The sequence below is a fragment of the Rhea pennata genome, chromosome 16 (assembly GCF_028389875.1).
Source record: "Rhea pennata isolate bPtePen1 chromosome 16, bPtePen1.pri, whole genome shotgun sequence".
NCBI classification, from domain to species: Eukaryota; Metazoa; Chordata; class Aves; order Rheiformes; family Rheidae; genus Rhea; species Rhea pennata.
This window is the reverse complement of record NC_084678.1, coordinates 16,282,047-16,352,306: the sequence shown is the minus strand read 5'-3', so window position 1 is coordinate 16,352,306 and position 70,260 is coordinate 16,282,047. Positions and strand designations below refer to the sequence as shown.

Here is a 70,260-nt window from a genome sequence, read left to right as displayed (position 1 = left end):
ACTCCTCAAACTATTTTAGTCATCGTGTTCTTTAAAGACTTATCCTCTTTGCTATCACAAAGCCAAAAATGTAATCATCTGAGATGTGATCAATCCTTCCTGGGGTGAGGCGATGTCTGCTGGGAATATGTTGTGTCATTTATTTTTAAGGGGAGAAAAAAATATTTATACACCTTTTAACCACTCGCTTTTGAATATGCATATCAGCTAATATGCAATACTTCCAGGTTCATAGAGGCGATAAATTTCCTAGTCTGTTCTTTATGGTGATAGGTCATCTTCCTAACCACCAATAAATATTGTAAAGTACTTTCGCTGGAGCTGTGCTAACCCAGGGCATCTGTCACTCGCTGCTTGCTGCTATTAGGAATTATTGGGCTGTACCACGCGTTGGGATGCGTGGGGGGGATGGCACGGCGGTTGTAGCACTCGCCGTCCTTTTGTGTTCCTGCCATCAAAGGAGCCCCGAGCCTTGTGCATATTAATTATGAATCAGCTCCGGCAAAATCACTCACCTTCTGCTGGGTCTCGGGGAGGGAGGAGTGCGAGGCGAGAGGGGCTGGCGGGGCTGGGAGAGCCCCAACTCTCCGTGCACTCAAGTCAGCAGCTCCATCTCTCTCTCTCTCTTTTTGATGCTATACTGTAAATTTATTTCACCTCAGAGAGTAAACAGATATATTGCAACCCCAAGGGTTCATGGGTAGTGTATTTACAAAGGGAAGGCGCAGCAAGCCCCCTCTGTGCCATTTCCATTAATGAGAGCGGTCATTAAGTAAATGAGACATTGCCTTTAGCAGGCTTAAGAGTTCACACACTAAGGAGTATCAGATATTTAATTGAAACCAACAACCCGTCTTACACGCGTGTTACTGGTGTAGGGAAGTGGGCTGCCCTCCAAGAACTCTCCCCCCACAACCTCCCCCATGCAAATTTCATGATTGGTTTCCGTGATGTCATTTTGCAAAGGGGCAGACAATAGCTGTGGGGAAAGGTAAGTCAATATTATGTTCTTTCGCTGACAAAGGCAGATAATGCTGGCTTTTTTTCTTTTCTTTTTTTTCTTTTTTCTTTTTCTTTTTTCTCTTTTTTTTCACTCCCTTGGATTGAGACAGAAGGGAAAGGCTTTCGGAGCACACGGTTAATGTAAACAGACGCAGGCTTTTCGCCTTTAGAGCATGAAGGCTGGGTTGTTGTTTTGAAAATTGCACCGGAGAACCGAGGGGATTTTATGATGATCATCATGTTCCTAGGTCCATCTTTGCTCGCGCTCTCGCTCGCTGGCTGCGAGATGCTAGTGGACATGTTATGCTTCTGACTGAAAAGAGGTTGAATAAGACGAGGAAGGAGGAGAGGAGGAGGAGGAGGAGGAGGAAAAAAAGGCAAGCACAACATCGCATTCAGCCGGGAAACTTTCTGAATATTTCTGGAAGAGGATGGTTGCTGGGTTTGTGGACCTAGAGATCGGTGGATGTTGCTCAGGAGGAAAGCGTGCGCGCTGCTAGCGGAAGACGCTCCCGGGAGCCGGGGAAGAGTTTGGTGCCGCGGCAGCGGCCGCCGCCTCCGCGGGCGCGGAGCTCTCGGAGGTGCTGATCCCGCGGCTGCACCCGGCCTCCCCCGCCCCTCCTTCACGCCTCACAAAAACTACAGGCCAGTATCTCAAGTCGGCAGTTTTCTTACTCTTGAATCTTTAACGAGCTTTGAATTTCCTTGCTCCGAAGCGAAGGTAGTTTTTTCTTTCTGTAAATATTTCATAGGCGCGGGTGCCTCGCGGGGGCCACGGCTGCAGCGGGCTCGCATTTGCACTGTCAAGTTGCTTTCCGTGCTCAAAGGGCCGTGCGTTTGCTTTTTTAACTAGCGGACTTTCCCCCCCTCCCCATTATTGACTACTTTAGATTTCTCTATTTATAGTAGCGAGGAACAAGGGAAGTGTGCCATGTTTGTGGCTCGCTCTCTACATTGACCGTGACAGGAATCTGCGAGTTCTTATTTTTAGCGAGCTCGGAAGAGGCTTTGCTTGGCTAATCTCTTTATCAATATCGACAAAGTTTTGTTTAGTGGGTAAATTGGGGGGAAGGGGAAAGATAGGAGAAGGGGGGTTGATACTTGAGAAAATGCCTGCGCTGCCGTTGATTCCGGCGAGTTAGGCTGGAGTTTGGGGTGCAGTTTGCCGGCGGGCAGGGGCGATGCTCCCCGGGGGCCACGGCCCCGAGGGGGGATGCGGCACACGGGCCACGGCTGCGCCCCCACGGAGCGGGCTTTGCGCGGTGCCCGGGTGAGGTGTGGGGGGGTGCAGGCTGCTCCCCGCTCCGCTACCTGGCCCCGGCAGCCCCCCGGGGGGGCGTGATTTGCGGGACAGCCACGGCCCCGCAGAAGTGCGGAGGCCGGCGGCGAGCGGAGCCCGCCGCTCTGCTCTCCCCGGCTGTTGTCGAGCCCCCTCTCCCCGAGCAGCCGCTTCATGCGAGTGCAAAAAGCCCGAGCAAAATCCTCGCCATCGCTCTACCACTACTTTTAGTTATTTTCTTCTTCATTTCCCCTCTCTCCTGTTGGCTCATCTGCTGTTATTATCAGCCTTTTCCATATGGCCACTTTAATTAATGGCAGACAAAAGGGGATTTTGGGGGGGGGGGGAATCTAGGAATTAGAGTTTATAGTTGGTTTGTCTCTGATGCTGTCATAGAAACCAGAAGCAAAGATGCCGCCTTTCCACTTCTTTGTATGATCCTGTTTATTGTTCCCGAGCGGCGCAGATTGGAGCAGGCGCGTGTTGCAAAGCACAGACCATCGCCTGCTGCCCGAGAAATCGGGGCTTGCACGGAGGAACTTGTTTCCTTGTACTCTTTCTCTCACAAAGCTGCCTGCCTCCTTCGCCTCTTCCTCCTGCCTCGAGAAGGCCGAGGATAACTCGTTTTTGCTTTATTTTTTTTCTTTTTTGAAAGTTTGTAACGATCCGAGGGAACAAAGGCGAGAAGAGTAGGAAACCTCTAGAAAGTTGGGTTTATGCCGTTGCTAAAAGCGGGCGGGAGGCGCCCCTGGGTGCCAGGGCGGTTCACTAGTAGCTCGTCCGTGCCCCCGGGCGGGGAGGGACCGGAGCGGCTGTCCGCGTCCGTCCCGCGGTCGCGTTGCGGAGGGGTGAGGGTGCTGGCGCCGGCAGTGCGCTGCCGCTGTGGGTCAGGCAGCTCTGAGCGGGGCAGCAAATGCTCGGGGGTCCCGTCGGGGAAAAGCGCTGCCCGGAGGCGTCTGTCCCGGCAGAGCCCTCCTGTCCCCGGCCAGCACCGCCGAGTAGGGTCCCCGGGAGTCGCAGCTCCTCCGCCTCCCTCGCCGGCTCCCCGCGGTGCACGGCAGCCCTCGGGGGGGGGGAGGCAGGGGATAAAGATGCACCACACCACCCTGCCCGCGGGTCCCTGCGAGGAGGGGTCCCCAGGGCTGGGGCTCGGCCCGGCCGGAGGGCAGCCCCGCGCAGGGGGAGCAGGCGATGCCCAGGGTCAGTGAGAAAAGTGACACTGGCGGCTTTGGGATGGATGCTTCTCCCCGCCTTGGCCACCCCCCTAGGCTGGAATGGGGAGGACCCCCGCCCCCCAGGCGAGCCCAGACCTCCCCTTTCCTTCTCCCCCTTGACGGTGCTACTCTCAGTTGTGCAGCCTCGGTGTGCGCCCCCCTTCCCAGCCCTCTGCCTCGCTCCCTTTGCCTGCTGGGCTCCCCCTTGTCCAAAAGAGTCCCGCGGAGCAGGGGGACCAGCCCGAGGGGCGGGGCTGCGTGTCTCCCCCCGCACCCCCCGCTTTTGTTTTCCGAAGCTGGCTGTGTTAGTTATGCCTAGCCCCCGGCTATGGTGTGGGAGCGGTGTGGGGGGGCGGGGGGGGGGGAAGGGGGAGCACAGCGGGCCCGGGTGACTTCCAGCCGGGGGCTGGGGGGAGTCATTACGCCGGCAAATAAAGCAGCTGGGCCAAGCCCCGTCGGGTCGGGACACCAACAAACCAAAGCCGCAAACTGCGGGCCAGGCTGGGCCGGGGCGAGCCGTGCGGGGCCGGGGCTCTGCCAGGGAAAGCGCGGAAAGCGTGAAAGTGCATGAGAGCCAAGTGCGAGGGGTTTGCCAAAAACCCTCCCAAGTTTGGAGCCCCTCGGGGGCTGCCGGGTTTGGAGCTCCCGAAGCTTGGAGCCAGCCCCGGTCGCTCGCACGTCGTCCCCTTCGCGGGTGCGCCGGCTCTCCTGGAGCAGGCTATGCAAAGCCCAAGTCCTCGGCATCCCGCTGTGCTTCTGAGCCCCCTCTATCCCAACAGCCCTGGGGAAGGGGGCAGAAATCACCGCTCTGCACTCCCCCGGGGGGACCCGGCGCTGGGAGCGGATCGGCCCCGCTTCCTGGCAATCAGATGATGAGGGCAGGGCTGAGTTTGCAAGACGTAGCTCGGCGTCAGAGCAGCTGCCATTTTAGCAGACATTTTTAAAACAGCTCCCTCCTTCCTCTCCCCCGCCTTTCCCCTGTAAGACTCGGGTGCCGCTTCCAAACTTGGCTCCTGGGTGGGGATGGGGGTATCCTTGTCTTTTTGATCGTGGCAGGGGGAGGGGAGGGAGCAATGCACCCTAAACGAGCTGAATTACACAGCTTCTGGAGCTCAGGAATATAAACTCTCCTCTCTCCCCCTTCGGCTCCCTGGGGTTTGGGAGAGGGAGGAGAGTTTATATTCCTGAACCCCCAGACCGATAGCGAGTTAGGGACCATTTTGCATCACACTTATCTGGCAAAGGACACATCTTCCTTTCGCATCCTAGGGGCAACTCATTTTGCAAAGGGCACTTGCATCTGCCCACTGGAAAGTTTGGGGGGACCCTCTGCCCCCCAGCAGAGCAAGGAGGGGGAAGCAACGGGTTTACAGTAAAGTCCAGAGCGTGCAGGGGAAATCGCCACGGCTGGGCTGGGCTTCCCAGAAGACATGAAATCAGCCGTGGGAAGGGGAGGGAGAATGGGGGAGGCATCGCGTTACCGCTGGGAAGTCAGACACGTTGAAGTTTAATGGCAGTGTGGGGGTGGGACCTGATCTCCTCTTCCCTTTCCATGTGTGTGGTAGTTTGTAAATGGAAAAGACTTATTTTTATGGCCATAAACTGTGCAGCTTGATTGCTAGACCTCTTCCCCTGGTGACAAAGGACATCTTTCTCCATGACTTTACAGCTATTCCCCTTTCATGTACATGGAGCTGAAGGCAGAGCATTCATGCAGCAAACTTAGGGAGCTGAGAACACTCCACCTTACTCCTCCCCCACAAAACCCCCCTGCAGTTTTGTTGTGCAAATGCTGTTTACCCTCTGGCTGTGTAGACAAGGATGCTGAGCCCCAAGAGGGTGGCTAAGGTGGGCCTCAGGCCCCAGGTTTATTTGCATCTGTGAGAGGTAGACCTGTAGCTGCTGTCTGAAAGGGACTGGGAGTAACTCCGGCCCATCCTCTCAGTTCCCGGGTATTTGTAGAGATCTGGCAGGGCGGAAGTCCCTGTTGGGAAACCTCCCCCTTCCCACCCTGCTATTGCACCTTCCCTGTGGGCTTTGGTGGGTTCTGCAAAGAACAACTCCATCATGTACACGTGCATGCTGGTGCCCCTTGGATACATGATGTAGAGTCCCCGGTGCATGCTGGCCTCGGCCTCTGACACCCTTAAAGCTGGCTTGTGTGAAACATCATATCTTAAAATATTCTGTATCAATTCGGAGACTGTTTACCTTTGCAAAATAGAAACTTGAGCGGCCATCTAGTCCTTAAAAAGGGAGATGATGGTGTGAATAAAGAAGTGTGGTGATAAGCATACACTGCGATAAATTCCTAGGGTGGGAGAAAACCCCCCAAACCACCTTCCTCCTAGATGAAATGACTTTATATAGGATTTCTGCTTACGGACTCTGGGATCCAGATAATTAATAATGCCAAAAAGCAAGGGCCATGGCATCCTTTCTATTCCTCCCCCACTCCCCAGATGTGGGAAGAGAACCTATTACACCTTCTTCTCTTCCTCAACTGTCCAATTATTTTTGTCGAGGAGAAAAGTGCTTAGTGTACATGTATTCAGGAAAACTTCCCCTCTTGGTAGATAAATCCGTGGAAGTGGATCTACTTGTAACTGATGATAGCCCAGATTTCTGAAAGCACCGTGTTTGCCCTTGTAGACCTCTGAATCTGCTGCACTGGGACTTAGCCCTTTGGGACAGACCTGAGACACAGCAGATGAAAAGGAGCTTTCCAGAGTATACTCCTCTTCCAGATTCTTTGGGCTTTCCGTACACGTGACAACAGCAGTGTCTTGGGATGTCACACAGAGTAGGAGATCTGTGGAGTTCTTAAGTAGCTGCTTTGCCACAGCATCTTGGGCTGGGGTAAGGTTGGTTTTGGCTTGTGAAAATATATGGATGGTCAACAACACGTGTTAAACTCAGAAAATTACCTAGGTGGGCTGACCTCTTGGAAACTTGAAGCATTTTGCATTTTCTGTGGGCTCTTACAGCAGGCATGAGCTGGAGTTTTAAGGTAATGTGGCTACGCATGTAACACAAAACTAGCAGTTTTCTATCATTGACACTATTGACACCTACAATACTGCTATGGGGCCTTGCTGCTGTCCCACAGTTGGGGATGCTGGGACAGAGAACACTTCTGCGTGGAAGGATTCAGACCAACAGAACTTGATGTGAAATTTAGTCCCTTTCAAGCAGGAGGACCTGGAGTTTGCCCTTTTCCGGACTGCATTTCAGATATCACTTTTTTTTTTTTTTTTTTTTTTTTTTTTTTTTTTAAGAGAAAATGCTCTGTGTGACTGAGGGCCTTTGGGGAGGAAATGCCTCTATGAAACTGGCCTTTGGGGCCCTTGAGGGACTCAGCATGGGAAGCCGAGACCGCTTTTGGGCACACGCAAGAGGACTGAAGGCAGCCGGCTCTGGCAGCTGGTTCGTTTGCAGATGGCTGTGGCGTGTTGTGGGAAAGAGAGGGGCCGTGGGTACGGCCAGGGCCTCGGCTCGGATACCTGCTCCTCCGCTAATCCGCTTAGAGCGTCCTGGTGAATTGATTGCAATCTGTATTTCCATACATGACTCAGATGCCCTGTGCATTTTGTACTAGCGCGTAAATGAAGTTAGCTGCAAAGGCTTGTCCAGGAAAGGGCCTGGAATGAGATCTGGTCCAGTACGAAAGGATGTCAGGAAAGCCAACGGCAAATTGCCAGGCGCAGTTTTGTTGAGGGAAGGTGCAGCTGAAGAGGTTGAGATCACTGCGTCCGAGCGGCTGGATGCCTTCCAGCAAGTGGCAGGATTTTACAACGCAATAGTGAAGTGACACGTCTCTATAATACCCCGCTTTTTGTTTCGGCTGAGTTTTAAAAAAGAAAGACTTAAAAAATATAGCTTTCACCTAAATTAAAATACTTCTGATCTTTGCCTTTCATTTGAACTTTTTGCTTCAGAGAGAATAGATTAATAAACACTTTCAAACAGAAAAACATAGTTTGAAAAGATCCCTCTTTTATCTTTAACAGAAAGCTTTAATACTAACCTGGGTATGGGCTCTCTCCCTCACTTCCTTTTGTGTTGCCTTTTTATCTTAACAACAATAAATTTTGCTTTATTGTGATCACACTGGCCTTTACTGGTCACTTTTTATTCTTTTTTTATTATTTTATTTTGAAATCAGCACATTAAAAAGATTGCAATGTTATTTTAATCAGACTGAATGAAAGAGCAAATCAGAGCAAGAATTTTAATCTGCCCCAAGCAAAACTGCCTTGTACATCTGTCATGTTGGGATTAGTGGAACTCTTTAAAGAAGCTGAAGACTTTTTAAACAAAGTATTAAACATTTGTGACCTGATTTCCATTCTTCCAATATTCTCATTAATAAGAGTGCAGGCTGAAAGACATCTGTTAGGTCCTATTTGTTTTAAGAATATTATAGAATAAAAAGAATATTATGGGGGGAGGAGGGGGATGAGGGAAGGAAGAAATCTAAATGTAACATTTAGACCCAAATCTCTAAGCTGTACTTTTCCAAAGTGATCCTGTGTGTCCAAAACGGGGCAGGGAAGGAATGCAATATTGGTAAAGCCTGTCAAGCTGGACATGCGAAACCATTAGTACCACTCAGATAATTTAGTGTTAACTATTAACGAGAAACTTCCTTGCAGGCTGTGAGCTTTGCTTGGCTGAAGGGTATGTGCTGGGGGCTTCATCCCAAATTTGCCTCAGTATCTGCATGCTACCGTGGCACTGGAGGGGACCCTGGTCCGGAGCCCCGAACAGAGTGGAAACCTCCCCAGTGGGTGCTGCCAGGGTGAATGGGGACTCGCTACAAACCTTGCAACCTCCGCGTGGTGTGTTCGTGGCTCTACTCAGTTGCTGGGCGGTGGTGTCATGCCATCCGCGTGCTCATGTGCAGGGAGGCAGGGCCCAGGGCAGGACCCACTGGTGGTTTTGCACCTTCCTGGTGAGCACCACCTTGATCTCCGTAGCGGAGAAGAGGCAACTCTGCCCTCCTGAGATAAACGCTAGCTTGGACTGAAAAACAAGGAAAGACTCAGCCCTAAATGGTATATAAAAGATATCGTATGTATACGACACCTGGATGCATCCCGTGCTGCTGTTGTCCAGCCAGAAAACTAGGTAGGGGATGGAGTGGAAAGGTCCATCTTGGATTTGCGGCTTGCTTTTTGTTTGATGCTAATGCAGACAAAGTAAATGGTCCAGCTTGGACCCCTGAAGGGGGGGTGAGGGGGGAGCCAGGCATGTGTTCAGTAAACCACTTGCTGAAAGCATCCTCCATTATTAACATGGGTGTATGGTTTAAGAGAAGGTTGCTGTCGACTGCAATCTTTGCATCTTGTTTATGCTTGCTGGGTAAAATATTAACTAAAGCATCTGAACATAAAGTTCTGGTGTGAAAGAATATCAGCAGGGGAGAGCCATATGGTGCCAGCATGCTAACAAAATACCAAACGTTGGAGATTCCTTTTTGCAGAAGACTGAAAACTCTCATTCCCATACATAATACATGAGTTCACGCCTTTGATTACTCTAAACATTAGCCCAAGCAGTGCAGGCGTCTCTTTGGAGCTAACACAACTTAGGGCACGCAGTTCTCTTCCCCCTCTTCCTTTACATAAAAGAAATCAATGTCGAGCTGTTAAGATACAAATATCCAATATGCTGTAAGACAATATGTTTCCAAAACTGCTGCGTAAGCTGCCTGTGCTCTAATTAAATATAAACTGCAGCAGAGACTTAAGTTTCTTCTGTTTCGTTCCTTTGCTCGAAACCATTTGGCAATCAAGGGGCTTTTCTTAGGACAACATCTGCAAGTCAGGCCCGTGCTCCTTTTGTGGAAGTCGTGGGCAGAATCAAATCTTTCTGATCAATGCCGGGAACAAAAGCGGGAGCTGTAATCGCCTCTTCGGGCAGCAGCTCGCGGGTATATTTACCTAAATGCTCTCTGCGAGCGAAGGAGTCAGGTGTATTCAACAGAAACAAATTCTAACTCTGCATTAGGAGGATCCCCTGGTGAATATTATTATAAGGTACAAGAGATGTCCCTGGGGGAGCTTTTATGTATACAATATTTAAAAACCAAGGTATTACTGGCAAAATCCGTAGGTGACACTTGGAGCATTTTTTTAAACAATCCCTCAAACCCAACAATTTGAGGTTGAATAACTGCCTTTTGCTTGTCCCTGGGATCCCCAGGTATAGCTTGTTAAGTCTTGTGCTGGGTATCAAATTACCTATATGTAGAAACACCTCTGTAGTGCACAGAAACTTCCTCATCAGCTGGCTCTGATTAGCCCATGCAGCCTTAGATGCTCCCGAACAAGAGAGTTTGTCACCTTCTCCCTGCTCCTGGCTCTCTTCAGCCAAGAGACAGAGCTTTGAGCCAAAGCCACTGCTTGCGTTTGAGTCACTTGTTTTGGTGCTTGGGTATCTGAATCCTCTTGGAAGAACGAATTTGACAGCTAAATGTAGACCTGGGCTTTCTTCCTCAGGCACTTGCACCTCCTATCCTGGGTCCTGGGTGTACCTTGGAGATGATCTGCACTGGTGAAATGCAGACTCACGGCAGCCAGAAGGGAGAGACGGATTTGCGTGGGGAGGGAAGGGGTGGAGGAGCTGCTGGCTTGCGGTTGTGGGGATGGAGAGCGCGGCCAGCCCCCAGCCCACGTGGGCAGGCTTCCCCTGCCTCTTGCCTTTGAGAGGCACAGGGAGGGATCTGAAACAAAAATCCAGGCATTTGCACATTAGAGACTGTTTTCAGAGGTGCCTGAGACCAACACTTCTTTGGGACCAGGATCATTTTCTCAAACATCCCTGAAAATGTGTCTAAAATCTAGGAAAGCTCTGGCAGTGAGCTTGCTTCACGAGAAACCTCCCAATGTAATTACCTGTCTGTCTTTTACATGTTACAGGAAATATGTTAATAGGTTGAGAACTTGGAATAAAACAGCAAAAATGTTGGAGATTGGAAGCATTACTTTGTAAAGAAAGAGATACATGTTTAGTTAAGCTAAAAGTAGTTAAGATGATCTGGACTGTATGGATAAGATGGGGTGATGGAGTGGAAATGAAGTAAAACCCCAAACTTTGGCTGAAATTCCGATGAAAGTTTGGGGGAAGGAAAAGATCTTGTTTGCAAAGTGATGCCCCGAGGGGAGCCTGCTTCTGCGCACGGCTGGAATAAACAAAAATGCCAAAAATATGCAAATAACAGTATAGGAAAACTGTGAATAAGGCTGGAGACTTTGACATCTCAGGCCCTCTGTGCTGGCTCTCGCATTTGCTGGTAAGCTTCTCCTTTGCCATTGACCTTCTAGCTAGAATTTTCATGTGAGTAAGTCCGTGACTCTGGGCAAACCCGCCTCTCCCTGGTTGCTTTGCTTAGGCAGCCAAGATGAGGTTATGTCTTGCAAGTCAGAGAAAATGCCCTTGAAACATGGTGGTGGTTTAGTGGGGGATTTTGAGAGGAGCTGCCTGCCTTCAGCAAGAGCGGTCAGGGCAAAATTCTGGATAAAGTTTGCTTGGGCAAAATTAACTTGGCTGAAGTGGTTCTGTGGAAACCCGAGAGGAAAAAAAGTTCATGCCTCTGAAACGTGATGGGGGGGCCCCGCTCCTTACAGTCAGGAGCAAGTCCGGAGTCCCAACTTCTCCTGCTGATGCATCCGTTTCTCCTCCATAAATTTGAAGCTTTGAATCTAATAAGCTTCTGGCAAGTGGAGTTAAAGGTTTGTTTGTTGTCCTCAATATTTTGATGTAATTAGTCAGTGAGCAACTAGCTGCTTTTGCCCAGAGAAATGCTCTCTCCAAGAACGTAAGTGACAGGGGAGGATTAATAGCCTCCTAGAGAGAGCTGCTCTGGTAAAGAGTGCCTCGGAGCTATGTTGTTACTTTAAAAAAAAATGACAGCCTAAACAGTTAACTTTGCCTGCAGCATCTCTGAGGAGCGCGGGGAGTTGTCATCTCCTCTCGCACTTCCCCCTAGAAACTTTCGACTTCCTTCTGTCAAGGAGAGACTTTCCGGCTGGCGGGGAGGCAGGTCACTGCCGAATCGGCAAAGCAGCTGTGGCAGGTCCCCATGGTGCTCACGGGCTGTCCTGCCTCCAAATCGGGTGCGTTTCCGAGGATAACAAGAAGACCCTGTCATAAGGAGAAGGGTTGAGAAAAGGGGCTTCCATGCGATACCAACTTTTCAGTTAGGGGGTATGAGCTAATCTCCAGCTGCTGGAGGGGCTCAGGAGATGGGTTTGCACAAACCTCCTGTGCGTTTTCTGACCCTGTTGGAGAAAAGATGGGATCGGACGGATTTTGGCATGGTCTTTCCTGAGAAGGTGGTGGGGCGATGCCGAAGTGCCCTCTGGAGGACAGAAGATCAGTCCAGCTCACTGTACTGAGACAGGGCCCTTCCAGGGACTTGCATTTTCCTGTTGTTCTCCCCAATCCCTTGAACATGGTGTGTGCTGCTTCCCCAGGCCTCTGGTTTTCCCCTGCTCCAGGTCAGGCTGGAGATGGACATCGGGGCAAAGCTGATGCTGGGGCTCAGAGGGTTGAGGCTGCACGAGGGGTTTTGGATGCAGCCGTCGTGCTTGTAGCACCCGGGGTTGGGATGGAGGCTGGGAGCTGCTCAGGGAGCGTGGTCGCCAGCAGGGCATCAGGCTGCCGCCGCTGTCCCCCCTCCTGTTCCCCATCACCCTGCTTCCTGCTTAGCAGCGAGCATTGGCTCCCGTACAGCCTAATAGGGAAGATGGAAAGGTATTACTTGCCTCTATTTAATTGCAATTATATGGGGTCTGCAGGAGCACTAGAGCAGTGCCAGCAGGGCTATAAAGTTAACGTATTTGGCGATTCTCCTTGATCCTAAGTAAGTGGCGCACAGCAGAAGCGCCATTCGGCACGTGACGATCCTGCTGGGCCGCGCCGCTGCGGCTGGCAGATCAGCGTGCCGCTTTGGAGGCTACCTTTTTAATCGAGGTACCCGAATGCTGTCCGCTCCCACAGCCGTAAACACAGTCAAATAGACTCATTTCCCATGTTCGCCGGAAAGGCTGGCAGAGAAACGGGCTTCTTTCTGCACGTCAGCTCCAGGCGAGTGCCCGTGAGCCTGAGCTGTGTGCCGATGGAGGTCCAGCATCGCGCTGGGAGACATCGCCGCTCTCCAAGGCTGAGAGCCACCGGGCGCTGAGCAGTGCTGCGTGTTACCCCAAGGGACTTCTTATTTCATGATGATCTCATCCCCTTTTATGCCTTATTGCTTCTGTCTATTTGCCTCCGTATGACACACGCTTATGTGTCAAGTTTTCACTTCTTATATGACAGAAGAGAGGGAAAGCTTAATATCATAAAGACAAGCTGGCAGTTGGGAAGTAGCCCACTTAGTCATCGAACTTTGCGTCAGTGGTGCTAACAGCCAGCCTGTTCCCTGGCTCATCGGCTGCCTTAAAGGCAGCCTCTCCTCTTCACCTGCTGTAATATCTCATGCAACAGAAACCCCAAGCATGGAAAACCACTCGCTGGAGCAAATGCAATTTGTGGCACCAACCTGGTGCTGCCTAGGAAACTTACTTGGGTCCAAAAGGCTCAGCTGCTTCTGCATTGCTTGGATGCCTGTGCCCCATCTTGGGGCATGAGCAATGGGACAAATTCAGGCAGCAGCAGCAAAGGGATTTTTTGCAGCTTTTTTCTTGCCCAGAAACCAATGGGCCAAGGATAAGGTCTTGAAGCAGATTCGAATTCACTTGAACTGTGACAGTCGGAATCAGGGCATCTCTAGTGCTTTGAAGGCCAGGAGAAACTTAACAATTGTTTTCAGCTAAAATGATAGCACAGAAAGATGGGAGAAGAAGGATCTGTCCATACCTAGCCTATTCCTTCCACTCTTTCCCTGCAGACTGGGGAAATATGGATTTGTCACTTGGAAAAAGATATTGAGCTAATGACCCTTTGCCCTGTTCCGGGAAGGCTGCCTGTAGCTGGCTTTTCTCACTTGCTGTTTCTGGATGCGGAGAACCTCACTTATCACCTTTGCTTTGCATGTTTGGCTTTTCCTTACATGTATCCTTGTATCCCCATTCACAAGGGTGACGCTTAGGCTCGCTCTTCCTCCTCTTCCTCGAATTCCGTATTGACAATGGAATGACTTGTGCATGTGGTGTCAAATATGAGCACTGAGTTGATGCATCTGACTCAAGGTGTCTGGCATCTCTCCATACTGGGAGTTGCTCCCAGCTCGGGAATAGACCAGATAAAACCACTATGCAAAATGGGAGGCATTATGCAGGTCGAACTGAGACCTGATGCCTCCTTTCAGCCCCTTGATGTGCTCCTCATCCTGGGCAGGCTCACCCTTCTGGTGCATGAGCCGTGTGCCCCAGCATGAGCACAGGTCCCCCATCCAGGTGGATGTGCGAGCCAGGGACTGGCTGCCACATGGGAGCCTCACTGCCACCTTGGGACCATGGGCCTGCTGGGCAGGAGGAAGTGTAGGCTGCACCATTGCTGATCTCCCTGGGGTTTGCCTCCCTCCCAATGGTTGGGAGAGAATAAAGCTGAACTGGGGCAATCTTGGAGCTGAAATCCTCCCTCTGGCTTTACCTCTCTGAATGTATCTTCTCTTTCTGTGACCGCTTCCCTGTCCACTCCTTTCTCACCCCTTCTTCCACTGTCCTCACTGCTCATCTATCTTTAGCCTCGGAAGTCCTAATATGGCACCAGAGTCCCTGGCACAACAGAGGCGTATGACATGCACACACGAGATCTTCTCACGTCTTCAGAGACTACCTCAAGTGAGAAGGTTGTCTTGTCAGACACAAGCTGTGGTGGGTCAGTGCTGTGGGACTTGCTGCTGCGGCCCACTTCTGCTGGCTCTGCTCACTCCATGCAACCTCCCTGCAACAGGAAGGTCACTTTCAGCTGTGTTTGCAGTGCAGTTCATTTTGGTTCCCTTTGTGATGCCTCAGTTTCCCCAACCATAAAGCACTTAGAAACCTACTCCTGAGAGGTCCAGTGAAAACCCAGGGCCATGTCCACACCAAAAGCTGCTTTCTAATGGCTTGTGCATATCAGCTGCACATACAAAAGGATTTAAAAGACAAAAAACATATTTGTGACTTTACTCTGAGCCATTGGATTGTTTTTTCCCAGCAGCAACGTCTCTTGGAGTTGCTTCCTTCTCCACTTGCCTAGGATGCGCTTATCCAAAATTGTCTCTAAAAATCCATCTGCAATGAATTCTCCCGCTGGTGTTTCGACACGCTGGCTCCACGGAGGCTTTCAATTTGGTATGAAAAGTAATTATTACCGGGGTGCAGTTTAGCAGTTGTTTTTTGCAGTACTGGTAAGGTTAAAAGAAATAATAATAATAATATAAGAAAGACTCAGCCAGAGTAACTGCTTGCAACATGCTATTTGCATTTTTAAGGAAATACTTCTTTGAGACAGCTTGGGTGAAAGGTCGGCATTTGCATATAAATGGAAAAGAAAGTGTGTGATGCTGGAAGTTACATCTATATTATTTTCTCAGCAGTGAGCTGCTGTTGTGGAGATTAAGGGACGCGGTTTGCATTTGGCTTTTATTGAATAGAGAAGGTACCAGGAAAGCCAAATGAGAACAAAATAATGAAGAAAAAGTGCAAGAATAAAGAAACATCAGCCTGTTTCTTGCTTCTTGGAGATGCTCTTCGGCACGCCTGATGCGTTACGCGCCTGTTCCCCTGCACGCGAGGCACAAATTCACCCGCCTCGCTGAGCAGGGCTCCCTCCGCGCGCACAAAAGGACGCTGGAGACAAAGCTGGCTGCGGAAACGGGCTGTGCAGTGCGTGAACCTGGCAGTGGTCACCATTTGGAAGTGAGAAGCCAGTGCGTGCCTGATGTTGTTCAGGCTCCGATATGTTTGGTGAGGAATTTATCACTGGGCTCGTAGGAAGAAAGAAGCTTGGGCAAATCTTGATGGTTTCCCCGAGTAAAAGTAGCAGGCAGGGATGCCTCTGGCCAAGCTCATCCCTTGGATGGGGTCAGCATCAGCTCACAGCTCCTACAGCCTCTCTGCTGCTGCTCTGTGCACCCCGAGGGACTGGCACGTGGTGTTCCCATCCCCTTGATTCACTTCTCACCCACAGCACTGTTGACTTGGCCCTGTCTTCCGACACTAGCTAAAGGTATCTGGGTGTCCCTGGAAAACTTCTCAAAGCAGAGGCAGAGAAATGTGGGCTATTTTGGCAACAGCAGTTGAACACAGCCCCATCTTTAGTTTCAGAGCCTGAATCAAGTGTTGGAAGTCTGGGAGCAGACTCGGAGGCCAGACTGGCACTGTTTGCTCCGCCTGAGAGCTCTCGTGCTCCAGAGGTGAACCTCATCGCTTCCCTTTTCCCTGTTCTCAGGGGCTGCGCTGTCCATGTGCAGAGCAGCTCTGCATTTTGACAGCCACAACCCAAGGAGCCAGGCAAAGTGGGATGCCAAATGGCATTCACACTTTATTCTTTTCAATGTAGTTAAGAAACAACAGCAAACTAGTATTGCTACTGCATGCACGCAGCTTTTTTCCTCTCTTGAAGAATACACAAATTATGAGGGTGGAGGGTGAAAAGTGCTTTATTTTAAGTCTTCTGTAGCATTTTTGAATTCTGTCACTCTGCAGAAGATGGAAAGAAAGACTTTATTAAAAAGCGTTACTAACTGGCTGTGAATGCTGGAGCATGAATGCTACTGTTAGTGAGCAGAGGCTGCCGCTCATGTGCTCGTTTGGCACGCAGGTGTGCTCAGGGCTTCGGTTCCTGGTGTGTCAGATCAGATATGAGAATGGAACAAAATTCTAGTCTTTGCAGCTCGGTGTAAAGAGCTCCCGGGCAGAGACGGAGAAGGGCCGGGGAAGGAGGAGCTGGCAGTGGGCAAGCACAGCTGGAGATGTTCCATATCTGCCCTCAGCCACCTCTTCCACCTGGAGGTTTAACTTTGGATACAAGTAATTTTGACTCGTGGGAATGTGTGAGGGTGTGAAGTGTGGAGGCAGCAACCTCCTCCTACAATGCAGCAGGTCTGAGACGGCACCCGAGGCAACGGGGATGGGCCCAGAGGCTTGCTTGGGCCTCTGCTTTGCTGCTGAGCACCTACAGAAAGCATATCCGAATGGAGGGTGGAGACAGAGGAAGGGTGGCATTGGGCTAGCAACAACCTGTCCTTTCTCTTTCCCTGCGTTTCCCTCGCTCTGCTCCACCCTGCCGGTGCCTGCAGGGTGGGACTGGGTTGTACTCGGCCATCGGCAGTAAACACCCCTGAGCCGTGCTCGCGCCGGGCTGGTTGCTTCCTGCGTTGGCAATGCAGGCTGCGCTGGATGCATCCGTTCAATAGCAAAAACACTAAAGAGACCTGATCCTCCTGAAACCACAAGCCTCCCTCTCCTTTGGGTAAAGGGAAAATAAAAGATCAGAGTTGGCAGCACAGGTTTCATGGGCTTTGATGTCGCAGTGCGTGAGCTGGTGGTTTGGTGGCACAGTGGGTTCACTGGTGCAGGGGGGGAACAAAAACGTAGCTCTCAAGCGCGGTGAGTTGTTGGGTCTCACCTGAACAGCCGTGGGGCCCGGCACGGAGCCTGTGCCTGCTCTGCTGCCAGCGCTCGGCATGGATGTGCCCGTGGGAGGTGTTTGCTGTGGCTCGGCCCTGGCTCCGCAGAACCTGAATGTTTGTGGCTCCCACCGTCTAATCCTTTTATGGAGACTATAAACACTTTGGAGCTTGTCTAGGTAAGGTTTCCATGTGAGAGCATTAAAGCTCAACCTCTCCTCAGCAATCAGTGAAGCTCCTTTCCAAATCCACTAAGGAAAAATATGTTTAGATGAACAAATAAAAAGCAAAGACTAAGCAGCAAGCTAGCTAAACCTGCTGCATTTCCCATCCATACATCCTATTTTAATTGATTATTAAATCATATTTGCTGATAAGTATGAGATGTAATATCTATTACACAGCTGTTAAACCTCAATTAATATGTTTTAATGATCAGACATTTACTGTGCAATATAGAATTAACATCCGGTATTAAATCTTAAATTAAATGCATGTTTGGGAAGCTAAATTTGAAGCACTGAACATAGCCGTGCCGCAGTAAACAGCAGTAATTGCATTGAATATGCGGTACTGCTGTGCCCTGAGAGGGTGTTAAACCAACATCCATGGCATGGATGGCATGGAGAAGAATTACTCAAGTAGCCTGGGCCTACCTTTTCAGGGTATTTAGATCCTTACGGAGGTTTTAATTCCTCTCCCTTGAAAAAAGCACCTTGATGCATAGCTGCCACACTCCCGCGTGCTTGAAGGCTGCACTGGTACGTACTCGTACAGCGTATCAGTTCAGGGAACTCTGTTCTCTGCGTGGAAGGATTAAGCAGGAGCACGGGGCAATTAGTTGCATTTCAGGCTGGATTTCATTGCCTTAAGTCCTGGTGGCTTTATAATGGGGTTCAGTGGTGCAGCTGGGATCCCAGAGACTGAAGCCTTAAATCAAAGATGAAAGAGTCGCTCATGTTGCCTGCAGGAAGAAAAAGCCCTCGCTGCTCCGTGGGTTTGCGACCGCATGGGAAAACAAATTCTGGTTATCGGTGCTCTCCAGGTGGCTGCTGCTTGGCACGGGGAGAAACCTTCCCCTAGCCGCAAAGGGCGGCCGGCAGAGTCCTGGCACTTTTGTTTGTAGCGAGCCTCTTAGTCAGCATTTAGCACTGCTTCTCTCAGAAATATTGGGAAGGGGAATTAGTAACTCGAGGGTTTTCAAGGGGCGGGGGGTAAAGCAGCGCTGCACCAGTCTGTTTGCCACTGTAGAGCTACCACGGAGACCTTTTTGCCTTTACTGCCCTGTGCGTGCCAGCACGGGGCGCGGGTGTGCACGAAGGCGGGAAGGTGCCCGGCTGCCTGCCCTGAGGGACGCTGGAGCTGTTTCACCCCAGGCCCTGTCCCTTCTGCACAAAGTTGCAGGGGAGTCTGCAGAAACCCCCAAGTACCTAGCGGTCAACTAAAAACCTCCGGTTTCTTTCCAGTCCTGGTGAAAGAGGCAGGATCTCTCAGAGCTGGCCGAGGGCATGCGTTTTCCTCCCGCAGAGGAGAGTGCAGGCTACTACTTCGGTACAAGGGTTTGGCCTTCTCTTGGCTCAGCTCGCGGGGAGACTCCTGTGCCTCGGGTGGCTGCTGGGTGCAGAGAGCAGTACGCGCAGGCGAGGCGCTGCATCGGGCGCCGTGTACAGCAGCTGGCTGGGCTTTTGCAGTTCAGGGAAGACGAATGCAAGTGGTGGCTATAGCCAGGTAGGAGACGCCACTTCATGATCCCACCGCCCGTGTTTGCATTGCTGTTTCTCATGCACGAGAAAAAGTGAGCTCCATTTCACCTCCCAAAGCACAAAGCTGAGCCCCGTCATTTTCTAGGCTTCCCTCCCAGGGAATTTTCAGATTCATTTGAAAGATGGGGTCCCAAATCCACCTTTCGGTCCCTGGCTCTGCCCCTGTAACTGCTCCAAGAACCGAGCCGGTGCTCCTGCGGGGAAGCGGAGCGGCTTGGCCTGAGGACCCAGCGTGTTCTCAGCGTGACGCTGCCTTGTTCGCACAGGGCTTACCTTTGCCGTGAAAAATGGGCCTGAACAGAGATGAAGAAAAATCTTACCCTCTTCTTTTTTCTTTTCTTGCACTTCGGGGAGCAAATGAAGATTGATATGTTTTTCTTCTGGTCCTTCAGTTTGAATATGCAGTGATGCATCTTATGAGAAAATGAAGCCTTTTCTCCATCTTTTCTCCAACGACTTTGTCTTTCACCCTGTGCCTTTGCTATGACAAATTTAACCTCTGTATAGATTTGCCAGGCATGGTGGTTCGGCTTTTGGAGGCAGTCGACAGCGTGCAAACTAGGCTTTCCATGACACCACTCCAGTGGTCAGTGCGATGAGGACACCTTCCTCCTAGAGCTTTGGGTGCTATTGAGTGTTTTGTTTTGTTTTTCTTTTTCACCTCCTTCACTTCAAAGTTTCATATGAGGTTTTGGAGAGTTTTTTTTTCTTTTTTTTCCTTTTTCTTTTCTTTTTTCTTTCTTTTTTTTTTTTTTTTTTTTGAGGAGCTTTCTGCCATTGTTTGGAGGATTTTAGGTTTTTTTCCTGGCAAATGAATGCTTTTTCTCCTTGGAAATAGAAAGCAAAGCACATGTGAGTCTGCAGGGTATTTTTGGTACTTGATTAACAGTTCAAATCACATGTGGGTTCTCTCCAAAGTTTCCTGATCTTGTTTGGAGTTGACAAGGATGACCCCAAAATTTTGCAGAACTTGCTTTTCCATGCCAGAAGTTTGCACAACACAAAATGCCCCTCAGGGGCCTGGTTTCCATGAATGAAAACTTGGGTTTTAGGCAGCATCTTGTTTCTCCTCCTGGGTGGCCTAGGTAGGGGTTAAAAGAAGTGTCCTTCACATAACCAGGTGAGCAGTGCTTCTGTCGAAGCTGCAGCCTGAGGTGAGGTGCAGGGGAATGGCTCGAGCATGCGACCTGATCCTCCCTGGGGACCAGATGCCTTTCAGCAGCGCGGAGCAAAGGGAACCTGATGCAGGTGTTTACAGTGCTGTCTCAGGGCACCTGGACCAGGCTGGGCAGAGGAAGGGCTGAGTGAGGAGCAGGCACGTGCCTCCAGCCTGCGGCTATCACACCAGTGCAGCCCCGTCGCCACCAGCACAGCATGGCTGGAGACAGGAGGAGGTGGGGATGGGGCTCCTGCAGAGCTTAGTGGGGGCTGTGCTGGCACCTTGCAGCCAGATTTACCCCATCAGCTTCCAGAGGTCACTCGTAGCCCACAACTTGGACACATGAGCAAAACAGGCCCAAAGAGGTTAAGTGTGCGTATTCAGCTATTTTTTTCTCCTCAGTATTGAATCTCATGACCTCTCAATCTTTCACAAACCTTCTGAGCTATCTTTAGGATCTGCAGTTATTTTGCATCTGCAGACCATCGTTTCTGTAATTTAAGCCCACTCCTTTCTTCGTTCCCCGTTGCCTCCTGTGCAGGATGCTGCTACTCACAAACATGGTTTTCTGCTGCTTGGGAAAAGGCTGTTCTGGGAAATGTCTCCCTTCAGCTAAGCCAGCAGGCCACGATATCTTACATGTGCACTATAGAAACATCCTTTTTTTATTATTATTTGATGTTTTTTCCTTTCTTCCCTCCATCCCTCTCTAGCTTCTTTTCCATGCTTTGCTTCATTCTTCATCATCTGCCTGGCCATCTGTGTTTCCTTGTTCTCGTTCCTTATGGCTTCTCCAAAGCGGATTTATGTTTCAGAGGCTCTTAGATTTAATTCTCAAGCCCAATGCCTTTTCTGTGGGTCCCGGCTAGAACACCACAGTTCTCCAGGCAGTTGTCTTTGCATTGCAGTCTCCAGCACGGGTATTTCTGAAATGAAACCTAGAAAAGTGTCTCAAACTGCTCTCCTGGCTTCAGAATAGTTCTATTTCAGGACAAATAGCATGAAGGTGACTTTCATGGTCATCTATCTTGGGTACTAACATGGACTATATGTCACAGTAGAATGTAATTATCCTCTTCTTTCAATGTATTCACCCTTGCAAGAGCATTATGGGATATACTGTTTGTCCCTTAACATATCGTACATAAAGAACAGACTGGCAGGGGAGAAATAACCTACCTAGTTACTTGCTGTGCATCTTTCTAAAAGGTACTTTGTGGCAGAGCACATTCAAAGTTGTTAGACTGGTGTCCTACAAGCTCCCCAAGCCTTCTTTACCAATTGCTGAAAGCATCTGCCATCCACAGATTTTCTTTAAGGTGCGAGACTTCTTCCAGCCTCAGGTATCTTTTGAAATTAGCCAAGCAGTAGAAATATCAAGGCAAGGAAGCATGGGAGTCTGCTACAGCAGTAGAAATGAAACCTGTGCTGTGAGTGCTTCTCTTGGCTGTGAGCAGCCTGAGATGAATGAACGTGAGCAGAGTGGAGCTCCCTCACATGACTCCTTCTGGGGGATGCTCTCCTCTTCCCTCTGCACTGGTGGCAGAAGATGAATGGAGAAAGGCTTGGAGGACAAGGCATTAAATTATTCAGCGCTCAGTGCCACAGGGAACCGCAATTAAAGATTCAAGGGAAGGCTGGCGGCCGCGTTGCCCGAAGTGACAACGGTTGGCCAAGGTGAGCTGTGACGTTGGGGGCCTGGGGGCACACGCTTCTGATCTCGTTACCGCCAGCGATAACTCAATACGGGGAAGGAGAAGCTGTCTAATACCGCACGTGGTGGGTTCCACGTCGGGGCACGTTCTCAGCCCGCGTGAACTGTCACAGGTTTGCACGGTTTGCAGCAGGGCTGGTGTTGGCCCATTGAACCCACACCTGAAGTTGTACTAGATGAAGGACATGTGCTGAGAAACCACTCGCAGTGTTTTGTTTCCCATAAATTTAGTTTATTTCCTAACTCTACTGATAACTGGCACTTCTAAGGGTTTAAGTCACAGTGCTTACTTCTTTTTTCTTCTCCCTGTCCTGATCTCAATTTGCCATTAAATAGGTGAGGCAAAGCATCTCTCCCGAGGTCAGGGAGCAGGTTAGCAGTCGGGGCAGAAACAGTGCTCAGATGAGGGGAGTTTCTTCTAGCCCTGGAGCATCTGCGGAACTTTAGGTAGAGAAGCGTGGCATGGACATCTCAGAGCAGCTGCCTCCAGCTCCTCTTTGAGTCGAACATGCAGATAAGGCATCCCACAGATCCATGCTGTGTTAATAAAACACTTTGCTGTTGCCGACAGACGCTGAGGCCAGTCCATTCCCGTGCCAGTGGAATGATGTCCCTGTGCCCTGTGCAGGATGCCCTTGGCCGTGCCAAACGAAGCCTCCTCTCCTCTTGCTCTCCCTCACGACTGATGTAGCTCTGCCTCTGGGAGCCTTAACTCCAAAACCCTCCTTTTGCCCCTTCACGAGCAGAGGGCATTACTGCTATCTTGTTCTCTAGCTAAGGTTCAAGTTGAGCCAAGTGGCGCTGTGTGTGCAGTAGGCTGAGGGCTCCTATGGCTCAGCCCACGCACAGGCGCTTGTTAGGTCAGAGCCTTCGTTTACCCAGATTGCAAATTTGTCATGGTAATGGCCTCTAAATCCTAGGGTGGCACCTAGGGTTTGTGCCCTGGGAGATCCTCAGGCACTGCCACAGCTTTAATGGCAATTCAAGAAAGCAAGTGGGGAACAAAAACTGGGGTTTCCTCTCTCTGGCAGGGGCAGTGGAGTGAGTGCTGGCCTGACTTTGCTTCTTGACACTGTTTTCCTCTTTTTCCTGCCTCCTGCAGAAAATGAGTTTCGGGGCGAGCTGCTGAACCAGCGGTGGACCTGCGGAGAGAAGATCAGCAGCTGCGCGGGAGCGACCAGCCTACACGGCAGCACACGTGTCAAGGTGAGCAGCGGGGGCTTCAGCACACCAAAAAGGGTATCCAGCCCCACAAGACCTCAGTTTTCTAATATGGGTCCCCTCCACACCAGCTGCTGGACCAGGACCTCAGCCCTGAGGGGTGAGGTGGGCCCAGGGAGCCTTTCCGGAACCTGAAGCAACAGGCCTCCAAAGCAGGGTTTGGGAGTCTCTATCCCCTTATTGAATTCGAACTTCAGGCATGGTGTACAAAAGCAGAGAGGGCTTCCAGCTGCCACAGTTTGGCTTTGGGTCCGGATTTTTAAATCCTTCTCTTCCTCTCAGGTCCCATCCTTCAAGGATAGCTCAGATCTGGGTATTTAGGTCAATCCTCAGCCTCAAAAAAAAAAAAAAAAAAAAAGCCCTTTCTCTCAGGCGCCGGCTGATCGGAAGAAGACCCTTGTACGCCAGGTGAAGCGTTAATGCCTCCGGAGGGGACAAACGAGTCATTCATTCGCCCGGGTCTGCCGTTGCGGGGAGAGGAGGCAGCTCCTGGTCCCAACAGAGCCGCTCAGTCACCGCCGCAGCTGGGCTCGATGAAAGGGGTCCAGCCAGCGCTGTCCAACCCTGCGGCAGATCCACTGCCAGCAGAGGAGGAAGCTTTAATTAAACATAGAACTGGGCTGCTCGTTACGCAAATGACGCTTCCTGCCTCGTTTTGGCCTCTTGGTAATGAGGCACCAGCTTTGGACAGGCAGATGGGCCCACCTGGGCAGCAGAGAACTGTCCGTGGGTGACCAATGACACGGACTCTTCCTAAAACCCAAAATAAACCAGCCCTGGGAAAACCAAAAGCCAGCAAAAATCCATGCTGAAAGAGCCCTTCTTTGCTAACAAGCTGTCAGCTGTAAGCAGGTGTCGCCGGGAAGCTCACACCTCCTTAGAAAGCAGAGTAAGCAGTTGCTGCTATATTTAACACGAGCTCAATTAAGACTTTTCTATTGAACCTGCCAAATAAGCACTTAGATCAGGTTTAATAAGATGGTTGTGTATTAATAAAGCAATGATTACAAAAGGTAATACTGCTCGTACCTGGTGCTCATCTAGCACTGCGTGTTTTCCGAGCGCCTTACTAATATTCGCCATTTCTCGCAGCGCTCGCCTCCGTTGTGGCTCCTCCGGAGCAATCAAAGAGGGGGGGGATGAGGGGAAGCGGCCGGAGGGGGCACTGGAAGTGGGAGCAGGGTTTGGGGTGCCGCAGCCCGGGGAGGAAATGCCTGGAGATGTTAGTGTTGGTCCTGCGAAGCCAGGCCGGCATGGGAACGTCATGGTGGTGATGGGGGAACGCACAGCGGCCCATCCTGCGCACCTCCGTGCCCGAGACCGAGCCGGCTGCGAGCAGCCTGGGCAGCATGGGTGCGGGCTGCTCCCCGTGGAGCGATAGGTGAGTGCAGGTCTGGCATTCTTGCTATTTTTTCCCCGTGCATTTCTTTCTTATTTAGAAAAACTATAAAATACATATCTGTGCATGTCAGCTCAGTGAAATATTTATTTGCTACTGTATTGCCCGAAAACGCAGGCCGGAGTCGGGACAGTTTGGTTCTGGATAGTGCATGCCGCGTGCAGCCCTCTGTTCCACGGGGCAGAGCTGCCCGGGGCAGAGCGCGCCGGTGGCTCCGCACCACGTGCACCTGCTCCCCACTTGCATGTGTGCTCGTAAATGAAGAGTGTTTTTAAATGCAGTTTTTCATGCCAGCTATGGCTCGTAATCCGCCGGATGCACGGCGGCAAAGGATGATCGGATGCGGGGTGTGCTTATTCATTTGTGCCGGGAGAGAAGTGCGGGCGCAGGATAAGATTTCCCATGCCGGGTGTGAAATGAGATCTCCGAAGGGCGATGGGAGAGGCGCTCTGCGTGGGTCCGGCCCGCAAGTATGAAAACGGCAGCTGATTCCGGAGCTCAAAAGCAACGGAGCTGGGGAACTACTTTCTCTCCAGCCCCCCCCCTTCTTCTCCCCACTCCTCCTCTCTGGGAACGAGCGAGCTGCTTGCACGCGCTGAACCGCTCTGGTCTCCCGGAGCGTGAAATGGCGTTGGGATTGCGTGTTGTAGCACTTGCAAACAGTCGAGAGGAAAGTATATGTCAACTTAAACTACTGCATCCGAAATCAGCCCTGCCTAACGCCGGACCGTCAGCGCTGCGGAGGCGCGTGCTGCAGCTGGGGCTGTGTCAGATGTGATGTTCGGGAGCATCTTCTCTGGTCCGCTGCACTTGTGCAGAGGATGCCTCCGCTCCCGCCGGAGAGCATTAGTGCTCAGTAAATGTTTTGCTTGCAACGTTGGTTTTATTTTCTTTTTCTTTTTTTTTGGGGGGGGGAGGGGGGTGGACCCTTTTTGCAAATGCAAACTGACAGCGCAGCTTCATTAGGATGTTTATGACACAGCTGTAATTCTTAATTTGAGGGTTGGTACAAGCTGTGGTTTTGCGCGTGAGGACGTCAAGGCAAAATCCTCCCTCGCCTCCGAGCGAGCGAACACCGCACAGGGCGTCCTTTCTTGAAAGCAGTGAGAGAGCAAAAGGCAGATGTGAGTTTATTCAGCTGCGAACGGGGCGCACAATAGGTGGAACGTCAGGAGGATTTAAATCAAGCGGCAGGGAAGACCCTAAAGGAGGAAGGAGGAAAAAAAAAAACCCAGCCTCTGAGTGTGGTTATAAAACAGCAGCTGGGAGCTACTGGACTGATGTGGAGGCTTTTGATTCTGTTTGATCTTTTTTTTTTTTTTTTTTTTTTTTTTTTTTTTAAGTAGAGGGGGACATTTGACTTTCCTCCCTCGCCCCTTGTTCATTTATTTCTCCAAATCAGCAGCTGGCGAGGGTGCAGCTTGGCCAAGGCCTCCCCGTGCTGCCCGCAGTGCTCGACCTGGTGTATGTGGAGTGGAGGGCAGAGATTTGGAGACCCGGCCCCAGGTCTGTCTTCAGGAGGCTCAGTTAGTGCCCCGAGAGCTCGCTGGGAAGAGCTGCCCACCGCGTTCAGCCTGCGACAGCCAAGGGGGATTCCTCATGGAGGGGAAAAAATCAAAACAAAACCAAAACCCCCCAAAAAAGTCTGCTCAACCCCTCTGCAGGAGAAATGTCATTTCCTCCTCCTACTTTACCTGCTGTTGGAAAATCTAGGTTTTGTTTTTTTTAGCTAGAACCAGGAGCTCTCTGTCCGTCCGTTCGTCCCTCTAAAGCTCCAGTATGGCTTCTTGCAAATGGCATTTTTGCTATGTCTGTAAATGAGCAGTGATGGAGTGAAACGAGCATCCCCTCTCGCCTCCCGTCGTGCAGCCAAAGGCTCCTTCGCTGTGTTTATTTTTGGGGGGGCTCCTGGATGTGTATGGAGTATTAGGGCTGACCGAGGGCTTTGTGCCCACGCACACCTGGGTGTCCGAGCAGGGGAGGCTCGAGCAGCTTTGCACTAGTGCTTTGCTCTTCTGTCGGAAAAGAAATGTCTATGAAGATAAGAAAGAGAGAATATCAGCACTGTAGATAGTCCACAGAATTAAACTTCAGAGCCCTGCTGCTGTTCCCATGCTGTATCACTTAGTCTTGGCAGCAGAGCAAGAGAGTTTAGAAGAACATTTCTAAAATCCATGTTGTACTTGGCTTAAGCTGTCTTGAAAGCTCGTCTCTCCTAACCTCCGTGTTTTAGGTTTGCAGCATCAGGACGTCAGTATTACTCGTATCGTGATAGTGGCAGGAAGCACCTTAGCACGGGGGAAGTGCACGTTACGGAGCAGCCCCTGCATGGGAAGATGCACCCGTGGCAGAGGAGAGGAAAAGGCAGGAGGGGGAAGGGGCACCAGGGACGGAGCGACGTGCTCGGGGCTGTCCGCCTCTCCGTGCCTCCTGAAGCGCGTATCCCCAGGCCCGCTGCCACCGGCTTGTCTGGCGACGCCGGGTGAGCAAAGCTGAGAGACCTTTATTTTGGCTTAATGCGAGAGGTACCTAATGATTAGGTGAGGAGGGGCAATATAAACCTCTGTCTTGTCCTGGTTGAATCCATGACACTCTGCACTGGACTAATGCACTTCGGGGCTGGGAGCGGTGATTTGCCTGCAGGTTTCCTTTGGAGCAGGGCAGATGGCTTTGCTTTCCAGTCTGCGTTAGAGCAATGAGAATGAAACCTGCAGAGCTTTCCAACTTGGCTCTTTTGAGAGCAAGGGTGAGAACAACTGGAAACGCCCCATCAGTCTCGCAGACTGCAAACACGCACTGGGTGACCCGAAATTTCATGTTAAAGAGATGTCGTGCGCAGCGCGGGCCGGCGCGTCCAGGCGCCTGTCGCTCCGCAGCACCCTGCCAGCAAAGGGCCCCCCTGGGCACGTGGGATGTGGGGAGCGACTTCAAGTCCCTAAATTTGGGCATTTCAAAGCAGATCGGGGCTTCTACCTTTAAAACGAGTATCTTCGGTCTGAATGATAAAAGCAACGCTAGAAACACTGTGTTATACAGGTGGAAGCTTCCCCTGCTGCCCAGAGCCGGGAGTCTGCGCAGAGCAACTTTTCCCACCAGAGAGATTTTCCTTTAATGATAATTTTCCTATTATCTTTTAATAATTATCTCTTTTTTTCGCCTTCCAGATGAGTTTAGAAAATGATGATAAGAGAGCACGCACGCGATCGAAGTCTATCAGAGGTGAGCAGTTTGATACCCGCAGCGTGAGGGTGTATATATCGGAAACCCATGTGCTTTGCTTGCTATAAATGGGCTTTTTTGTCAGGCCCAGGATGGTAGTTTTTCAAGTTATGCTCACTGCTTCCTCTCCAACCCCACCAACATTTGTCCACGAGCTGGGAAAAATCCCTGTCACAAATCTCTAGAGCTCGTCTTAACGCTTAACCCTCTTTTTCTGCTTCTCTCATCCCCTATGCCTAGGGGAGGGGGGAAAAAAAGGCAAAAAGGAGAAGCCCTTTTGCATGCTCTGCTTTACGGGGATGGGATTCGCGGGAGCTTCAGATCAGCTCCCGAGCTTTCATCATGCGGGCGCTGCTGGCGCCTTTGAAGTTGCACATCTGAGAGCACTTGGCAGAAGGAGTGCATGCTGGAGAAGCAAATGGGGCCATCGCACGGCAGGGACATGTGGCCAAATGACTTGTTAATTCAAAGCTTGGTTGCTATTTATTTTCTAACTTAAAGAAAAAAAGCGCATTTTGTTCTTTACAAGTTCTTTTTTTTTCGGGGGTGGGGGGGAGAGGGGAAGGAAAGATGCTTCGATGCAGAGCACAGTGTCACCTCTGATGGTGCTTTTGCCTCATGTGACGGTCAGAGATCGACCACACAACTTTGTTCCTCTTTGCGTACACAGATTTAATGAATTGCTGAGGTCGCTGGAAGTGAGGAATTAAAGCAGGCTAAAATGAAGGGAGATGTTTGCAGGTACTCTGCAACTTCACCCGTGCAGCTGTGCTGGACCGGGTTACTTTGTTTTGATCCACTCTTGACCTTGCTTTTTTCAGCATTTGCATCTTCTTAAAAGCAAAACCCAGATGCAGCCAATTGTGCTGCAAAGGTGGATTCTAGAGGTTTTCTTGTTTTGTAGTATGCACATAAAACATTTACTAAGGTTGCTAAGGAGAGCAGCCTGGTCCTACTTCTTTTCCTGCACCCTGCCTTCACCATGCATGAAGCTGGGTCTCTTGATGTGAAAAGGTAATTTACTGAATACATCATGGGCCTTGCCACTGCCTCCAGTTTGTTGAAACTCATGAGTCACCCCACTGGGAGCTGGATCCCAGGAAACCCAATTAGCTCAAACAAATTGAGCAATGTGTTGTGGTTTTTAGTCTGGGCAAATTTAGCTCGTGTTGTGGGTTTTCCCCTCACGACTATTTGGATTCCTGGCTGGACATAAGCTTCTCAGCAGCAACGCTATGTTGTATGTATTTATTGTATACAGTGGGGTGTTCTCTTATGCACAACAGGGGAGCAATCCCTAAAAAAGCTACAGACCATTTTTCACCCCAAATAGCACATCTGCTACTGCGTGCCTGAGCAGAGGCTGGGCTCCTGCGTCAGTCCAGGGCCATAAGCAGAGGAGTGTGGGTCCTATGCATGTAAATCAATACAGCTCCATTGACTTTAAGCTGTTTTGTATCTACAGAGTGAGTTAGTCCCTAATGTAGCAAGCATGCACTCACGTGCTTAATTTTAAGCACAGACATGAGGATTTACAAGGCAGGGGCTGCAGGTTTATGATTTACTGCAAGCTGGCATGCTCAGCGCTGCATCGTAGAGGTTTGAGATCATTCAGAGGTGCTTGCAGGGTAGATTTGCCTTTTCTTTCCCAAATGGGAAGCTTGAAACGCAATAGCAACCCAACAGAAGGTTGCAGAGGCTCCCCCCAGGGAGGGGAGACGTTCGTGTCGTGCGCACGGGGCGGATCGGGGAGGGCTGGGGCGTCGCTGCCATGATTTTGACCTTGTGTTTGTTTCTGTCCCTGCACCCTGCCCTTCGTTCAGTGCCCACGGAGCTCATCGGCCAGGAGGTGAGGTAAGGAACAGCCCTGCTCAGCCGCGGACACCGGGGGAGGCGGGAGGCCTCGGGGTGCTGGGACGGGTGCTGTCAAAGCCCCGGGGAACCCGGGCAAGGAAGCAGATGTGGGGACTTCACTGGGGAGAATGTGCTTGGAGAGATTACGTGGGTGGCGGGCGGTAGGGTAGGTCCCTGACTGCGTCCACGTCCTCTGGGCACCACTTGGCCACGCATGCCAGAGGGACCGTGCGAGTCAAAGGTGGTGAAAGCATCAGCCCTGGATGGTGACATCAGACCAAGGAGCCTCCAGCCACCCTCTGTCCTCCCCAGAGCTAAACCCCGGCAGAGCCTGATGCTCACGTTTCACGTTGCAGGGTTATTAGGGACAACGTCTTCCAGAGCAGATTTTCTTTTCCATGTATTTTACGTCCTTTCTTTGCCCTCGTCACTGCACCGTCCCTCCTTGCTTCCCTGCTTCCCCCTTCTCCATCCTCTGCTCTCTCCTTCCCTCCTTCCTCCCTGCCGGCCGGGATGGATCCCAACACAATATCGGGCGCCGGCCGCTCCGCCGCATCCGCCCGTCTGGCCCCGTTGCCGTTCGTTTGGTGAGCCTGGCGTGCCGACGGCTGGAGGAGCCGGCACCAGCCCTGCCGCGCGCCTCGTTTCGGGCCGGAGCCTCCCTGGCCTCGCAGCTCCCTTTGAACCTCGCCCGAGCGAGACGCCGGAGCCTCTAACCCGGCCGCGCGCTGGCAGCCGAGGCCGCCTTGCCTAGGAGCCGCCGGTCGCAAACCGCGCGCGTCGACGCGCGTTCGGGCCCCGAGCAGCCCGATCCCCGCACGCTCCCGCTCCCCGCCGGCGCGGGAACCGCCGGCACCGGGCTCGCCCCTCCTCTAACTTTTATCGCTGAACGCGCGAGCAGAGGTGGTAATTGGAGCAGGTGACATATAGAAGGGGCAGGACGGAGCGTGCCACAGAGCCATCTCCGCAGCTGTCACCTAATTGCCTGATTAACTGGACGATTAATCGACTAATTGGAAGCAGGGCATGGGCTGCATAACAAGAAGAGAGCCTTTTGTGGAGCGCGGGAAGGCTGCCGGGGGGGGATCGCGGGGAAGGAGAGCGGCTTTCATAAACCACGAAGCCCTCTCCCCTTCTGAGATTCCTGCCAAAAGGCTGGGAAAGTCCCCAAAGGGGAGCTGGATCCCAGGGGCAGCGGTGCGGGTGCTGAGCACCCTGATTTCTGTGGCTGGTGCTTTTTAAAGGGCCCTGAATCAAAGCTCAGAAACCAGACATCCAAATCCATACCCCTCCTGAAAACCTGGATATTAAGCCACTTGGCTCTTTCTTTCTTATTTTTTTTCTTTTTCTTCTTCTTCTTATTATTTTTTTTACTACAGGCCTCATTTTAGCACATTAAAAATGGGAGGGTCGAAGACGGGGGGAATCAGCCTTAATTCATTCATAAAGCTTATAAAAGCCTGTAAAATCTTCATCAGAGCTGCTCTTGTTTCCCGCTGAATAAGGCCTTTTTCAGGCAAGTCGCTGGTAACATAAACACGGCTCTGTCTTTCCGCGCGCAGTCACTTAACGGGTGTCTGGGGCTGCTCAGTTCAGAGCAGCCTCAGTCCCGGCCGAAGGCAATTCAAGTTAAATAGACTTTAAGATCATCACTGGAGGGAGCAGGGAAGGAGGGGGGGCTCCTCTTCCAACTATGCGCGTTTGCGGGACGAGATCTTTTTGTGCAAGCTCTCGCACTCCACCTCGTCTTGGCCAAAGCCACATCTCCTTAGGGGACACGCTGCCCTCTTATGCCCTCCCAGAGCCTACTTTGCTGGGCTAAAGCACACCAGTCTCTCCAAAGGAAGGATTCCTGCTCCCCTGGCAGTTCACTAGCCCCTTTCTGTCCCAGTTTCGAACTGAATTATCTTCCACAATGATCTGAACTGTGTATAGTATTCTAGGTGATCAAGCCGTTAATAACCCTCTGGTGCACCTGGAGCTGTGGAGACCATTTGTGCTCTTGGATCCTCCTTATCCGTAGCTTTTTGTGCAGACCAAGTACTCTGTTGAGAGCAGAAATGTTTCTGAATCCCTCGAGCACTTGGGGCTGTTTCACGCTCGCCGGCCGGATCCCCCACGGGCTGGCGATGCCTCTGCCCTCACACTGGCGTCGGGAGATTTCATAAACACCTCCAGCTTCCTGGGCTGCAGGTGCTGAGGTACTAAAGGAGGTTATTAATCCTATGTGACTCCAGAGTTCCTCTGATAGTAGGCAAATCACTCGGGCATCCCATAATCAATGCCACTATCTGATATTGCGAGAACCTGCTTGCTTTAATGTTTCTTATCAGGAGCCTTTATAGTCCCTGGTACTGGGACAAGTTATCACTGCAGGGGAAGAGCCCCCAGCCCTGTGTCGAGGGATGGAGCAGACAGGCCACAGCAAATGCAAGGATTTGGGAGATCTGGTCACCTAAATCCCACCCATTTACCCAAAAGCGAGGCTCCTTTGAGGATTTGTATCCTGGCGAACTTCACCAGTGTGCTCTGGCTAAAGGTGTAATCTCTGCAATCCATTCCCAGCCCGCTCTTTTCAACAAGCCGCCCGTTTTTCTTGTTCAAGAAACCCCAGTTCCTTGACAAGCTGTCAAATGAAAAGCCCATGTTTTCTTCCTACACTAGCAAAAAAAAGAAAACAAAACTGAAGAGTGGCAATGGGGAGGCAGAGTGCAGTAGTTGTCTGGTTTTTAAAAGCTTGCTCTTACACATGCAAATCTTTAATTAAACATACTCATAAAACTATAATGAACTGTTCATCTAATTAAATGGGGTGAGTCATTTCATTAATTTTTAGCAAACTGCAAAGCTGCTCTCCTGCCCTCCTCACTTGGCATTCAAAGGGACAAGCTGAACCATTTGAGGGAAATTATCTTACCTTTTGCAGTTATTTTTGTTCCTTCTGTATGAAACCTGTTTAACTGACCATAGTTTACATACTTTTAATTAAAAATGGAGTCTCCAAATCTTATTGCTGTTCTTGATGGTTACTCATTTCCCTCTCCAGCTGTCCAACCCCAGGTTGTAACGGCTCCGGACACATCCGTGGAAAGTATGCAAGACACAGAAGGTAAGGCTGGGTCTGGGAGATGTGGGCTCCGAGGTAGTGGGGATGGAAAAAAAGTTAGTAAGAAATCCAGAGAGAGATGTTCAGTGGGGAGAGACTGGCTCCTTGGAGGCTGCTCCAGAACAAGAGCTTGTCTCCCAGTCCGTCTCCTGAGGAGCCCCTCTCTATCTCTCGATCAACTGATAATAAGAGATCCTCGGGGATCTGCTTCATCAGGCTAACATTGGCCTTGATGGACAGCCCAGACTAGGTACCTCGCTCAGTGCCTGGAGTTAACGGAAGCATCTTCAGACAGAGATTGTCATCTGCTCGCTGCCCCTGCAGCTGGGGAGCAGAAATGAGTGCATGTGAGCTGCCTGAGACTTCATGCCAGCACTAACGATTTATTTCATCACAGCCCGTAACAGTGAAACCTGAGTAGCTGGTGCCAATAGGTAAATGTGCCCTGGGGCTGGTTCTGCATCGCCTGCCCGCTTTTGTGTAGCACTGGTGACCGCTGGCAGCTGCAGCGCGGGGAGCCACTGCTCCTGCTGTTCTTTGGACGCTAAGTGCTGATGGGCCAAACTGCTGCAGTGAGCCTAGCAAGCTTACTCTGATCTCTGAGCAAAGCCAGCATCAGAAGCTGCGCAAAGTTAAAGTCCTAAACCAGATATTCTGGCTGTGATGAGCTAAAACATCTAAAAATCTGGGCTACTGTATGCCTTTCTAATATTTGCATATTTATCCCCCTTTGTCAAACTGACTGAGCTGCTTCCGTGCTGTAGACTTGCCTTTTCACGTGGCAATGCCTCCTCTCTGCTCCTTGATCCCATCTGCAGTTTACAAAGCTGCCCTCTAGCAAAGAAGAGGAAACTTCAGGATGCAGAGGCCGAACATCTGGTGTCAAAGAGAAAATCCCATCCGCTCAAGCTGGCCTTGGATGAAGGCTACAACGTTGACAGCGACGGCAGTGAGGAGACAGAGGCGAAGGAGGAGTCTGGCTCTGATGAGTCGGAGGGGACGCTGGAGGAGGAAGAGGCAGAGACGGTGGAGCAGGAGGAGACCCGCAGCCCCGAGCCTGCAGAAGGTGCTTTATCATTATTGATTGCAGAGCTGTATTCTGCAGATGAGTAAAGGGCAGCGAGTGTTAATAACCAGGAATTATAGCTCCTCTGAATTATGTACGGGATAGGTTCTTCAATTACTGTGTTCAGTGGGAGCACAACAGAAAAGCTCTGCCTAGGCTGGGCTGGGATATTCCCAGATCATCCCCAATGTCTTAAAAATGAGAGCTTTTCTGCCAGTGATGCTCTTTGGGGAGAGAATCAGGGGAAGTGTGACAGGAGCTCTGCATGTGACCCCAGTGGCGAGGGGATGGCAGCATGGGGTCTTGTGTCGGCACCCAAGGTGGCCTCTGGCTGGCTCCTCCACCTGCGGGAGCAGTCTCCCTTGGCCGGGTCCTGCCGCTCTCCGACTTGTTGGTGCCTGATCCGGGAGCACGGAGTGGCACCGCACTGGTCTGTGCAGCACCAGCACCCCTGGGCTGCAGCAAGGCGACAGCAGCGAGGTGCCAGATGGGTCCTCGTGGGCAGGGGGCCAGGAGGCAGCGTGGGTCTGAGCGCTGTGAGTAGCTCTCACGTGGAAATTCCCTTTTTACCTGCCATTCCCAAATACAATAAATTAGGCTGCTCCAGGGTGTTACAGCATGACAAAGAAATCTTTGAGTTCATATTATTTATTTATTCATTTATTTATTTATTTATTTATTGTTTTTCTCTTTTTTATTTATTTATTTTTATTGTCCTTCCTTCGCTCCTCCCACCTCAGAGAGAAGCCCAGGAAAATCAACCCATTACGGACAAAATACAGGAACGAGTACATCTGGGCCCAGCAAGGCCAACTACAGCAGCTATCAAGAAATAATAGCCAACTCTCTCCTAAACCTAGGCCAAATAGCAGAAGAAACCCTTGCGATAGAGGGGCAGCTGCCTGAAGCAGAGCTGCAGGTCTCCAAGCCACCGTCTAACGTCGTACACCTGGTCCATGAAGACGCTGGGGAGGAGTTAGCGGAGGAGGAGTGTGACAAGGAAATCATCATCCAGACGGAAGACGCGGAGGAGGTCATTGAGGTCACCAGCGAACGCAGCAGCGAATTGTGTCCGGAGCATCGGGACAATGCAAGCTGTGAGGAGTCCTGCAAGCTACAAAAGGGCATGCAAGCTGAAGCAGAGGAGGAGGATGATGAAGATGAGGAGGAGGATGAAGATGAAGAGGAAGAGGAAGAGGAGGAGGAGGAGGATGAAGAGGAAGAGGAGGATGAAGAGGAGGAGGAGATGGCTCCTGAAGTGATCTGTGAAGAGACTCCTCATGCTTCTCAGGACACCCGGAAAAGCCACTGTGAAGGGCAGTTCAGCCCAAAGCCCGAGTACTCAGTCATCGTGGAGGTCCGGTCGGATGATGACAAAGATGATGACGCGCGCTCCCAGAAATCAGCGGTGACCGATGAGTCAGAGATGTACGACATGATGACGAGGGGAAACCTGGGGCTGCTGGAACAAGCCATTGCGCTGAAGGCTGAGCAGGTGAAGATTGTGAGGGAGCCCAGCCGGCTGCCTGGAGAACACGTGAAGCACTTCCAGGTGGATGAGAAACAGAGCAAACCACTAGACAGCATCCGCAAGAGCTACTATGGCAAAGGTGGGGTATGAGGACAGGCCTCCGTGTGTCTCCTTCCTTCCATCCCCAGGGAAAGAGATGACCTTCTCTGCTAAGCACTCCATGGAAAGTAGGCTGCTGGGGGTTTTCACAGCCCATGGAGGGAATTTAGCCCCGTGGCCTCAATGTCCGCAGAGATGGGGACACCGTGCAGATCAGCGGTGAATGCAGATAATGATAGTGTCCCATACGCCTCAGCAGGGGAATTGCTGGCTGAATTCCCTTGGTGGCATTGAAAACATCAGCCCATGCCTAAGGGCTGCTGAGCATTGAGCTTGTGGGGCAGCTCGGTGGTATGGCCATGGCAGGAGTGGTACATGCCAATGACCTGGTTTCTTGTAGTCACTCCTAGCCTCACTGTTTGCTAAAATTGCTTTCCTAATTTGTTTTTTGGAATTGCTAACGGTAGTAATTTCATCTTCAGAAAATAAGCTCCAAACCCAAAGGTTAACCATTTCCCCCTGTTTGCCTGGAGAGGCCTTTGGAAATGTCCACAGACATTTTTGTCCAAGGCATTCTTAACCCTTTCTGCTTTCTTCCTCTCCAAATCTCCTTCCACTTCCCTTCCCCTAAAACCCCCAGATCCTGCAAGACCCGAGAAACGAGAAATCAAATGTCCAACTCCCGGCTGCGATGGGACCGGCCACGTCACAGGACTCTACCCTCACCATCGCAGCCTGTCCGGCTGCCCGCACAAAGACAGGATCCCTCCGGAGAGTGAGTACAAAGCTGGGGTGCCTAGGCGGCAGACCCAGAGGCTGCCGAAATTAGTTTGAAGCTGTATTTCCAAGGGGAATGTTCCCACCAAATGGGTGGCAAGGCCACCTCAAGGCCAGTGGGCCCTTTGAGCACTTCAGACAGTTCCAGGATGCTTCTATGCACCCAAGTGGTGGTGATCTTTAGGGGAAATGCTATGGAGATTAATCGAAAGTCATACCTTGCTTAAAGATTTTTAGCACCATCCTGTGGAAAGTGAGGTCCCTTCTCTGAAATTCAAAGAGGTGCTTTAAAAATTACTGCCCAGGCCCTGTGGTGTTCTGAGCGGTTCCTATCTTTCACTGAATTTCTTATATTTTTCCCTACTTGAGATAGCATGCTGGGAAGAAGAGGAGATCATTCTTTTCTGCCCGAATATGATGCTGGTATTGCCATACAGCAAATGAAAGGAGTTGCTCAGGATGCTCACGATCACTGTTTCTCTTCCTAAGCTTTTGTCCCTGTAAAATTCACAAAGTATTATACTGAGATTCATCGATTCCACAGAAAATATTCATCATCATCATAACAGATTTTATATATAACATCTATATAAATATATATAGAGAGAGATTTCATTTCTACCTCTCTACCAGCATCCTAAATAGCTTTCTCTGCACATATACATAAAAATCAATGTTGTATGTTTATGATAATGGCATAATAGACCAAAAAAGCACGCAATCCTTCCTTATCAGTAATTTCAAAGGTTGCAGACCTACCATAAACACAGAACGGCAGGAAACAAGGAGAAAGTACAGTTATCTTCACACAAGCTTGAATGAGAGGAAAATAAATAAATAACACAAGCTGTGTGCTTTAGAAAGGCTTGCAAATCAAATTATTTTCTTTACTTTTAAGGTCAACGCTGCAAGAAGCAATAATCCTGAAGATTAAAATTAAAAAAAAAAATCAAACAAAGACTAGTCCTAAGGATAAAAGCAGAGATACAACTTCAATCACTTAAAACTACCTGAAATTGGTAGGCCTGGCTCCAAAACGATGGCGTGAGGGAGGGGCTGGATGGGGGAACCGGATTGCAATCAGCAGACAAGGAGAAAACCCAGGCTGTGCGCAGAGATGCTAATCTAGCGCTGACCTGAGCGGTGCTGCCTTGTAAATCCTTTTTTTTTTTTGCCTGTGCAGGCAAATTCTAATTACAGCGTTTCACATTCCCTGATTTCTAGGAAGCCAACGTACAAGACTTGATGATTTTGTCTTTTTTCCCCCCTGCTCTGTTTTTTATCGAGTTGTTTTTTCTTCCCTCCCGCTTCTCGCTCCGAAGTCTTGGCCATGCACGAGAACGTGTTGAAATGCCCCACGCCTGGCTGCACTGGACAGGGCCACGTGAACAGCAACCGCAACACGCACCGCAGGTACCTGCTCCGAGGGCCTCTCCGTAACGGCAGAGTGAGGGTAGCGGCAGGGTGGACAGCCAAAACCCCGTCGATTTTACCCAGCGTAGGGGCCCTTGCACTAAGGAATGGTGCAGCTCGGATGAGCAAAGTAGGGATGACCGAAGGCAAAATATAATATGGGAAAGCGAGACCAAAGCGGCAGTGAATTATGGCTGGTGGTGTGGCACTTCAGGGGATTTTTAGGGATTTCCATGATAGTTAGCCTGAAATTACTCTGTGATGCCCACGATTTTAGGTCCCCTCATTGTAGGATCTCAACCCAGATACAGCCAGGAGCAACTTTGCCCTTTGAGAGCCATAATTGTACCCCATGCTCTGATTTTGCTCAAACTGCAGCACTTTCCATAAATAAGACCGCTGCTGTTGGAGGGAAAGGTGCTTCTAAAAATTACTTTCACAAAAAGAAAGCTTCCAAAGAGCCAGATTAGCTTGTGCTACGGAGATACACGCACGCACTTAGGATTGTAGCATTGTTTGCACTTCTGTGTAGTTGGCACGTGGAAAGCACCAGAGCTGCGAGTGCCGATGGGTTTGTAGGTGCGAGGTGGGCATGCATAACTACTTGCTCATGTGGGAGCCGGGGGACACGCCAAGCTGATGATGCTTCAGCAGAGCCATAGTTGCTAGAGGAAAATTGGGGAACGTCTGCTCTGTCAATTGAGAAGTCCAATTTGGTTTAGGAAGAGAGACAAGTGCATGTTCAGCTTGTATTTAGCCCTGCTGCTGCTGCGTGGCACCGGGGCTGGCAGTGAGGGCTGGGTGACGGAGCACCAAGGTTCAGACCCAGACCCTGGTGGGAATAGCAGCATTTATGATAATGGCATAATAGACCAAAAATCCACCCAACCGTGCCTTGTCAGTAATTTTGAAGGTTGCAGACCCTGCAGGCGGGTCCCAGTCTGCCATAGCCTCCTTCCCGAGGTGTGTGGACGTTGGAGGCTGCGCACATCAAAAGTGCAAACGCTTCCCTGCAGTACCCCTTGGATGGCTTCCTGCAAACTGGCTCAGCAAAAGAGCCGAATAAATACAAATCACGAATGCCATTTATCGGTTAAAAGCACTCAGAGAAACCAGCCCGTCCCCCTTCTGCCTTTGCTGAGCTCAGCCTGGTGGATCTACCCGTTTGATCTGTCTCCAAGTGTTCAGGATGGTCAGGGGCTCTTGTCCCTGAGAAATTTGGCACTTGATGTTTGGCTACTTTGCAGCTTGCCAAAACTAAAAATAAAATAAAAAAATATATTTTTAAAGGAAAGGTAAATGATTTCCTTATGGGGCTCAGTGCAGCTCTGGGGGCAGATTTGGGTCTCTGAAGTGAGTGAAGATTTTCATGCAAGTTCCTCATGCTCAGTTTCCCCCCCTCTCTCTCTTTCTCTCCCTCCCTCCTTTTCCTCCTTTTTTTTTTTTTTTTTTTTTTTTTAACTCAGTTTATCTGGGTGCCCCATTGCTGCTGCTGAAAAATTAGCCAAATCGCATGAAAAGCAACAAACTCAGTCTGGCGATCCTTCAAAGAGCAGCTCCAATTCTGACCGGATACTCAGGTGAGCGGGCAGGAGCAGTGCAGCACGGTATCGTGTAGCCCCACCGTCCACCCGGCAGCCGGGCTGCAGAGAGACGCCGGCGCAGCTCGCTCCAGCTGTATCCTGATACTGCTGAGTCCTGTTATTATGATCATAGGTCTGGTCAAGGTGGGGAGATATTTAATTGATGATCCCAGGGAGGGCATTGAGGACAATGAATTGCTTCTGTAGCATCAATTAATGCTGAGGCTACAGGCCAAAGGGTTTTACCCGCGCAGCAGAAGGCACTCGTGTCACTCATGCTGCAATGCAAACTGCTGGAGAATTATGGCTATTATATTAGCATTATAAGTAGAGTGGGCTTGGTGAGGGGGAGGAGGAGATTTAGGCTGCCCATAAATCACTTGATTGCAGTTTCGTTTAAGTACGCCCGCCGTGCTTTCTTCACCTCCGCGCTTCAGAGGAGAGAAACCTGCCACTCATTTTTGCAATGCGTGCGTTTATTTTTTTTTATTTTGCTCGTGTCTATCTTCCCGTGAGAAAGGGCTGTCTAATGCTGAGAACATCCCCGACAGATCCTGGCCCCCGTAGCTGCTGTGATTCACGAGGCCACAGAAGGATTGTAAGACAGGTAGTTATCCTGCAATGAGAGCAAGAAGATAAAATCCCCGGTACACACCCTTCAAAATGTGGCTGAAAGCACCCCTCCAAAGGCATCAAAGGCTAATTTAATTTCTTTATTTGCTCCCCAGGAGTGTCAAGTACCCCAGTGCACTGATGCTGAGAGCTCGGTGCTTGGAAAAGGAGGCGGTTTAGGGCAATTACTTATTTATTTGCGGCAGAGCCCACATCGGGTGCAGTGCGCTCTGAACGCGTCATGAGGACAGTCCATGCTCCAAGGAGTCCCCACCCTGAGGACTAAGCTGGTGGAAAGAGGTCATGGGAAGGAGAATAGCAATAGCGCATTTATATACAATTTATATGCAAAACAAATTGATTCATGATAGGCAGCCCAGCAGAAGTGGGTCTTTAAGAGGGAGTCAGGGAGTTGAGCTCACTGTTACTGCAAGTTTGCAGTGGAGATTTGAGTTAAACTGGGATCCTCGCTCCTTTGTGTGCCATTTTGCTTCGGGATCTCCACAGAAGAGAGACACCCAGGTCTTTCTGACCATTGGAAAAGCACTGCCATGCCACAGCAGCCTGCAAAAAATTGTTTTGTATGAGATCCAACTCCTCAGTGTTTGGTTTAAAAAAAGAAAAAAATAGGGAAAAAAGAGAGAGGGAATCTAAGAGCCCCACCTCAGGTGCAGATCTACTTAGGGAGAGCAAAAGGGCTGTCTCTTCCTGTTCTACCCCCACAACCCCTCGGGGATAAGGTGCAGCTAAGCATCCCCATCACGCCTGACTCCCCCCGAGCAGCTGCGTCTGCAGACCATCCCTGTCGCTCATGCGTACATCTGGCGGCAGTGGGTCCGCACAGTGCTGGAAGAGTGTGGCAGAGCTCCACAACAGTGTCCAAGCACAGCTGTTGGGCTAATCTGCCCTGATAGCACCAGGAGATGGAGAGGGCAACGTGCCCAAGAAAAGGCTCTGCTCTGTTTCGGGTTTAATATTTCTGCACCACCTCAGGCAGGGGCTGGTTTGGATCCTCCCAAGGAACGGTTTGTGGGGAAGGGAAGAGAAGGAAAAGGAGAAATCACTGTTGCTCGTTGTCTCATCCACAGGCCTATGTGCTTTGTGAAGCAGCTGGAGATCCCTCAGTATGGAAGCTACCGGCCCAACATGGTCCCAGCAACCCCCCGGGCCAACTTGGCCAAGGAGCTGGAGAAGTACTCCAAGGTCACCTTCGATTATGCAAGTTTTGATGCTCAGGTTTTTGGCAAACGCATGCTTGCCCCAAAGATTCAGACTAGCGAAACCTCACCTAAAGCCTTTAAATGTAAGTTGGGAGCAAGGACGGGCTGAGTTTTGAATCCTCTGCCTTTCTCATCCTGTGTTGCATGCCGTAGGGCTCTTGGGCATGTAGGTCTGGGCTAACGGGAGAGCTAAACCGGGTCCCACAGAGCTGACTTTGGTGCAGAGAGGGGCCTGTGGCTCCAATTTTGAGCCATGGGCTCAAATTTTGAGTCTTATGCTGGGAATGTTTTTCAAGGCTCTCTGGCTTCAGTTTTGGGGAAGAATTGAACTGAGCGGTGGGAACATTAATCTGAGCAATGTCTCTACGTAGTATAAGTTACACAGTTGTCCTCAGTTGGTCCCCACTGCTTTGCAGTTCATATCTATTGATCTGTCTTTTCTCATCTAGCTAAATGGATTATAGTTTTTCTCTCCTCTATCTTATATATGACCAACTTGAGCCATTTGTCTTCTCCGCTATATCCTGTTCTCCAGCTCCACCACCTATCGATCATACCACCATCTAGCTATCAGCTCTTTCATATCCGAGCCACCCACCTCTGCTCTTTACCAGGGATCTTGCACTGTTTACAGCGCTGTGCAAGCACAGTGCAGGTGAAAATGAAATGGCTAAATAAACCCTCAGAGGATGGGCTGTCAGGAGCAGGAGAAGAGATGCATGGGTTTGGGGGGGGAGGAGGGGGAGGACAGTCTACTGCACAGCTGTATTGGGAGGACCCATGGTTATGTTCCCGCTCCCTTCGTCTCCCAACATCTTTTAAATCTTTTTCTTAAAAAAAAAAAAAAAAAAAAAAAAAAGAAAGAAAGAAAAAGAAAGATTGAGGCAACCAGTTTGCAGAAGTCAGCAGCCTCAAGAGGGCTTTCTGCCTGGCTAATCCCACTTCCAGAATCCTGTTTAATCCTGGTGCAGCTGCTCTCTAAAAAGTGCTCATACTTGCAAGCATCCCGGTTGTTGCACTACAATGGAAGCTGCCTTTATTACAGTACTAAATCTGTAAAGGATCAGACAATGAAATTGGATGGAGGCCAGAGAGCACAACTGCCACTGTCATCCTGGGTTAGGGCTGATGGAAAAGTAATTTGTTTCTCAGCACAAGTGATTCTCTTGCTGAATAGATTGTGTTATTTGCAATATTAGCAAAGAATTTTCAGGGTAATTGTACTGACAAAAATAATTCCAGCAGGCCCACTAGGATAATCCTTTCTATTTTTTCTCATCACTTATTTTACTAATTTGCTGATTGCGAGTCTATTAGTGGTAGAAATACTTATGAAATGGAAAAGCATCGCTGAGTCTATAGTGTGAAATTGAAATTGGCATCTCATGATCCTGGATATTGTCAGGTTGGGTTCGCAAATACCCACACCCACCAAAAAGACATGGATTAAACCAGACTTGAAAACAAGCAGTAATACACAAGAATAACCATTTGGGCAAGCCTCCAATGAGTTAATCAAAGCGACAAGATGAATATGATTGCCAATCATAGCAGACAAATCTGTTCCTTTCACTGAGAACTTATTTTAAAGAGATCTTCATCCAGGGGGATTTATATTCCCCTGCATGTGTGTGCATAACTCCCATTAACGTCAATATGCATTATATACGCGCACAATGAGGAAGAAAGCAGTTCTCAAGAAGATTAGCGTTTTATAGTGTCTTATATTTCGAGTTCATAATGGTAATAATAAAGCCATTTTACTCTGTTGCAACACCAACCAAGGTTGTCTGGCTGCTTTACAAACATCGGGCCAAACCTTACCTGTCTTCCTTGGGCAAGACTCCCACTGAAGGGGGTGGAAGTTTTCCCTAAATAAGGGTGTAGTGAAACGAATTAAGAATTCGAAGATGTTGCTGATCAGCTCGGAATACAGCCCCCGGCCCTCTGATGTGTGTGAGATGAGATGATCCTGTCCGTGCCCAGTGAAGCTACCGACTTCCGAGGGACTCCACGTGCCTCAGGGCCCTTCTAAATGGGTCCAGTTTCGAGACAAGGCCAAGTTTATTGGGGATTAACCCTGAGAAATACTGAGTCTCACCGACTCCCTTTTGTTTCATAGGTGTGGAGGGAACATCGCATCTCCAGCACCGCGGTGCTCTGGGCTACGATACCTGATAATGAATAGCGCAGCGTAGGGATCGCAGGCGGCTGTGTAATAACTCCTATTATTCAGCTATATTTAAGTGGTATGACAGCTGTCAGAACATCCATATTTCACTGGTGTCATCATCAGAAGCTCATATTTCCTGGCCATGTTCTACTATTAATATAATTTTTTAAATTACAAGTCTTCATATGTGACACAAGAAACCTCCCTCTAAGTCAGTTCTGCGGATAAGTTATGAACATATGGAGAACATGGGAAGAGCCAGGAAGCTTCTCTAAGCTTTCTCCTTTGAAATCTTCCAGTGAGAGAGAGTTTTAATGAAGAAGATGGCTCAGTTAATGAATTAACTTTCCACATCAAGAGACTTTTGCACAAGTTCCTGGCTGCAGCCAGCACTGCTACCATTGCACATCCCTAGCAATAAATGGATTTGTAATAAATACCGGTTGCCACTGAAACTGCTAATATGTTAGCTGTGTCAGACTGACTTAATGTCTGATCGCTACTTGTGCCAGTTATACATTAGCCTTGTGTTGTTCCTTCTTCTTTTTATTCCAGCCAAACCTTTTCCAAAGGCCTCTTCCCCCAGCCACAGCCCCTCCAGCAGTTACGTGAAGAGCACTTCATCTTCCTCTACAGGCTTCGACTACTCCCACGACGCCGAGGCTGCGCACATGGCTGCCACTGCCATCTTAAACCTCTCCACCCGCTGCTGGGAAATGCCTGAAAATCTCAGTACGAAGCAGCAAGAGGCTCCCAGCAAGGTGAGCCCAGCACGTCCATGCTCAGGGTGCGCTTGACCCCTGGTGCTAGAACAGAGAGGAGCCGGCTGGGACAGGCTCTTCGGATCTGCAGCAGAGCTGCTGGTTAATTTTGATGTAGAAAATAGTGTGTTAATACTTCAAGTTTTGCATGCAAGGAACACTTTCGTTTTTTTTCGTGCCTCTCATTTTGATCCTACAAATGGAGAGGAAATGCAGAGACTTCTCAGAGTGAGCAGAAGGGATTGAACCCTTTCACTCCTAAAATGCCACGAGTGACACACACTGTTTGAGGGAGGTATTCTTGGCTATGAGCAAGTTATGGAGACGCAGCAGGGCTCAAATTACCCATCTGAGACAAGCATAATTTCCAAGTAGATTCTCAGGGCTGGATTTAATTGCTCACTGGTAGATATCCGATGCTGTTTGAGATGGCCTTGTGTGTCCAGGCTGACCTCTAGCTATTTTTTTTAGAAGAGCACCAGTTTTCCAGAGGTCCTGTGTTGCACCCCCAGTCTTGAGTGGGTATCTTGGATGACCTGGGGCATCATAGATGTCACTAGATGTGTTTAGACAATGGAGTCAAACTCCTAGGTTGCTTTTAGCACAGTCATATGTTTGTGTAGCCTGTTTCTGAAATTATTTCTGAAAATATTTATGAAAAAGTATCCCTTACTATTCAGTTCCTTCTAACTGACTGCAGAGAAGAAAGGATGTGAATGGCTTGCCCCCTGCACTGCAAAAGACAAATAGGGTCAAAATCCCTTTAGGGAATTGCTAGCAGTGGCTAACTTTGGGCCTTTTTCCAAACTTTCAGTCCATGGACATTGAGGTGGATGAAAATGGGACTTTGGACTTGAGTATGAACAAGCACCGCAAGCGGGAGAGCGCCTTTCCCAGCAGCAGCAGCTGCAGCAGTAGTCCCAGCATGAAGTCCCCAGATGTGTCCCAGCGCCAAAACAGCACCAGTGCCACGAGCAGCACCATGACCTCCCCTCAATCCAGCCAGACCTCCCGCCAGGATGAATGGGATGGACCCATTGACTACACTAAACCAAATCGTCAGCGGGAAGAGGAGCCAGAAGAGGTGAGTGACAACTTTAGCTATTCAGCTAACACTTCATGGGGTTCTGAACACCGTGCGTGCTTGCACAGCTGTCTTGTTTTACCCAAGCATCCTACTTTACCCTTTGAGCCTAGGAGAGAAGTACTGTTAGCTTTGGCTTCAGTGCTACCAGACTCAGCTGCACACAACCAGGCAGAGCCAGAACCTTCCTGAGGGTGAACATTGCCCCACCCGGCTGGCAGGTGCTCTTGGCCTCACTGGGGTGCTCCTGCCAGGGAAGAATCTCACACTTCTATGGTTTTGCGCCTACAGTGCTTCCTTCACTATGTATTCTTTCAACTCATTTGCATTAGTGGTGCTTCTGATGCTGATCCCTAGGATGGTTTATATCTGCCATTAGCAGATACGACCCCTTGTGCCATTAGCACAAGGTGCCACCTTGAAGGTGCAATAATCTAGCCGCTACTCCTTGCCTGGGTGCAGCTCCAGGCACAGGGAGCAATGCAATGCAGGGGCCCATAGGGCAAGGTGGAGGGTACGAGGGGAATCACGCTGATCCCTATCCCTACAAGACCTGGGAAGCCCAGGTGAAAATCCCAGTCCCTATACAGGTTTGTTTTATGTGTTTCTTCTCCTATAAAACAAAGAAATCACAGCAGCAATGAACACCACTGCATCCACTTTTTCTGGCTGTTTTCTTGCAGTCAGAGCCTGCAGCTCATTCTTTTGCCTCCTCGGAAGCTGACGAGCAAGAAGTGTCGGAGGAAAACTTTGAAGAACGAAAATACCCAGGGGAAGTTACTTTAACCAACTTCAAGCTCAAATTCCTCTCCAAGGACATCAAGAAAGAACTGCTCACGTAAGTGCTGCCTTCTTGTCTTTTTCTCCAAAATGCACAAAATCCTCAGGACAGCCAGGTAGGTAGAAGATGGAATTTGACAGAAATAAATACACTTTAAAAGTTAGTTTAGCCATGTTTCTTACTGTGCTGGTGTCATTTCATGTGAGCACTTCAAATGAAAGCTTAAAGAGAAACTTCCACCCTCTGACAACTTCAGATCATTAAGGCAGAGTATATTCCCATATGGCCTTCTTGAAATTCTGTCCTGATGAAGAGAACTTTCTGTGGAACTCTCGGATTCACGGAAGTGGCCATGGAAACATCTTTGCAAGGTTCATTTTCCTTTGTGTTTTCCTGCAAGAGTTCTTCTGACAGTGGTGGGAGTCTGTCCAATTTTCTGCCCCTTCACATACGAGACATGGTTGGTTCTTTGCAGCCAATAGACTCAAGGGAACTCAGTGCCTTCTCAGTGGAGATGTTGAACCACAGACCATGAAGTCACTGGTAAGGCAGGGCTTGTTGGCTATTAAATGTAGAGCACTGAGTTCCATCACCACGAAACTGCAGAGACCATAAAATGATGGCTGTGAGCGCTATGGCTACAGTGAGATTGCTGTTGTGTTGCATTTTAAATTGGAGAGAGACCTTAGCGAAGCTCACACCTATGCATTCATGAATTTGGGGGGGGAGAAGGGGGGGCAGAAATAGACCCCAGAACTTTTCTATAAGATAAGGTGTCATTCCTTATCCTCGCTGATTCCACAACCTAGTGGTTAATATTTAGAGCCTGACCCAAATGTTGCTGCTTGGATCTGGCTCAGAATTAAAGGGAGGTCAGGATCAGTTTTGAAGTTGTGGTAGGAGGTCTCCTTTCCCATCTGCTGTGCTTAAGCCTCTTTCCTGTACATCTTACCTTTCTGCATGTTAAATAAGAAAGAGCTGACGGGCTTCATTTCCCCCACCTTATACTACTTGGCTCATTATTTGGCTACACAAGTGGGAGGCTGAGGGAGCTGTGTAAATAGTCAGGGAAGAGATCCATGGGGGCAAATAAGAGCAGGAACAGTATCTTCCCTAAATGAGCAAGACACATATTAATGCCTTACACAGAGCTCTAAAGGCTTCCCCCCCCCCCTTTTTTTTTTAATCCAGCGGTGATGTGAGTAGCAATTTCTGAGGTAAAGCCCTGAAGTCCTTTTGTGCTTTAATAGTATTATGAAGGTAGAAAAAATTTCTAAGTGGAAACATCACTGGAAATAAATGGTGGTGTGGGCAGCCCTGAGTCTTCTTTCTCCATTTAGCCTCCTTGATCCTTTCTGACCCAGTGACTATACTGAAGTTAACTCAAGAGCAGATTGTATATTTGTCTATACACTGCGTATATTTGATTCTCCATGTCCAAGTGTAGTCCTTGAGCCTTTTCTGGGTACCAAAGGCAATACCTGTGAAGATGCTTCTCACCTCTACTGTCTTGTAGCCTTCCAACCTGTACAAGAGTGTGTACCACGTAGCTATATATTACCACTACACGAACATCCTCATGCCAGCACTTGTTGCAGGGTTCACTGCTTTTGGGCAGATGTTAGGACCATGAAAGGGACTTGGGGGTATTTTCTTTGCCATAACCTTTGCATGTGCTCCTTGTCCCGTAATGCAGAGGGACAACCAGAGGGACAACAGCAGAAACAGGATCCCCAAGACCACCAACTGCACAAACTATGAGCTAGTTTTCCGGTCTTATCCCCAAAAACCATCTGGTTCCTGTGCACTACGTATTGATGGGGGTTACCTTTCCTTATTTTGGGGATACAGACATGCCCAGCGTGGTCCCATGCCCATTCTCCATCTCTTGTGTTTCACAAGTGCTCAACTCGCACAGCTGCCTTTGCAGCTCCTTGTGCTGACCAAAGCCAGATACCAGCTCTCAGGGAAAAGCCATTCCAGAGTCTCATCCTGTTGGGCCAGGCTGGCACCAGCCTCCCTGTGTGTCCCAGGACAAACCTGCTATCTCCCATTTGTCCTTGGCCATGGGGCAGGTAGGGTGATGCTGGCCAAGGACTTTACCTGCTCATGCATGAGATGGATGATTTTAATACCTGGGCACTATGAAGTTCTGATGCCTTTTTCTGTTGCCCATGTAATCTCTTAGGAAGTCAGGGGAGAGGGATGGGTATGAAAGGCAGCCAGATTGAGCCATCAGTCAGGGATGCAGCCAGGTTTGAGTGTCCTCAATCTAGGAGCCCCAAGGCACTAGAGCCAGAGGTTCCTTTTATTTCCTATTGGAGTGAATAGCATTTTCAATCTTTTCTTTGCAGCTATGAGAGCTGAAAAAAGTCTTTTCAGAAAGCTGAAAACTGAGGCTTTCAGGGAATAACCTGATTCCAACAGCCAGAGCTTTAATATTGCAAAATATCATCTGGACTGGCAACACCCAGGCAGTAAATTTGACTCTTTGTTCATGCCATCCAGCAGACTGTTTCAAATCTTCCACTGTCACCAAGCAAACCAAACAACTGAATATTTTTTCACATTTTGCTACAAATTTCTTCTTTACGGAGACTTGTTGTGATTTTTTGGGAACAAAAAAGGAAAGAAAGGAGGCTGGAATGGAAACATCTAGTTTATCTGCATGCAAACATACAAACAGCTGCTGAGGTGGTGGTTGAAGTGGGTAGGGAGATAGAGGAGACGGAGGCTTGTCCCTGGGCCGGGGCCAGCTCCGAGCAGGGTGATCCCCCGGGCAGACCCCAGGAAACCTCAGCTGGTTTTGCACAGACATAGGTCTTGGATGAATTCATTTCCTTCCAGCACTTACCCTTGTTGTTGTTGTTGTTGTCGTTGCTCAGTTGCCCTACGCCAGGCTGTGACGGCAGCGGACACATCACGGGAAACTATGCCTCTCACCGCAGGTTGGTCGACCTTTCTTTCTGACTCTAAAGACAACTTTTTTTTTAGAGTATTTTTTTGACCATGTGGATCGTTTCGTTCTGTTTCCTCCCTACTTCTGTTCCCCTTCCCCACTCCCCAGCCCTTTTTCTTTTTCCTCCTTCTCCCCCTACCCCCCCCCCTTTTTTTTTTTTTTTTTTTTTTTGCTTATCCAGATATTCCATCTCTTCTCTTTCAGCCTTTCTGGTTGTCCTCTTGCTGACAAGAGCCTCAGAAACCTCATGGCTGCCCACTCTGCTGACCTCAAGTATGTTTGCGCTCAACTTGGAACTCCCCCCTTTTTTTTCTTTCCCCTCTCCCTTTTTCTCTCTTCCCCTCCCTGCCCCCCCTCTCCTCATGCTGTGCTTTTGCTTTTTCATCCCTTCCCCTCTCCATTCAAAAAGATGATCAAAATCCACCAGCGATGAGTTCTGGTGGAGAGTCCGGTCTCCCACTGTCACGCTGGGAAGAGGCTCACGTGCAAATACGAGTGCTTGGGAAGGCTCGTTTTGGGGACAGGGCTCACAGAGCTAGTCAGAATTGACCTGAACTCCTGGCAGGCTTTCTTGGGGGCACTACAGAAATACGCTATTTTCTTTTCCATTTGGAGTCTTTTCCCAAGCTCTTGCTACCTAGTTTGCGACATAACCCTTTTCATTCAACGTTTTTGTGTGGCCATCAAATAATACAAAACCCAGAGAAAGGCACACGCTTTATTATTGCATAGAGGCACAGCTGGGAAAATACCACCAGGACACAGCAGAAAGAAGCCAACTCTTTTGGAGAACCTGGTATGCTAATTATATGCTAAATTTTAGGGGCTGTTCAGGATCCAGTGACAGAGATTTCTATTCATTTCAATAGGAGTTTGATTTGCGGGGGAATGAAAGCGAGAGAAAGAGCAAACAATGATCCGCGGGGCCGGATCCTCAGCAGCTGCAAACAGGCACGTTTGAGTCCGAGTCAATTAACCGGCGCTAAGCGGCTCGGAGGCGCTCGCGGCTTCTTTGTTTCCATCTCCGCTCCCGAACGGGGGAATCCGGTCTCAAAACTTTCATTCAAATCTGCTCCTCTGAATCGCGTTCGCAGCTTTGCTGACTTCTTCCCAAAGCCGCCTCGTTTTCAGTAGCGGATTTATTCCTCGCGAGAGAATTTCCCCAATGTTCTCTTATGTGCCTTCCCCTAAGGAAAGACTTAGTAGATATTGTATTTAAAATAGGTGGAGACACTTAGCAGGGATACTTCTCCACTCAAAACCCAACCCAAATCTTTAGGGAGAGCTAGTTGTGAATTTGTTTGCAACATCTCCTCCATGGAGCCAGCCCGTCTTTCAGGGCTGATTCTCCTCTTAGCTTCTTGCTTTGCTGAATCCAATTTTAGGATTATTTGGACGCTAAGTTATTCATAACCATACGTACAACTGAAGAGGCCTCTACTGAGAATAAAACCTCGTAGGGGGGCTTTGCATTGCAAAGGCTTATCATAAAAAGCTGTATGTCCTAAGGAGAGGAAAGGGAGGGAGGAGGAGAGGAAGATGAAGGGATTTGCCTGAGTGTGTCCGTGGAGAGGCTCAGACTCCAGCCTGCATCTCCAGTCTCCCACCGCCAACCCACAAAGAGCTGCAGGAGGGCAACTGAGTCCCTTCATGCGAGAAAAACTGCGTTTCGGAGATGCATTTCTTTGGGGGCTGAAATTGTGCTGGCGCACACATACTCTGAGCCCTCTTTCTCTCCTCCCAACCGCAGGAAATACTGCTCCCTCGAGGGGTGAATACTGAACCTTCGCACCTCCTGCGATACCAAAGCTGCCTTCGCAGGAGCAGCTGGCGCTGGCTGAGGCACAAGCTTAAGCAAAACCGTGCTGGCGAGTAGCGTATGGGAAGAATGTTTGCAGAAAACAGAGATGCAACTGGCCATGCTTGGAGCTGTGCTAAGGATAAATTGTAGCATCAGCCTCTTTGCTCAGTGGAGGGGGGTCAGTAAGCCCCCAGGGTCCTTAGGACGGTCCAGAGGCCACGCGCCCCCGGCACTGCTCGCCGTTCCACCGCTGCTGCGGGTGGCCGTGCCAGGAAGCCCGCTCCGTACCACAGAGGAACAAAAGGAAGTTGGATTAGTCGATATTAATAGCATATTCCGGTGGACAGAAAGGACATGCATGATTAGTGCTAAGTATACTTAATGTGCATTATAGCCAATATATATTTTAAAAGCACCTCTTAAGAGAGAGCTTTGCTGAACTGGTGTTTCTCCAGCAGCCTGAAGAATAGCCAAGTGATCATACAATTAGTACTAAAGATATTAAAAGCTGTCAGCCCCAGTGTCCGTTTTCAGTACGGGTCAGGAGAAAAAATAGAGTTATTTCTGAGACAGAGTCACTCAGAGAGTTTGATGTTCAGGGCGTCCAAACCTGACAGGTTCCCCTGAAGCCTTCAGGCATTTGATGTTAGCACTATTTATCAAAATCATATATCGAATTGGAGAATTGTGGACAAAACAAAGCTTTTTAATTCTATTTCCCAAATATTGTTTTGTTTTTATATCCTGGTAAGGATGACAGCATAGTTAGAGAGGAAGGGAATAGGATTCAGGGATCTTGCAGACACCGTAGTCATATCTTTTCCACAACTTCAGATAAGGCTATGTCAGCATTTCTATTATAAATCCTATTTCAGGGGTTAATATCCCTGATATAAAAAAAATAGCTCCAGGCTAGAACATCCAATAAAATGTCTCTGTCAGAATGATTTGTCTCCAGATAATTAAAAATAAAAATCAAATCACTTCTTTCACCTCTTTAAAAGTACTGAAAGGCAAAAGGAATTAGATGTTAGTGTTTTCGTAGTTTCATCCCATCCCGAAGCTACAACAAAGCAATAGTTTTGCTTGCTAATTTAGCAGTGTGTAACAGCCAAATGCCACAAACACACAGGAGTCTCCTAAACCTGTATTTTCTAAACGATACAGAGGATTTGCACCTCATCAACGTTCTGCTAGATCTGTCTCTGCCGTGGCCCATCACACTGCTGCATTTCAGTTCATCTCTGCTGGACCTGTGCGTATTTGCTCCCCTGGGACTGGGCAGGCTGAGCGTTGCTCCTTACTTAGTCTCCCAGGCGTCTTTTGGGGACCAGCATGTGTCCCTGCTGTCCCATCCTGTGGGCTCTTTCTGCCCTCCCCTGAGGTGGTCCTCAGTTATTAGCTGCATCCCTTCCCGGAGGAGCTGTTGCAGGAGGTTCAGATTTACCTCTCCCCTCTGTTAGGGACGTGTGATGACTCCTGAACATGGTTTTCATGATTGCTTAGGTTCACATGTTTTGTAACATCTCCAAAAAATCGTTCAGTCTTTGCTTTATCTAGCAAGAAAGAGGAAGAAAGACAAAATGGCAAAGTATCTCATCTATTTCAATTCCTTATTTTTGATCAAACTTTCCTTTAAGTTTTGAGGAGTTCTCCAAAGAGCTCAGGATCCCTCTGCCCCAAATACGCTTTCTTTTCTGATTTATGGACTCCCTCCCATTTGTCCAGCTGGTTTCCTTCTGTTACCACCATCCTGTGGTGAAAACCAAGCCCTTTCCCTCTCTTTTGGCAGGGGCTTTCCTGATCAATCCTGACAAACAACCAGAGTCTCTCCAGTAGCAATCCAACTCCAGGGTTTTCCTGCTGGAAAACTGGTTTGCGCTGCCCAGTGTGCTATCATCTTAGCCAAAGATGCTCATCTGAATGGATGATCTGCAGCGTTAAATGAACCTTGACACTCTAGGTCAGGCACCAGATTTTTTCTGAGTGTGGGAAAATTTGCATATTGCTTTCCCCGAATATGCTGGCCGTGGAGGCTGCACGCACATCTGCTACACGGTTGCCTATCAGTTTACTGAGGTGTCCTGGAGATACTGGGCTTTTAAACAACGATCCCCGTTCTGCTGCAGCCAAACAACCAACGGTATCAAGCACTAGTGGCTTTAAAAACGGGGATTGAGAAAGCAGAGGCACAGCAAAATTCCCCCGGGAAGGCAATCTGCAGCTTGCAGCTGGGCTGCACTGGGCACGTGGAGCGGCCACGGTCGTGCCGATGCGATCGTGGTACGGTCAGGTGAAGCTCCGCTCAGGGAGCTGTGCGGTGTCTCACGCTCAGCACCCATAAAAACCGACCCTCTCCCACTCATCCTACCGAGGCAGCGTGGATTTTTCCCTCCCTGGATCCTAAACACTTGACTCAAAACAACGCTAGCTAATTGGCAGGCTGGCATGCACATCCCCGCCTGGGACTTCTCGCCTCTTTTCCTTGTCCCCATGACAACTTTTATGTCTGCATGTCACCTACAGCATTCGGAGCAGATCTTTATGCTCGTCGTACTTCATATTCCATCACCTTTCCCACTGCTGTGGCCTTAATGATGCAGCGCTTAACTCGCACCATTATCTTCTTTCTTGCTTGAAAATGTTTGGAGCCTGTGCTAGCTTTTGTGCTGTTTTATGTGATCACAGAAGTGTTCTTCTGTGCTTTAATTTCATTCATGTCTTCGAGCGCTGGATGCTTACCTTCAAACCCATGATCACAAATGTATCTTCAAAGATTCCTTTGTAACGGGAAGAGGCTGAGGAGGGCGGGGGAGATTTTTCACTGAAACATAAAAACTCCTGGTACATTATGTGAAAGGACCTGGTGACTTCCAACCTAGAACCTTGTGGGAAGTGGTTTTCTCCCCCCATGGAGAAACACTCAGGTCTCTTATCCACAGTATTGAAGACCTCAGCAGACCGAGATTAACTGAAATACCATTTGGCTGAGATCCTTTCAGCCTAGGGAGGAGCCATGGCACAACCAGCCAGGGCACAGGGGTCCTGTTCTGCCACTGACCTACTCTGTAACTTGTGGCAAGATGCTTCTCTGCTCTTCGTAAAAGCCAGTCCCCTTCTTGTCTGCACTAAGAGAAAGCTTTGCATGTTCTGACCTTCTAGAGGAATTGCTGAAAAGACATAGCAATTTCTTTGCACTCACGAGCGCTTGCTGTGCTCTGACTATTTCTGTACCTGCTCTGTTGCAAATAGATGGGCTCAGTCCCTCAGGCTGCCTGTCTCCACACCATGCATCTTCCTGGCACTTCTGAGATAGCCATGTCTTGGTTGCCTACTTCTCTTCCCTGCTCGCTTCATATTTCCCAGAGCTTTTTTAGTCCGTACTCACTGGCTTTTGGGGATCCTTCCTAGAGCGGTGCATGTTGCCTGGAGAGCATAACTCATTGACCCCATCCAAGAGCTTTTCTTTTGACTCCTTTTTTTCCTCTCATCCTCATCATCCTCTCATCACTGGCTATTAGAGGAAGCAGCTGGTTTGGGACCCTCCTGCAACTGGGATGGTGTGTTTGTCCTCAGTGAATTCAGCCTCCCACCATGGTAGACAGATCTGAGCTATAAACTTCTGATGGGCTTCTTTGGCCTTGGCCTAGGTGATCCCAGGAGGAGAAAGCTGGATGGACCAGTTCTCCAAGGCTGCAGGGTATTTTTCTGATTTTTTTTTTTGTCTACACTCTCATGCAGTCAAGTGGTAACTGCTCGCTCCTTACACTTTTCTCAGGAAAACGGACACTCTCTGGGACGTCTTCTTCCGCCTCCTTTCTTTGCATCCTGGGAGCCATCCCTGCAGTGAGCCTGGGAGCGGTGGTGCTCAGGTGCCGTCGGGCCCCGGGCTCTCTGCTCTCGGGGAGCTGCCCGGGGCCGTGCTCCGGGACACCCCGTCTCCTCCCGCTGCCGGCACCGACCTCTCGCAGCACAACGACTTTTGTACTGTGGGCATTACGGGCTGGACGTTATTCTTACAGAATATTGTGGCGAGGGAGAGGGGACTATAAGAAAGAAGCTTTTGTGTTGCTGATCCCTAGATTTTTCTTTGAAATAAGCTATCCTAGTGCTCCGATCCACCATATTCATCCCTGGGCTAATCGGAGCCTCCCTTTCTTCTGCAGGTGCCCTACTCCTGGTTGTGATGGTTCTGGTCACATAACAGGAAATTATGCATCGCATAGAAGGTAAGATCTTCCTTTAAATTATTTCTTCCCATAGTCTCTTTCTATTTTTTTTCTCTGCAGTGGGCAGAGTTGTAAAGTTCTGAATAAAACATTAATGTTACTGACAACCGAAGCCTATTTTCATCTCTTTAATCTGACTTTTTTTTTTTTGATGTTTTCAGCATCTGATTAGAAGCTCCCTTCAGTAGAATAAAAGACAAAGGGTCAGATTTTAGCTGATGCAATGTTCCTGTTAATAATGCTACCTATTTATGACTTCTATTATCACTTTAGAACATTAATAGAGGAGATCTAAGCCTTCGGTTTCAACAATTCCATTAAACATCACAGGCTGTTAGCAGATATCTTCTTATCTAGACACCATTAATTACTGTCCATCTCGCTCAAATATATTTTTTTTTTCCTCCTGACTTCTCCTCGTGATGTGAAGCTGCAAAACGAGCGAGATCAAAACATTGTGCTAAATTCAAGGGAAAGATGACTGGAGCGGGGGAATATAAAATGCAGTAATTCTGCCAGTGAGACAGCCCTTTCTTCTCTTTTTAAACACAGTCTGTCAGGCTGCCCTCGTGCCAAGAAAAGCGGAATCAAGATAACCCCGACAAAAGATGATAAAGAAGACCCCGAGCTGATGAAGTAAGTCTGGAGAAAAGCCTCCGAGCGGATCAGTCAGCAGATCGGTTTCAGGCCGCGCGGATGTGCGCGCGCGAGCAGCTTCCCGAGGTGCAGCCCGGAGCTCCGTGCCCCAGGAGCCGAGCGGGGGCCCGAGCCGGCGGCGCAGCCCAGCGCCGCGTTGCAGAGCTCGATGGGCCGCGCGAGGCTGGGGCGAGCGCTGCGACACCTTGTCCCGCCTCATTCCGACGCGTCCTTCCCCCCCCCCCCCCCCCCACCGACGTCCAAAGCGCTGCTGCAATTTGCGTTGGAAAATCGTGGAGGCGGAGGGAAGGTGGCAGTGTGTTTTTATTTGTTGTCCAGGTGTGAAGCGCGAGCGCAGACGGTTCTGCTCCTGTCTGTGCTTTAAATAATTCATGCCAAAAATCAGTACTGTTGTAAATGAGGGGTGAAAACGGGTGAGTTGCTGCAGGTTTTGCAGGACGGCAACAGGCAGGTTAGGGGTGCTGATGGGTTCACTTAACTCCCAGGAACAGGGGAGAAATGGAAAAATATCCAGCACTGAGTAGGGGCAGGATCTGGTTAGGCTGAATAAGATGCGTTTTGAAGTCTTTTCCACAGCTGAGTATTCAAAGGGGAAAACTGCAAAAGCTCTTTCCTGCTGCCTCTGGCTGAATTTTTCAAAAAAGCCAAAGGGTTTTGTCCTACGGGGAGCAAAGATTTTAAATCCTTAGTTTGCTTCAAGAGGTTTCCTCTTATGTGTTACCCACTGTCCTGACGTCTTGCAAGTTGGAGACGTGGCGACTCCGTGTTTGGGGCCGGACGCGGGGTCTAGGTCTCTGCCTCGAGGTCGAAGCCTTTGCTGGAGGGCAGGAGCAGCCCTGGCTCCAGAATGCAGTTTTTGATTAAAGCAGGTTAACCCCAGCCTTTCGGGAACCCATCCACTAATCCAGCAAGTGCAGATGGAAGAGGGGTGAAAAGAAAAATGGCAAGACTTATCATCCGCCTCCAGGATTTCCTGGATATGCTGGAACGGCCCAGGAGAGCCAGCGCTTGCAGCCAAACCCCTTTGCCAAGGCAGGCTGCCCCCCAGAGCATGCCTTTTTTAGCTCCTCCTTTCCTGAAGCAAACTTCATCCTTGCAAAACAGCGAAGGTGAACACTTTGCACCTCTGGGTACCAAATTCTGCCTTGGATCAGACGGATTAATTAGCTGTTTGCGCTTCCCACTCTTCTGCAGGTGCAAGGATAGGGGGGTGCGTAACGAGCCCAAAGCGCTGTGCAATCGTACACCCTGGTGTCTGCTGGAACAGGGATGCAGTAGCGGGTAGAAAGGACATTTAAGAAACCAATGATATTTGAGCCATCTGCTCTGTTCTCAGTCTTCAGTCTACAGGAAGGAAAGCCTCCAAGTTAAATGAGCTGTGTGATAATTAGCGGGAGTTAGCGGAGTTTATTAAAAATTAAGCAACATACTTGAGAATCTACGGGAGAAAAAAAAATAAAAAGCTTTTTGACTCCAAAGTCCTAAATTGCCAGTGCAGGAGTTGTGCAGTTGTAATGCTGCCCCGTTAACCACTGGCAAATCAAAGGTGCTGCCAGAGCGTTCGTGGGTTTCCTCATCCGTGCTTGCCCCGTTCGCCTCCGGGCTGCCGGGTAGCCGGCCGGGGCCGGGCCAGGGAGGTGCCAAGCAGCTCTCCCAGGTGCCGTTTCATTGCAAAGGGGCCGTTTCTCACTGCGAAGCAGAAAGGGCCCCTTGCATGGCCGTTGCATCACGATGCAGCCGCTGCTTGCGTAGGAAGGAGGGACGAGCTGTAAGCGCAGCAGGGGGGACGCAGAGAGTCTCCAGCAGGACTGAGGCCCCCCCTTGGCCTGGGCAGCAATGCCCCGCGCTCCGTTATTCACAGGATGAACAAAGACGGGCAAAAAGACCAGCAACGATGCAACGATGCCGTTGTCGCCCCATCCCCTGGAAAGCTAGCGTTCAGTCTCCTGCCACAAGGCACGCTCCAGCGGAGGTCCCTGCAGGTTCGCATTGAGGAGGCTTATCCCTAATTCCACTGCTCCATCCGCGGACCGAAAGCCACTTGGAGCGTGTCCGAGCTTTGCACGTTGCCACTGAGGAGAAAGTAATTTAGTCCCTGTAGTTTTGCTGCTCATCCTTCAAGTAATTTGCTGCAGATGTGGTTGAGCAAATCACCTCAACCTTCAGCCTAGCCTTGGCGTCAGATGAGAACATCCTGGGCTGCCTAATTGATCAAGCGCTGCTAGTGCTTCCGTTAAATAATAATAATAAAAAAAAAAATGTAAAAAAAGTCCAAGCCAGCTGTTTTGCACAATAAGGCTCTGGTTTATTTTTTTATCAATAAAAGTGTAATGAAAGTTAAATTAACAGTGTAAAATATGTAACGGTTGGGCCATAATGGCGCACGCTAAATGCTGGGGCTTGTCTCTTTCCTCGCTCTCTCTCTCTTTTTTTTTTTCCCTCTCTTTTTCCTCCTGAGGATTCAGTAATTTGCTCGTGATCATATAAAAGCAATGATGTTATGAATTTACCGAGGATCCTGCTGGCAGGGATATTATAAGTGAATTGTGCTGCATTTGCAGCTGATTAAAATCGAGATCAGCATTTTTCAAATTATCTTGGGAAAATAGCGGGTGCAGAGCTCCCCCCTCCAGCTGCCAGCTCCCCGCGGTCCGCCGGATAAACGGCACGGGCGCTCGTTCCGGTGGCGCAACGCGGCTTGCGACTTTCAGGAACGGCTCAGTGGGCGTTTCGCTAGGAAAACTCCAAGTCCCTGATTACTTTCACGTAGAGGACAAGAGGGTTATTTTTGCTGTTTCTTGCCTACTTTGTTTTTTTTTTTTTATTTTATTTTCCCTTTTATAGGTAGCCTCCCTTGAGTAATAAAATTTTAACTGTATTTATAATTGACTAGCGTCTTTAAACAAACGCGAACCACAGCAGAAGCCTCAGCAGATGCGCCGGGCTTCGGGGAGCGGCGGAGTTTGGTTTGGATGCCACCAGGCAGAGGGGCTGCGCGCGGCCAGGGCAGCGGGTCCCTTCGCCGCGGCTCTCGGCCGCCCGGCCGCCCACCCGAGTCGCGTCCGCTCCTCCCTCACCCCTCTCGAACCTCCCAAACGCTCCCTCCCGCGGCACGGGAGACGCTCCTCGGTCCGGAGGGTGGAAGAGGGGCTGTGTGCGGGGCGGCGTTGTGATCGCGTGGATGACGCTGTGGTTTAGGGCGATAACGCGCTAGCGCCCGCTGGTTTGGTGCAAGCGATTTGGCCTTGGGGTTGCGTCAGGAGCCCCGCGCGAGGCAGCCCAGTTTGCAGTCTTTGCCTTTGATGGTGCAATCAAAATACAGGGATTTTTTTTTTTTTTTAAGATGCTTTTGTGACCTGCTTTTCAGTTGTTCTAATGCAAGTACGAGAATGATGTGACCTCCACCGTGTCTTTTCCTTTTTGGGAGGTTTGTGCTGGTTCTCTCTGGTTCTTTCAAGGGCCAGTCATAACTTTTAATTTCCTGTCTGCCTACCGTACCTGTTGTTGTAAAAGCAGTGCTCTGAAGGGATTCTTCCATTACATGTTTGGTAGAAGTAACTCAGTGTTTCCATTCCTCCCTTCTGGTGCCAGACTTAGAAAGCACCTCACCTTCTACACCAACCCCTCCTGCAGCTCCTGCTCCCCCAGCACCAGTGGGGTCGTAGTGAGGGCTTTCCTTCTGACCTGGTCCCGCTTTTCCGCCCTCCTTCCCTACTTCTCAGCTCAAGATGAACCTCCAACTATGAGAAAAGCTCTCAATTTGATATCAGTGCAGTTAATCTTTAGCTACTAGAATAACATAAAGTTCACTCTGAGTCATGCAGTGCATCGTCTCTAAATGAAGACCGTGTGGGTTTGCTCATGAAAAGTGTTTGGCCAAAAATACCATGAGTATAGGCTGCGGGTCTCAGGTCTGTTGGTCTCTCCTATCCTTACATCGCCTTGCTTTGAGCTTCTGACTGCCTGTTGCCGTCCTTGCAAGGCTTTCCCTTCAGGCTCCATTATTTATACCCAGAGCAGGACCCACCTCCTCCTCTCGCTCTCTGTACCCTTACCGACAAAAAGATCCGGTATAATTAGGTGGCTGCTTGTTCGGCTCTTACGTGGCGGTGAGTTGCTGTGCACGGCCACGTGTCCAAATCCCAGCTTAGCTCTTGTGCTCTGTGCCAAGACGGCGTTCGGAAGGCTGCTGTGTGCAGCTCGGGAAACTGCTGGCTATTTCGGGACCAGTCCGCAGAAGTCTGTAAAGCCCTAATGCTAAAAGCATCCAAGCTTTGACTCAGAAAAGCACCTGCACCCAGTTAGTATATGGAATAAGCTCTAAAAGCCCTGTCCAGTAAGCACTAAAAGCCCTGTCCAGAGACTTATGTCCTGGATGCAATATTTTGGATGGGATCTCAGCTTCTGTTTCTTTATTTATTTGCTCAGAAGAAGCTTTCCAGCCCAGAGGATTATGGGGGAAAAAAAAAAAAAAAAAAAAGTGAAGCTCTGCGTAAGGGAACCTAAGAGCAATTGCTCTTAGGTTATTAATCAGGTAATTATTGCCAGTATTTGAAAACTAGTTGGAGGTATTTTTCTGATGCGTCTCCAATAGTTGTCAAGTTAGAGGACATCAATACCTCCCTCTGGACCACCTTCCTTTAGTGTGTGGAGTCTTAAAGCACATGGAAGGACAGATGCCCAGCTGATGTGGAAGGGCCATGGAGCTGTGACTGTTCACACCAACTAAGCTTCTCCCACAGAAAGGCCAGTTGAAAAACCCAAATATTGAGGCTCACTTCTAAGGCTTCCTTGTTTCTGCTCATCCCTAATTTCTTTTTTACGCTTCCTTACGTCCCTCTTTGTTCTCATCCTGTAATTTATGGTAATTCTCTGTGCCTAGGTGTCCGGTTCCTGGCTGTGTTGGGCTTGGCCACATTAGTGGCAAATATGCCTCTCATCGGAGCGCGTCAGGGTGCCCTCTTGCAGCTCGCCGGCAGAAAGAAGGATCGCTCAACGGCTCCTCATTTTCCTGGAAGTCGTTGAAGAACGAAGGCCCGACCTGCCCTACTCCAGGCTGTGATGGCTCAGGGCACGCCAATGGGAGCTTCCTCACTCACAGAAGGTAAAGAATAAGGTTCAAACCACCTGGAGCATGACTACATTGACATGGCAACTTGGCAGGGTTTTTTTGGACTAGCCTACCTGCTTTAACACCATCCGCATCTTCAGGAATATGAAAGGCGTGATAATTGCTGCTTTTGATGCTACGCTCAGCCAGGCTACTACAAGCTTGGAGTTTTCTGCACAGAGAAAGCGCATAGACTTTCCCACTTCGAAATGGTGAGATGTGAACTAGGCAAAATCATGAAAAGTGATAATTTAATGTTCTTCTATTAGCATGCCAGAGCAGGACTTTGGCACCCAGAACAAAGGTTTGGCACCCAAAGCAGCCAGATTCGTTTCACTTTCCTAGGCTGTCATGTCCTCTCTTCTAGGAAACATTGCATTTTTTAATCTTAGCTGAGAGAAAATTGCTCTTGCTTTATAAATGAGGACTTTTGGGGCATTATTCATAAAGCAATTTCCTCTGCACCATAAAAAGCTTTTAGAAGAACTGTCTCACAGCATGAACTCCACCAAATGGTACGAACTCTTGTTGGGAACATAAGCACCTATAAATACCGAGAGTTTATGAAACCCATTTTTACTTGCTTTTCAGTTTGTCAGGGTGCCCAAGAGCTACTTTTGCTGGGAAGAAAGGAAAACTCTCAGGGGATGAAATTCTCAACACGAAATTCAAGACCAGCGATGGTAAGGGTTTTCACTCCTTTTATCTTACAGATGTAGCAGGAAGTGGAATATTTATTATATATTTTATCTAGAATGTGTTATCACAGAAACCAAATGGATCAGATATTCTTGTCCTTGATTTAAATGAGGAAGGAAGTAGTTATGTTTAAGCTGCCATTGCATACCCAGAAACACACCTGAAGCCCATTCTTGCCTGCTTGTCTAGACTGGGTCACACTTTCTCCTAGTTGACATCCCTGGAAATACTTATATGAATGAGGGTAACAGCATCAGGTGACCGAGACAGACACAGAAATGTTTAATAAATTTGACTACTTCCTCATGTGCCAATTAACTTTCCATTAATTATCAACCTTTCTCACCGAGATGTGAGCTCAGAGACTTGGTGGACGCCTAATAGAAGCGTAGCCATGTAATATCCATGCATGCTTACCCACCACCGTGCCCGGCTGCACGTGCTTTGCGGGGCTGAAGAGGGCAAGTTCGTATTTTTGGAAGTAAATGTGAATGTGAGAGCGTTAGCTGACTGCCTGCGACTTTCCCCCCTGCAGTTCTGGAGAACGACGAGGAGATCAAGCAGCTGAACAAGGAGATCAGTGAGCTGAACGAGTCCAACTCGGAGATGGAAGCAGCCATGGTGAAGCTGCAGTCGCAGGTGTGTGTGCGGGGACACGCGGAGTCCGAGGAGGTGCCGGGCTCGCTGCGGCGCAGCCCCGGGCGCTCCCGACCGCGGCGCGTAACTCTCCGGGGCTCCTTGCTCTGCAGATATCCACCATGGAAAAGAACCTGAAGAACATTGAGGAGGAAAACAAAATCATCGAGGAGCAAAACGAAGCCCTGTTCTTGGAGCTCTCAGGGTTGAGCCAGGCTCTAATCCAAAGTCTTGCCAATATCCGCCTTCCACACATGGTAAGACACCGTTGCAGCTCTGGCTTCTCGGCGGCGCGATCGAGGGAGCCGGGTGACGTCCAGTTTCACCGTAAGGCTCACGTACAATTAAAGAGTGGGAGAAATTCTCGTTATGCGCCTAGCTCGCCTTTAGAGAAGATCAGTACTTTGGCCGTGTCTCTGAAGCTTGCATTGTGTCTCCCCTTTGCTGTCGTTTTCTGCCGCTCTCCCTTTGTATCTATTGTTCTGTCTCATTACATCCGGGAGCATTATCACAAAATAGGAAACTTTATCAAGGGCACCCAGCGCCTTTTAGGCTAAGACAGCACAAGCAGAGATCAGGAGGGATTGGGTTTCAACGTCAGAAAGATCTTACAGCTCCTATTATAATGCAGGTAGTTTCAATTCAGTTTTGAATAGCTGGCAGCCAAAGAATAGCATTCTTAAAGAGAATGTATTTTGTTTAATTTAACAAGGTCTAACAGCCCACAGCATGTTACCATAGAGTTACTGCAAAATGAAAAGACTGCATTAAAATACTAAAACCACAAAAGGCTATTAATTACCTTCTCTCTGTTCCCAGGAATGTAATTACTGTTGTCAAAAACAGGTGTGTGCACGGGGGTCTGTGTGCTGTTGTGGAAGCTGTCCTCTTATAAATAATAAAGACCATCAGGATGATCAGAGAAATGAGCTTTTGATTTATTTTCCTGCCATCATTTTTTGGGAATCCTTTTCATTGGGGTTTGCATTTAAATTCAGGCTTGTTGGAGACAAGCTGTTCTCCAGCAGAGCATTTTTGGATGGTATTCACCCAGCTGCCTAACTGGCAGAAAACCACTCACTGAGTGCTTTTCTGTAAAGCATTTGACACATAAAGGTCAAATAAACTGTTCAGCAAATATTTTTTCAAGGTTTCAGGCAACTCCAATTAAATAATGCCCATGAGATGTGTGTGCTCATTTTATTCCTGTTCTTTTTCTTCCTCGCTCTCTTTCTTTTTCCCCCATGTCCTCCGAGTTAGCTATTTGCAAGGTTTCCACGATGCCCCTCCGAAGCACCCGCTGCACTGCAGCAGCACCCTGGGCTGGGCAGAGCACAGCACCGAGGTGACTGAGTGCCTGTCCTCGCTTTGCCTTTGACTCCCAGCACGTTGCCTCAGCAGTCCATGCCTCCTCTCTTCCTCCGGGCTTTCATTTCCCTGGCTTAATTCAGCCTCAAGCCTGTCAAACTGTCTGCATGCGCTTAACCTGATGCTCTGTTAATAGTTCCATCAGACCACGGCACAAAACCAAGCACCCGCATGAAATCTTGCTGGATCAGGAACCAGACACCAAGATTGTGAGGAATAACCCCACTGAATGTGTACAGTGCCTTGCACTAAAAGGCTCTGACGTTGAAACCTTTAGATGTTGCTCTACACCCAAGCAATTAGTTGCAGAGCGGCATCTCAGCCTCTTCCTGCGAGGACTAATGACACCACTTCTGCTTTGCTGTGTTGGTTGCAGGAGCCGATTAGCGAGCAGAACTTTGAGGCGTACGTGAACACGCTGACGGACATGTACACCAACCAGGAGTGCTACCAGAACCCCGAGAACAAGGACCTGCTGGAGAGCATCAAGCAAGCCGTGAAGGGTATCCAGGTTTAGTGCCGTGGGACGTAGCCGAGTGAGCGAACGAACTGTAAGAGGGAACTTTCACTCCAAGTATTCAGGTTTACAAGTTAGAAAACTTGTTTAATGAATGACAAAAAAAGGACCAAAATGTAACCAAGAGGCCATTTATGAGACGTGGAACTGATCGAACTCAATGTTCTCGTTTACTTAACTTTGGACCTTCTTGAGAAAAGTGGGATTTTTCTACCTGGACCATGAGGTAGATCAGGATGGAAGGTTAAATACTCCAGTAGGCTGTGGGGCTGGGTAGCTGGTGAAGGGCAGGCATCTTTCATGAGTTGCCATGCTTTTGCAGAGTTGATCCACGGGTTAGAACGTTGCAAGAACAGGTTTTGTCTGATCCGAGACTAGCGTGTGACAGGCTTAAACCCTCATGCTGTCTATGGTCTTATGTCCAGATCACTTACTCACACGTGAATTATGTTATATGTTGCTATAAGTGCTGGAGCTGCAAGCTACCTGTAAATCTGAACCTGTGCTGGGCCTCCCAACCCCAAGGTGTTCAGATATCCACTGGGCATGGGAACTCGTAAGTATTATAAAGTAGCTTATTTTTATTTTCTGAAAGAAATCTGAAGAGCAGTTCTGGATCTCCAGTGGAAAGCGCAATGGAAAAAAGGTTCTCAGGGAAGCTTTTGGAGTTTGCAACTACAGTATTCCTTTGTCTGTCTTAAATATGAGAATAGCTATTATGAGTAGGCCAATACCAGATATTTCGTACGGAAGAATTCTAAATGTGTCATGGTCCAGTGCATATGATTTTTTGGAAGTCTATTTGATGACAGTTCTGGTTCTTTTCATTATTGTGATCATCCTAAGAGTGGCGCAGTACTGCCAGTCCAGAGATCATACGTTAATACCGGAGAACGTTTGAGATTGTGATGAACAAAAAAAAAAAAGAAAGAAAAAAGAAAAAAAGCCCAACCAAAAGAGAAATGTTAATTGATGGCCAGCAAAGTGCTCACCCAACGTGAATCATTTGATTTCCTAGAGATATCCACATGGTAATGGGTTTTCTTGGTTTGGTTTTCTACATTTTGTGCAAATATACAGAGCCAGCGCCATTCTGGAGAAAAAAAGGGAGTATTCAGGTATTGGGTATTCTTCCAAAGAAGCATTTTGCAAGCAGTTCGGTACACGCAGCCCACTGTGCACTTAAAGAACAACTACACGAATGTCTTTGCTGAGCTGCTCTGCAGCACCTCGGCCGGCCCCGCGGCCAGCCCAGCGCCGGGGGCATTTCCGAAGCTCTCCGAAAAGCAGGCGGGCCGAGGCGGGCCGGGGGGCCGGGAGGTCCGGAGCACGCTCCCCGCCGCCGCAAATCCCGCGGGCCCGAGCGCTCGGCTCTGCCCGCGGGTCCCGCACGGCCGCTCTCGTCCCAACCGGTCCGCGGGCTGGTGCTGGCGCCGGGAGGCAGAGCCCCGGGAGGAGTTTGCTGACCTACACTAAAAGGCAAAGCTGTTGGTGTCATTTGAGTCCAATCCTGCAGTTTTTTAGGGCATAATCCCAAATTCAGAGAAATTAGTGGAAAGATTCCCGCTGGATCCAGCCTTTAAGCTCACGAGCAACTCGACTCGCGTAGGTGCCCCTGTTGCAGTCAACAGGGCTGCTGCCGTGAGTAGATTTACTCACATGCTTAAGCGTTTGCAGGATCAGACTCCACGAGTTCACTTATTTTAGGACCCATTCCAAGTGCAAAACTAGAAAAGAAAGGGGAAAAAATAATAATTTGAGGTGTTAAAAACACAACGTTCTTAACATGTAAATAGAGTCCAAATTGATTGTGACTGCAATTCAGTTAGTATTTAAAAGTAGAGAAATTGCACTTCCTGGAAGAAAGAGAGGGGAAAAAAAAGTAGTTAGTTTAATTATCCTGTAAATTATTTAATTTTGGCAAGATATATGTAATTTATATTTACAATACCTTATGTTAACTTTTTGCTATTTATTTAACTTTTTTATTTATTAATTTTATACTTATTTTAAACTGGACACCGCACCATGGAAAGAAGATAAAAGAAGCAAAAAAAAATTAAAAATTAAAACTTTTGACCATAAAAAATGATATTCCAAAAAAAGAAAAAAAAAAAGAAAAAACCCTATCTACAACTCCTACTTGTAATTTTGATGCAACCAAGTTATTTTTTATATATTTTGTTATTTATTCTTTTAACGACGGCAATTTTTTTAAAGATATTTTATAACTGAGACATTTTGATAATTTTTTGGTTTGTTTTTTTGCGGGGGCAGGGGCACCGGGGGGAAGAGAGACTTTTTCAGTTTTTCTTTTCTTTTTCATTCGTATGGTTTCAGGCACTGATAACAGGAAATAAAAATTCTGTATTTATTATTTATTTAATATTTAAGTCCAAAATGAACTGTGCTCTTGTTGTATATTTATTTTGTCGTTTGTGTGTCGGTTACGTGATGACTGAGTACTTGTTTATGTGCAGGAATACTGTTCATATTTAAATAATAAAGAGGCGCATTGAAAGTTATAGCGGGCTACATGTTATTCTGCGAAAACGAATACTGTGATCTACTTTCCTCAGGAAATGTATTTTGCAGACAGAACTTCCTCATGTACCGGCAGGGTCCTTTCGTAATAAACGCCCGGTTCTGTTTGTGCCTCGAGTTCCCGTGGTCTTTCTTGCGGCGGGAAGCGCCGGCGCGGGCTCGGCGGGCTGCTCGCCGCCGCGGGGAGCGGGGCCGGCGGGCCGCGGCGCGCCGCACGGGGAGGGGACTCGCACCTTCTGCATTTGCCGAGGCCTGAGGGTCAGCTTCGGGCTGGTTTTCCTCGAGGCGCCGTCGCTACTCCCGGCCGGCCGGCCGTGACGGCCGCGGATGAGCCTCCTGGAGGACCTGAGCTTCTTCCCTGGCAAAGCGGCTCGTGTTTCGAAGCTGTGGCGATGAAGAGAAACTGTTCAACCCGCTGCGCGGAAGGTGTCACTTCTGAAGCAGCCTAAACTCAGTTCAGCTTTGCAGGAGCTGCAGCTTCTAAGGTGAAATAAGGGAAATCGTATTAAGGCCAGCTGGAGTTGAGTAAGTTGGGTCAAACGGGAATTTTGGGCAGCTGCCTCACCCAGAGCTTCACTTCCCTTGTCGATGCGCCAGATTCCCCCAAATGTCTCCATGTGAGAGGCAGGAGTGCCGCCAGGGCAAGAGATGGGAAGAAATGGAGGTCCGACCCCCGTCGACCGGGGCGGGAGAGGGCGAGGGACCCTCAGCCGCTGGGTCAAAGCCCGCTGCCTGGTACAGAGACAGCAGCTCCTCAGCAGAAGAATCACAGGGCTTATCTGGTCGACGTGTGAACTGCTGTTTAACCCCTTGGCTTGGAGCCTGCCAGCTCTTTTCCTCCAGCCTCTCTGCCCTGTCCGGTGGGTCGCGGGAAGCGTGGATTTACCGGACTGTGAGTGGAAGGGTGAGGGCAAAGCTCAGCAGCTATTGGGCACCGCAGCCCAGAAGGAGGCCACTTCTGTAGCTTGCTTTTAACCCGCTTTCACAGTGGACAAAGCCAGTCTTCTAGTGGAAGATGCACGTGCAGAGGAGGAGATGAGCATATTTGCCTTCCCAGTTTATTTTCACGCGTAGACCAGCCTGAGACGGCTGTTCCAGGGCTGCTCAGCTCTGTCCAAGGCACGTGCTCTTCCAGTCCCTGCCCCATCTCTTGCTCCAGTCTCTTCTAGCAGTGCCTTTGGCTTTACTCCCTCTGAGCAGTCAGATTTAGGACCTGACCAGGATCCCCTGGCCCTATAGGCCCAAATGTGTCAGCAGAAATGGGCTCAGGAGTGAGGACTGCAGGATCCCAGCCCAGCTGAGTTGGGAACTGAGGGCAACTGCAGTGACTGGCCTGGGGACCGAGCTGGGGAGCCTCCAGAGCCAAAAACCTGAGATTAAAAGTTCCCTGTGCAACCTAAGTACAGGGCTACCGTGATCAGCCATGCAAGCAGAGCGGCTGGAGTTGATTCAGAAAAATGAGACTGTAAAGTCTGTCCAGAGGTTCAGGGCACAAAAGCCACTCTAACTGCAAACTCAAGAGTGTCTGAAGGCCCTAGATGCTTGTTTACCATTGTCTGAAAAAATCTTGGCTTACCTCTTGCACTTCCACTTGTGGCTGCAGAGTGGGATCCCGAAGCCTCCCAGAGAAGGGGCCTCTGTGGCTTCACTGGACCAGCCAGGCCTGCAAAGGGCTTCAGATCTTCCAAGGCGGAACGGGTAGACCCTCGTGCAATCATTCATCTAAGACTGGTTGGCATGCTTTTTTATTCTGAAGGGCGTATAATTGTTTTAGGGGTTTTTTTAGACAGACTTTGCACCGCCAAGCAGTTCATTGTGCCAATATTTGATTATGATGATGGAGCTAATAGACATGCTCGCTTGTCCTTTCTTAACGAATTGGCTGTGCTGCATAATAGAGCGGTTAGATTTGTGTTAAATTGCAGCTTTGGGAGCCATCACTGTGAGATGTTATCTTCTCTGAACTGGCATCCTTTATCGCAGGGAAGGGAATTGAATTGGTTTAAGATGGTACACTGTAAGTTTATAGGTGTGCTTAGGAGAGCTCTTAAGCCTCCTCCAACATGTTCAGGGTGAGAGAGCTGAATGGCAGAGAAAAACAAGTCTTTTGCTTCGAGCATGCAAGGGAGAAGTTAATTGTCAGTGTACGGTTGTTTCCAAACACGTCAATAAACCACTGACCTTGGAGAGCATTATTTGGCCTCACTGATGCCGCTGTTAATTGCTCAAAGCTGCTAACGACCCATCCCTCCATTCTCCTGCCAAAATGGTACATTCCACTTGTCAGCATTTACCTAGCATCTCCCGGCAGGAGCATCCTTCACCGAGAGCCCTGGGCCCCCGGGTGATGGCTTTCAGATGTTAGTAAAAAAAGGGTTTTCTTTTCCAGTCGCATTCATACATTCTGTATTTTTTTTTCCCTACAGCTCCTCTGGATGAAGTCTTTAGGCTTGGTCTATCTCACCCTGTTCCTATAAGATGAATGTTCTCCTTTTTGTCTGCTTTTTGCTGCTGGACTTAGTGGGTAAGCCAAAGTCCGTTGTGAGTGGTGCCAGTCCTGAGCACCGTGCACATCCCACTTGCCTCCCATCCCCGAGCCCACGTGGATGGTGGGGGTGAACATGCGTGACTGCCTGCAGAAAGGGCAGGAAAGGACTGTTCCTACTAAGAGATCTCAAAGGGCATACTGGTGGGTGGCAGCAAGGGGCTGCCTCTGCTTGTCCTGGGTAGAGAAGGAAACTTTGCTCCCCAAAGCTGCCACTTGGCATCAGACTCGCTTCCTTGGGCCCTGAGCAGATGGTGCTTTGCCGATCTGGAGCAATCAGATGCGCCAAGTGAGGCCACATGAGCCAGGAAGTGGAGCAGCCCTTGCCTGGAAATTGCTCCTCTCACAACCAACATTTAGCACAGCTTGGCTGGATTAAAGGCTCTGGACTGCACTTGTTAACACACTCACTGCTCCTACACTTTTATGAGAAAATATATCCTTAAATGGCCTTCTGCTTTATACAGAAGTGCTCCTGGGAATGAGGCTGTAAGAAAGCACACAGATGATGCATTCTTCTGACAAATCATTCTTGTTATTCCAGATGCCTTCATCCTCTTCCTTCCGTGTGATGAATAAATCACCGATCGTTGTAAAAATGGCAGTATCAGATTTACAGACTTTTTCAACCCTGTCAACAAGGAAGTATAACAACCATTAAGGCCTGCTTTCATTTTTACAACTGCGATGCAGTTCTGGTTGAGTGTCAGTGGCAACCCGTGATCCTCTGAAGAAACATGAGCCATGAAGGGTTGGAGCAAGGACATATGCTCCAGCTGTATTCCAGGAGTGACACAAGAGACTGGAGGGTCCCGCGAGGAGCCTGGTCAGCTTTTCTGGCTCCTGCTGAGACACCATGTCCGACCCTGCAGCATCGTGGGCTACGCAGGGGGCAAACTTAGGCAGATGTGGCTGTTAACTCCAGCATGGCCACGTTGAAGTGAGGATGTGCCAAAGCTTTTCCCTGCCTCTTCTCTCCTCCCAGCAAGTCCTAGACTTCACTCAACTAAGCACGAGGCAATAGCCAAACAGTTGAGATGTGAGATAAGTTTGTGCTCAAATACGGGCCTACCTGGGCTGAGCCTAACGTCACTGACCTTGGGGGAGCCATTCTCAGCCCAAAGCTCTTTCAAGACCAAGATCAGGAATCATCTCCTCAGGTTTTGCCATTTGCCAGAGGAATCCTTCTTGAATGTCAACATTTAATAATCCAGCCCATCCATGCTGAGGCTGTTTAGCAATTAAATAACATAAATCCAGAAGCTAGATTAATAAACAGTCTAGTCTGTCTACAGCAATACACAGAGTGGAGAGATAAAACTGTAAAATATTTATTACTGGCTTGGGGATGAAGTCATTAATTTAATAACTATCCATTGCTTTGGTTCTTACAGTTGTTAGCAGTCTGAAGGTTACGGGAGATTAGGTGGGAAACTCACTGCCTCCCTGCTGGGACGAGCCTTTCCCATGAAAGCCGGAGTCCAGCTCCCATCTGTCACCCCATTACATCCGAGGGCGGTGAATATATTACCGTGCTGCTTCTCAAAATAAAACAAAACAAAATTTCGGCTGTCCACATGGCAACACTCTGCAAAATTTAATGAGGACGCTGCCCTTTGTGTGCAGGGCCATTTCCAGCAGCTGCGGAGATGAAGGCAGTG

General features: G+C 49.3%; 1 protein-coding gene across 1 annotated transcript; it reads left to right on the top strand.

Moving 5' to 3' along the window:
* The first annotated feature begins 27,479 nt into the window (after nucleotides 1-27,479).
* MYT1 (myelin transcription factor 1) lies at nucleotides 27,480-63,510 on the top strand. Its single transcript, XM_062588945.1, has 20 exons — nucleotides 27,480-27,565; nucleotides 32,435-32,497; nucleotides 33,313-33,562; nucleotides 34,303-35,170; nucleotides 35,771-35,905; nucleotides 37,230-37,320; nucleotides 38,787-38,900; nucleotides 40,604-40,818; nucleotides 43,545-43,669; nucleotides 44,484-44,753; nucleotides 45,437-45,591; nucleotides 48,420-48,482; nucleotides 48,698-48,766; nucleotides 54,461-54,523; nucleotides 55,076-55,159; nucleotides 60,063-60,284; nucleotides 60,882-60,973; nucleotides 61,525-61,628; nucleotides 61,739-61,882; nucleotides 63,370-63,510. The coding sequence occupies exons 1-20, from the start codon at nucleotides 27,480-27,482 to the stop codon at nucleotides 63,508-63,510; spliced, it is 3,354 nt and encodes a 1,117-aa protein (XP_062444929.1).
* Nucleotides 63,511-70,260: the final 6,750 nt, after the last annotated feature.

What these genes read in the sequence shown, in the direction of transcription:
- MYT1 (XM_062588945.1), top strand. Translation starts at nt 27,480, where the DNA reads ATGAGTTTAGAAAATGATGATAAGAGAGCACGCACGCGATCGAAGTCT. An exon ending in AATTATGCATCGCATAGAAG is followed by an intron (nt 54,524 to 55,075) that starts GTAAGATCTTCC and finishes TTTTAAACACAG; the next exon opens with TCTGTCAGGCTGCCCTCGTG. An exon ending in GAAGACCCCGAGCTGATGAA is followed by an intron (nt 55,160 to 60,062) that starts GTAAGTCTGGAG and finishes CTCTGTGCCTAG; the next exon opens with GTGTCCGGTTCCTGGCTGTG.